This window comes from Coffea arabica, chromosome 1e, assembly GCF_036785885.1.
Source record: "Coffea arabica cultivar ET-39 chromosome 1e, Coffea Arabica ET-39 HiFi, whole genome shotgun sequence".
In the NCBI taxonomy this organism is placed as follows: Eukaryota; Viridiplantae; Streptophyta; class Magnoliopsida; order Gentianales; family Rubiaceae; genus Coffea; species Coffea arabica.
In genome coordinates, this window is record NC_092311.1 from 16,110,590 (window position 1) to 16,182,678 (window position 72,089).

The window sequence follows — 72,089 nt, forward strand, 5'->3', positions numbered from 1 at the left end:
TTGACTTGTAAATTGAGATTGTTATTTGAGTAATGTGCTTGTATGTGTGTTCTTGGCCTCACGAGCGTTTTGCTCACCCTGTAGATTTGTTTTCCTTAACAGGATTGAACTTGGCAAGGTATCGAAGAAACCTTCCTGATACGCTTTTGTTTAGGGTTTCTATTACTTTTGGCTATGTCTTGGCTTTTGGGTTGTATTTTTGAAATCCGAATGTAACTTTTGGAGCATGATGTATATTTGGGATTTATGATGGTTGTTGAACACCCGATGTGCGGGTTGGATAATGGATGACTTTTATTAAACTTGAACGCTTCCGCATTTATTGTATCTAGGTTATTGATCGTACTGTATGGTCCGATAATAAGTCTGAATGGAATTGCTTGAGTCCTGGCGAGAGTTAGGCAGGCGTTCCGCGGATACCCTTTGGTTCGCCTTAGGGAGAAGTGGGGGCGTCACAGATTTTGTGGCTAGAAAATGGAAAAGTTTTGGTAATCTAGTTACTTCAGTCCAAGCTTTTGATTGGTTAAGTTGTTAGCTGTGTTCGGATGAGAAAAGATTGCATCAGATAACCCAAAAGCTATAATGAAAAAGTTCAGTTGCATTGCCGAGAGTCCTTGGAAGCATTTGCATGCAAAACTTTAAAAAATTGCATTTTGTCCTCTCAAGTCCCCCATGATGTTACTATGGCCCGAAGAATTGGGAAGACTGATCAATTTGGTCCCATTAAATTGTTGATTTTAATTGGTATGCTTTAATGTGGTTTTTGGACGGGTTATTCATGAATCTTAGAATGAAATCTTGAGGTTTAATAGTGTTTGAGGGATTTATGATTTGAGTTTTTAGTGATATTTTTAAGTATTTTGTTGTTTAATCGTAACAAGTGATTTCTTTGATTTTTGTTTGTGAAATTTTTAGCATTTTTTATTTTGGTAAATTCCATCATGAGTCATTAATTCTAGTACTAATCCTAGAAATTTTTTAATTATTTCAATTAGACTCTTGTTCGCTTTAATTTCTTTAATATAGACGATTTATTTTAAGTAATTCCATTTTTGGGTTCAAATTTTCATTTTTGTGTTTAATTTTTATTTGGTGTTTAGTTGTTATTTGGGTGTTTAATTTTTATTTCATTAATTATTAATTAAAGTGATGCCTTGACCCTTTTATTATTTTGGAGGGTAAATAAGTAAATTCGTGTCATTAGAGCTCCAACTCAAGGGAGGTACACTCTATCCCTTATTTTTACTTTATTTGACCCTATGTGCATTATGTGACTCTTATGTGTTTAATTGTATGTCTTTATTGAATGTTTTATTTGCTTTATTTGTTGAAATTTTGAATACTTATTTTATTTTCAATTTCAATTATTTGAAGAGGCACTTGAATGCCAAATTTGTAATAGTTAGGTATTTATTTTAATCGTTTATTTCATTTCCCCCTTTTAGATTGTAGTAGGGCCCCCCTCAAATGTAATAGTTAGGGCTTTATTTGTTTTACTTGCCTTATGTGTGTTTTGCATGTCTATGTGCTATGTGTTACCGCTTTCTTAGGGTCTTGCATCTAGATATCATGCTCGTGTGTTATGTGCTATATATGATTTATGTGTTTATATGCTTTTATTAGGTCTTACATGATTTATTTGGTTGTAATAAATGCATGTCGTCACCACACTAGTCCAACGCTAATTGTGGCCGCCGTTCCTGAATCCGCACTAGTCCAATGCTAGTTGTGGCTCTTTGTTCGATTTCTCATTAGTCCAACGCTAGTGAGAAAGTAGAAATATGGGCTAGTCCAACGCTAGACCCTTAGGAGCCCCTTCGCGCGATAGATCATGATTGTGTGATAAAATCATTTAATCTCATGCATATTTTACTTTCTAGGGTCTTTTATCATTTTGTATGATATACCCCTTATACATATAGCCCTTATCCCTAATTTTCCTATATATATCCCCCCTATGTATGATACATAACATTAGAATTGCATTTCATTCTAGAAATAGGATTAGGGTAGTGCATTTGCTTCATTAGATTAGGGAAAACCCCTTGGATATGGGATATGGACGAGTTTGGCTTTTCTAGCCTTAGCACGCTCGTATTCCCTCTATTAAAAGGGAAAATTGAGTCACGAACATTAGTCCCCCGTACCCGACATGATGCATTCCCTTAGGTCACGTATATTTGTATTTATATAATTATCTTGTTCTTTTTCCTTTTTTAGAGTCTCATATTTTTGCATTATTCGTGACATCTTCGAAGAATCTTTATTGGGCGTCACAATTAATGTAATTGGTACCAATTAACTTCGAAGGGATATTTTGACCCCCCGATGCCCTCCTAGGTTTAGCGTTTGCATTCATATAGTACATCCAAATATGATAAATTCTTTGGTTAAAACAAGAAAACCTTTTGACTAAATCACGCAACTAGCCTTGGCTAGGTCGAAGGGGTGCCTCAGATTTCTATCCTTGCCTTCCCCTTCGTCAAATGTGACTCCCGTACACTTTCTCTGATTTTCGTAGACTTAGGAGTCGTTTGAAAAAGGGTTTTCCATAATTTTATCTAAAAAATCATTTTAGGTGACTTGGTACATCTTAACTCTATACCAAGTGGCGACTCCGATTTTTATTTCAAAAACCCTTTTCGAACTATAATTTGGGCCCAAATCGTCACATTACAAGTCCCATTTAGGCCCTTTTCCTTTATTCATTTTCTAAAAAAACAAAACTCATTTTTTCCAAAAAAATCAAAAAGTCCATTTTTCTAAACTCATTATTTTTCTTATTAAAAAATGGGGCGCGACACTCAGTCATTGGAACAACAGGAATCACAAATGAAATTTGTGCCTCAGTACTTTGCTGCTCAGTAGGCAAGAGGGCTGCCTTTTTATGCTAAACTATTTTCCTAATATATCTTTCAAGGTTGTGACGGTTTCTTCTAAACAATATTCATCTTCTTATGAAAATTTATGTTTCTGACCCATATGTGATAGCAGCTAAAATGAAGAGAATTATGTTAACTATGGTGTGCAACAATAACAATGACAAGCCATTCAAAGGTTGAATTAGTTAGAAGGAGTATATATAAGAGAGATAAGAATCCTCAATAGTGTTAATAAAATAGAGCAGTAAATATGACTTGTAAGAGAAAAACAAAGAAAACAGAATACACTGAGTAGAGAAAAAGGAATTAGCTGAACAAAAGATTGCTTTACCTAAATAATGAGAGTCGAGTAAGACAATCAAGCTAGGGTTTATTAAATGAACTAGCAAGGTAATGAAAAACTAAATATAGTGAGCAAAAGCAAAATATAGTATAAGATAAAGAGGGAAAAAATGTTAAATGGCTAAAGCAATAGCTTGGTTGTTCATACATGAAGAAGGATAAATTAAGTGTAGAACAATGCAAAAACCCAATCTAAGAAGAAAAAGACACGTGAATAGAAAAAATCAGAAGATTCCTTAAATTTTGCTATTAATTAATGAAGTTAGCCAACATAACAAAATTTTTTTTTTTTTTAGGTTACCAGCTTTGGTTAAAGAATTTGATTATATACAACTTACAAAATTTTCCAAGATAAGACTCCTAGCTACAAAGAACTTTTAATATTTATCTCTAATTAAGAAAAAACCCTAGTGATTAATCACGTAACATAAACACTCTGGCGACATATTGGACAGGTTGCATTAGTCTTTAACCATTTATAAATGCAAACTGCATGAAATCCGTGCTTGCACCTTGGACGAACCCTCCACAAGTATGGCAAATCATCTCTGCAACCAGACAAACAGATTCTGCATTGATCATCATCAGATCCCTGGAAACTATTATCTCCTGATTCGGAAACATCCCTTTTCTTCTTGTTTATTTTTCCTTGTTCTTTTCCTCCAAAGATGCTATCTTGAGCGCCATCGGCTGCGACTTGGGTTGAGGCCCGGCAGAAGCATAGGCAAATCATCATTAGAATCTATATATACCATACTGGGGAAAGCTTTCGCCAGAACAAATCGAGGGATTGAATTTTTTACGGTTCATTGAAATGTAATGGACTCTAAGGAAGAGAGAGATCGAAGGCAAATCTGCCGATCAGCTTCTCAGAAGGAGAGATTGCACGCAAAGAGAACGAATTACCCATGTTTCTTTCATCTTTTTCTGTTAAGCAGACATAACAAAATATTTAGATTCAATGGAAATCGAAAAGCTACAACAAACAAAAATAACTTTCTATATTAAGCAATAAATAAAAAATAACCATGACAAAACAATAGATATTCTAACGTAATTAATAGTGAAGAGAAAATGATAACAACATTACTTCGAACATAAGAGCAGAAAGTAGATAAATGTAGATACTTTAAAAGCAAACGATCAACACAAGGAACAAGGGCAATAAATACAGCTTCGTTGACTACAAAGCTGAAGTGAAGCAACGCTGAGGAATCTACTAAGAAAAGAAGACTAAACATGAACACCAGCACATGAAAAACAATTATCACATGAAAAACAATTATAACTTCATGTGATCAAAGATAAAAGAAAATATGAGAATAAGAGCAATTAAAGGAAAGCAAGCAAATGGCTTACCCAAGCAAATGCAAAGTAGAGAAACTAAAATAAAGAGCAGGAAAGATGGTACAAAATAGATGCGGCAGACAATAGAGAAATAGATATAAAAAGCTAATGACCCAAAGCCAATATAATAATTGCAACTTCACTACTAACGAAAGCTCCAACAAAAATCTAACGCCACGAGAAGCTTGACCAAGCCACTATAATAAAATAATCAATGGACATAATACAAGAAGTGTATAAACCAAGCATTAAATGTAGATTTGATAGCTAATATGTGACAAGTTTACCTCCCCTTAGGGTGTACCCTAAGATTTAACAGGCCGCCTACCTAACACTAGCCAGGACTCACTCAAAATCTTCCAATCAATAGCATTAAATCCAAAGTAAGCATTAAAAGACCACAATTAAACACTACAAACCATCCAACATTCCAAATCATCCATACTTATATGTACAACCAAACGGATCAAAATATAAGTTGTTCAATCAATTCAGTAAGTATAAATAGGATGGCAATTCATTTAAAACAAAGATTTCAACTCTCAAGCTCACTATTCCCCAATTCCACGTTTCCAACCTCTATTATGGAAAACAAACTAAAGGCATGAGCTTACTCCCGGTGAGGTTTTAGGAAAACAAGTAACCTTAAACACACAATTTCACATTTTCAGTAATATAATGGGAATAACAAACCAATTAATAATAGGATAATTCGTGAAACAATTCTTAACAAATAACACAATCAATATCAAAGGATACGGTACTAATACGGACTCTAGAGGTGGCTCCCGTCCGTTTCCAAACGTAGCACTTAGCTCCGTTCAATAATTCATTGCACAACTTCCTGCAATCACTTCACACTCCACCAATCTCCTCCTTATATCCTCCAAAACAGTAAACAATCCCTTTCAATTATTAATCACTTTGTCACTTCCACATGCGCCTTATTAAGGGGGTAATACTCGAGCATACCAAACATTTCAGTACCCAATGTCTTCTAGCCTACTCGACCAACCCTGTTACCGGTTCGAATAGACTATCCAACAGTGGGGTTTGGGGCCCAGTTCAAATGATGTGATAAAGTACATACTCGGCTTACATTCATGCACAATTTCAGTAACAATTAGGCATTTATTATTTTCAAAATTCACTTAGGTTGAGTGCAATAAAGTATGCGCTCACCTTTCAGTAAATAGTAGCAATTGTCAATTTTCACTCAAACAATTCAAACATCAATAATCCAACAAGTATTAGTCAACTAAGCACATAACATTTATCATTGATCATGTATTCAATCATTACAAACAAATATAGGACATTCACCAAGCTTTAAGTAATTGAAGTTCACACCTCGGTGTAGGGTTGTGTTTCTAGCTCAAACTTGGCTTTTGGAATCGATATGAACGCTTATAGTTGTTGTTTATTTCCTTAGTATAAGGTTTAAGAACTAAGTTTTCCCCTTCTCATATCTAATTTCACAAAAGTAGACGCCTATGTCAAAAATTAGGGTTTAGTCAATTATTAACTTTTAAGAACTAGTTCAAGGATCTGAACTCCTAAAATTATAAACCTAGGCCATAATATAGCATTTTGATGTTTAATTAACTAGTTTCATATGAAAACAGTCCTCAACCAAGAAAATTTACTACATTTGTGCCAATTTACTAGTCACGAAATTGCAATGATAGAAAAGTTATGCTAAAAATCAAGTTTTGGTGTCAAGTTTACAAAAATTCAGCACACTGACCCTAATTCTTCCAAACCTCTAATGTAATTCCTGCACACAACTCACAATTCATCATATACAACATAAATCAAGGTACATATAACACAGTTCATAGCAAGAGTCCATCCGAAATTCCAACTGAAAGCCAAGACTAAGGTTGCCAAAGTTTCCAGAAAATGAAACACTTCTTTTTCTTCCAAACACAACACAATTTTCTTGTTTTAAATTAATGGGATTCTGCATGCAAATTGTGATTAAGAGACCATAAGATGTCTTAAGCAGAACATATCAAAATTAAACCAAACGTTTGAAGATAAAGGTGGAGAATTCCAGCTCTCTCTCTCTCCTCGGCTACTTAACAGCTTTCCAGCAACATTTTTTAGTTTCAAAATTCATTCTGACTTTCCAAACTTTCCCACATCATTTCAACATTAAACACCCTAAAACTCCATATGAACATTGTCAAAGTATAAAGCATTAAACCTTAGCAAAAATCCATTCAAAATTCAAGTTAAAAATAGAATATTCATGTCTTTCTTCCAATCGGTTATAAGCTAGAAATGTGACAGCCCCACCTTCTCCTAAGGCGAACCAAAGGGGTTAGCGGACTGCCTACCCAACTCTCGCTAGGACTAATGGCTCAGTTTAGAGCGATCTAATACGTTCCGGAACATACAAACGCGCGTAAACAAGTCAAAATGTCAAGATAAAAAAAATGAAACCGGAGTCGGCCATGAATAGTAACCGACACGTCAAAACCCAACCAAACATCAAGCAAAAATTTACATGTTGAAATTAAGCATATACAATCCCAAGTGGCATACAAAAGTTATTCAAAAGTGGATACATGTACGGTTTGCCAAATCAAAAGAGAAACGGACCCAAAAGTACATTTAGGGTTTCAATCAAGGAGTTATACAAAAGATATGTCCATCTAGCTCAATTCGGCAACCAACTATCAAATCCTGTCCAGAAGTATTTATTTTCCTGTAAGGAAAACAAAAGGGAATAGAGTGAGCTTACGCCCAGTGAGATAATACCACTCAAGCAACCAAGTTCATATAAGCATCAAGTTTTTCATTCCAATACATCAAAAGTAAGCAAAGGCACACATCAATAGTGGTGATAAAAGGATACGGGCGGCTCTCAAGAGCCCTTTTCCTCGTTTGCATTCTTGATCGGATCTCATTGACCCTCCGTCAATGTTTAAGAGTAACCAACCGTAGGCTCCACTTTACTTCCATTCCTTCCACCCAACATACCCCTACCGTGCCCGAACTCCAAACAATAGAAATTTGGTAATACTCGAGTATACCGGAATCAAGAGTCTCACTACTACAAGATTTCATATAACAGTCCCCATGGCTCATCAATTTTCACGACCAAGCCCTCGCCGGCTCGATCCAATCGACTACCAATGGGGTTGAGCTCAGTCGTATCAGTAATGGTCGTTGTATACTCGTCCAAGCGACACCAAATTCATGAACCAATTCAGTATTTCATGTATCATTCAATCATTGCAGTAAAACAGTAGACAGTCATATGATATACCAAATGGGTGAGGGCGATCAAGTACACCCTCACTTAATTAAGTTCAATGAAGCAAATAAGCCTTCAAGGCATCAAGTTCACATATACCAAAGCCACATTGTAAACAACAAGTGAGTGGTACACTCACCAATCAAGCAAATGGTATTTCATGCACTTCCGCCTAAGAGCGTCTTGCACCACCGTCACGGCCTAGAACATTCAAATAAGCATAATAAGGCTCAATTACAAGTCATAACCAATGCCAAATACCACCAAAATAAGGTTCCACTAGAATGTATAAGCACTAGAGTAAACCAGGAAAATCCAGAAATGGCATTAAGTTCTAACCCAAAAAAAATAGTTTTTGACATCCGTTTACGGTTTTGGCACCATTGGCACTACGATTATCGGATGGAGGTGAAAGATACACCGTTTCGAAGCTAAGAGATAGGGATACAATGTTGAAAAAGGCTACTCTACCCAGTTTCGAGTGTAACTGGGTCAAAAATGCAAGATACTAAACCAGGACCGCAAAAATAGGTTCACAAACCACATTCTGGTTCAAATATCATAAGTCAGGCTACCTAAGTCCAAATCAAGTGATTCCAAAGCCATCCTAAAGATAAGATACAAGGATACAATTAATCAGAAGGCACCAACAACCAAATCAGAAGCATTCCCAACCAAATTACCCAATTACAGACGCAATTATCAAATTCGGGTAGAACCAGGGTAGTAGGGGTATTTCAGTCTTTTCTCAAGCTACGTTGCTCCGATTGACCTGCAATTTTGTAGCCATCCCTATAATATCATTCCCTACAACTTTCATGTTTTAACCCAAGGCCAATTCGGCCTCTAACTATAACCTACAGTGCCGGGCAGAATGTAAGAACTTGAAACCCTAACTTTCCAAATTTCTTCCAAAACAGAAATTTCCTGCAATTAACCACTTTTTTCACCTTCTAGCTGCCTTAAATATCATTTCCAATCATCATACATGACCCCATAATAATAATCATATGAAAACAGAAAAATCACCAATAATTATAAAACTTCACCAATTCAACCAAAATCAAGATATAATCCATAAAATTACATCTTAAACTACCACAAATCATGAATGAAACATCATTAGATGGAGGAGAGGGGTCCTTCACTACTCACCTTAGTAATACAAGAGAGAGAGAAACTAATCACCTTATCCTTCCAAACAACTCCACTAAACACCTCACAATCACTAAATGAAGGGGTTTTATGGAACAAATGCAAGATCAAATGGTTGTTTTGTTGAATTTGAGCAAGATAGAAGCAAATATTTGAAGAGTTTTTCCCTTTCTTTTTGCTTGAGGTGGCCGGCCAAGAAGAGGAAGAAAAATGGTGAATTTTTGGTAATTTTTTGATTTATTTGGTCAAATGGTAAAAGGTGAATAGTGGTCATCAAGTACAACCAATCTCTATGTGACACTTGTCACTTTATTAAATGCATAGCTATCACTTTGTTTCCTCTCACACCAATCCAAATAGCAACCTCTAATTATCTCTTAGCACCCAATAATTTAAACCCAGTGTTCCAAACTTAACCTAGTTGGCCGATTTTTTCCGAACTTTTCGCCTTAGTGGGTCCCACGTCCGGTATACGCTCTTAATTTCTTAAAAACTAACCAATACTAGAAAACTCACCTAAAAACTATATTTACTCATAAAAATTATCTGGAAACTTTTTGAATAAAGAAAATGCAGAAAACATGCCATTAAATATAATAAAACCTAGAAAAGGGAAAAATTACGGGTTCTCACACTCTCTCCCCCTTAAAAGAATTTCGCCCGCGAAATTTCTCACCTTAACTCACGAAAAGTTCAGGGTATTTCTTTCGCATTTCTTCTTCCACTTCCCAGGTAGCTTCCTCTACCCCATGGTTTCTCCACAGTATTTTAACCAACGGAATCTGCTTGTTTCTTAGCTCTTTGACTTTTCGGTCAAGCACTTGGACAGGTTTCTCTTCGTAAGCAAGCGATTCGTCTACGTCGATCTCTTCTGGTTGTAAGATATGGGATGAGTCGGGATAGTACTTCTTGAGCATCGAAACGTGGAAAACGTCGTGAATTCTCGAGAGACTTGACGGCAACTCTAGCCTATATGCTACCGCACCTATTCTCTGCAGGATCTTGTAAGGTCCGACGAACCTCGGTTGTAATTTCTTTCCTCTACCCGTCGTGACACTCCATAACGGTGTAACCTTGAGGAAAACACGGTCTCCAACTTCGAACTCCAAGTCTTTTCTTCAATTATCTGCGTAGCTCTTTTGTCGACTTTGAGCTGTTTGGAGTCGTTGCCGTATTAGCTTCACCTTTTCTCGCGCCTCCTCCATCCATGGAATAGTGGTTGGATCTAAGGCCTTTCTCTCACCAATTTCATCCCAGTAGATCGGTGATCGGCATTTTCGTCCATATAGTGCCTCGTATGGAGCCATTTGAATCGACGAATGGTAGTTGTTGTTGTACGCAAACTCTACTAAGGTCATGTGTTGACCCCAGTTGCCTCCAAAATCCAGAATGCAAGTCCGTAGCATATCCTCAAGAGTTTGGATGGTTCGCTCCGATTGTCCATCCGTCTGAGGGTGATAGGTCGTGCTCAAGTTGAGTTTCGTCCCTAGCGTTTCATGAAATTTCTGCCAAAATCTAGATACGAAACGTGGATCTCGATCGGAGACGATACTGACTGGAACGCCGTGTAGCCTTACGATCTCGGCCATGTACAGCTGGGCCAACTTATCCATGGAATACTTCATGTTTACCGGCAGGAAGTGAGCCGATTTGGTTAACCGGTCGACGATTACCCAAACGGCATCGTGTCCTCGTTGCGTTCGTGGTAAACCTGAAACAAAGTCCATTGTGATGTTCTCCCACTTCCATTCGGGTATCTCAAGGGGTTGTAACAAGCCCGATGGTTTTTGATGTTCCGCCTTAACCTGTTGGCAAACGAGACATTTTTGCACGTACAGAGCGATTTCCTTCTTCATATTATCCCACCAATAGGTTCATTTCAGGCCCTGATACATCTTACTACTACCCTGATGGATTGTATACTTGGACCGATGAGCTTCCGCTAAAATTTCCGTTTTCAACGACTCATCTTTCGGCACCACTATTCGGTTCCGGTATTTTAAAATACCCTCAGGACTGAAATTGAAATCAGTCGTTTCTCCTTTTTTCACTTTCTCTCCCCACTTCCGTACCATAGCATCCTCTTTTTGCGCTTCTTTTATCCGCTCCAAAAGGGTGGAGGTTACCTTAATGTTACCAAAAATCACTTTATGACTCCCAAGGTAGGGTTTCCACTCGCAAACTGACTCGAGCAAATTCCACTCTTTAATCATTAACCCTGCTACTTGCGCCTTTCCTGGATGGTAGTTGATGGTACAGTCGTAATCCTCCAAAAATTCCATCCACCGTCGCTGCCTCATGTTTAATTCCTTCTGTGAAAAGAGGTACCTAAGACTCTTATGGTCCGAGTACACTTCAAAGGTCACCCCATATAGGTAGTGTCTCCACTTTTTCAGTGCGAAAACAACGGCGGCTAGCTCCAGATCGTGGGTCAGGTAATTTTGCTCATGAAGTTTCAACTTTCTAGAGGCAAAAGAGATCACATTACGGTTCTACATTAATACACAACCCAGGCCTTCTCGTGACGCGTCAGTATACACAGCAAATCTGTCCACTCCGTTTGGTAAGACTAGCACTGGAGCCATGGTCAATCTTTTCTTTAATTCTTGAAAACTCGTCTCACATCGGGCATTCCATAAGAACCGACCATGTTTCTTTGTCAGGTCAGTTAAAGGACCTGCTAATTTAGAGAAGTCTTTAATGAAACGTCGGTAATACCCAACTAGCCTTAGAAAACTGCGGATCTCTGTGGGGTTTTCTGGCCTCTTCCAATTAGTCACAGCCTCTACTTTCGCCGGGTCAACTGAAATACCCTCTTGAGAAATTACGTGTCCCAGAAAAGAAATTTTCTCCAGCCAAAATTCGCACTTGCTGAACTTGGCGTACAGTTGATGGTCTCTTAGGGTTTGTAAGACAATCCTCAAGTGCTGCTCATGCTCTTCACGTGTCTTGGAATAGACCAGAATATCGTCGATGAAGACTACGACAAATCGATCCAGGTAGGGCTTAAAAACCCTATGCATTAGGTCCATGAAGGCGGCAGGAGCATTGGTTAATCCAAAGGGCATAACTGCGAACTCGTAATGCCCATATCTCGAGTTGAAGGCGGTTTTCGGAATATCTTCCTTCCTGATTAATAACTGGTAATACCCTTGGCGGAGATCCAGTTTCGAGAAGACCACCGCTCCCTGCAACTAGTCAAACAACTCATCTATGTGGGGCAGTGGATACTTATTCTTAACCGTAATATTATTTAGGCCCCGATAATCGATACATATCCTCAAACCTCCGTCTTTTTTCTTGACAAACAGGACAGGAGCTCCCCAAGGAGACCCACTCTCTTGAATGAATCCCCGCTCCAGAAGGTCCTATAATTGCAACTTTAGCTCCTTGAGCTCTGCAGGGGCCATTCGGTATGGTGTTTTTGAAATGGGTGAAATTCCAGGGAGCATGTCTATCTTGAATTCTATCTCTCTTTCCGGAGGTAGGGCTACTAACTCATCAGGAAATACATCCGGAAATTCCTTTACTATGGCCACATCCTCCACTTTTAACTTATCCGAGGGGGTGTTAATCAGAAAGGCTAAAAATCCTTGCGCCCCTCTACTTACCAGTTTCCTAGCCCGAATGCCCGAAATCAAAGCAGATGAGGCTAACCTACCCCTTATATCCAACCTTAAGGTTGCCTCACCGGGAATACGAAATGCTACCACTTTCGTTTTACAATCCAGTTGGGCATTATACTTGGCTAGCCAATCCATACCCAAAATTACATCATACCCTTTGATGGCCAGACTAATTAAATCCCTTAACAATCTCTTCTCTCCTACCCACACTTCACAATCCCTATAAACCATACTAGTAACCAAACGTTGATTCCCCATACGTGTACTAACTTCTAGGTCGTATGATAAACTAGCAGGTTTTATATTGATGCCACACATGAAATCAGGGTTAACAAAGGAATGAGTGGCACCAGGATCAATTAAAACTTTGGCAAAACGGTGGAAAATAAGGATCGTACCTTCTATGACCTCTGAGGAATCTGGGACCTGTTGGGGTCCTAACGAATACACTCTAGCTGGCACCTTCGGTTTGGACCCATCTCCCTTAACTGGTCCAGCATTGGTCCTCGACGGTGGTTGACTCCCATTTCCGTCTTATTTTAGGACTGGGCAAGTAGCCAACTGGTGGTATGCGCTTCCACATCGCAGACATTTGCCCTCCTTCCTCCAGCAGTTATCTTCCATGTGGTTTGGCTTCCCACAATGCCCACAGGGACCGCGAGGTGCTGAAGCTGAGCCTCCCTGAAAATTTCCTTTTTGGCCTCACCCAGCTTGGCCACCCCTAGACCCGACTGCCTGTACCCGACTGTCGTCCACCTCCCATTCCTCGTCCAAACTTGGAGGGGGTACTCTTCTCACCCTATCCTGAACTACTCCCAGGAAAACCCCGCTTCTTTGCCTGGAAGTTCCGGACTTGAAATCTAGCACTCTCTACTTGTTGGGCCTTTTCCACGACCTCGCTAAAAGCATTGATTTGAGCCACTGCGAGGTCCTTCTGGATTTCGACATTCAAGCCCTGGATAAAGCGCCTGATCCGCCGTTGCTCGGTCATGATCAGCTCAGGCGCAAATTTGGACAGGCGGGTAAATTGACTCTCGTATTCCGCCACAGATTGAGTCCCTTGGCGGAGTCGGATGAACTCATCTTCCTTCCTCTCCTGAACTAGAGGAGGGAAAAATTTCGCGTTGAATTCCCTTATGAAATTCACCCAAGTCCTGGGCGTTTGTTCCCGTTCCCATTTTTGCCGTATTACGTTCCACCAGGAACGGGCCACCCATTCCAACTGGAAAACGGCAAAAGTCACCTGCCGTTCTTCGGTGTAGTGCAAGGCCGCAAAAATATTGACCATCTTCTCGAACCACCTTTCGGCGACATCCGGATCGGGCCCCCCAATGAACTTGGGTGGAGCAAACTTTTGAAATCGTTCGAGAGCTCTGTCTTCGCTCTCGACGTGGTTGCCAGGGTTTCCAGGATTAGGGTTTGGGTTTTGGCCCTGTTGCTGCACCACTTGTGCCAGCAAATTGGTCATTTGCTGCATAGCGGCGGCGACTTGCACATTGGGGTCAGGATTAGGTCCAGATGAGGGTTCCCCAGTACCCCTGTCCGGTGTGGGTTGTCTATTTCCGCGCCCACGTCCCCGTCCACTACGTGTACCTTCCATGAACTCTACTTGGTCTAGGCAAACGTACTAGAACAATAGAATAACAATGCATGTAAATAAAATCCCAAAAGCTTTTACAATAACATATATATACATTCCAAACAAAGTCAAACAACACACATATCACAACCAGTCAAGCCAAGTACAGTCAAATCAAGTACAGTCAAGTCAAGTCGAAACATAGAAAAACCACCAGGGAATGGCCTTATCAAAAGATTATACATGTAGCTAAGCCAAACATACCAAACGGCTAGCTTAGGTTCTTTCCCTATCCCTATATACAAGAAACAAAACTATCCCAAAAACCTAGGAGTCGAGACCTAGTCCGTCGATGGGCTAGTAGACCCACCCGACGAGGTGGATCCAACCCCAGCCTCGGGTCCCGCACACGAGTCCTCGTCACTCACGCCCTCGACCATGTCCACGCAGAGGTTCAGGATCGATGCGGCTCGAACCTTAACCTTTCGAGCTCGCTTAGTCTCACGCTCACGAACTTCCCTAAGTTGAGTGCAGAGGCCATCAACCCTATCCTCTACCTCAAGCACGTCATACTCCAACCCCTTAATGCGCTCAGCCTGTTTCTCATTGGCCGCCCTAAGCTGGTTCAACTCGGCCTCAACCCTAGCCTTATCTTCGGCCAACTCCTTACGCTCCTCGGCCACTGCCAACACCAGAGAATTAGGGTAAGCGTACTTGTGTCGACACTCGCAACGTCGGAGGCGGTTAGCCGGGCTCCAACGCACAACGGCCCCTCTGGGTCGGATCTGGTACGGAATCACCGGAAGCACCCCACGGGGTAGCTCTCCAGTAGGGGGACTACTAGCCTCACCATGACCGTCCATTCTACACCAAAAGAAGAAATAAGTATAATAATCTTAAAGGACGTAATCAAAATAATCCTCAAATCAAGCATTTCTAATACACCCAGGCCAATTCAAACCTAGGCTCTGATACCACCTGTGACAGCCCCACCTTCCCTTAAGGCGAACCAAAGGGGTTAGCGGACTGCCTGCCCAGCTCTCGCCAGGACAACGGTTCAGTTTAGAGCGATCTAATACGTTCCGGAACATACAAACACGCGTAAACAAGTCAAAATGTCAAGATAAAAAAAAATGAAACCGGAGTCGGTCATGAATAGTAACCGACACGTCAAAACCCAACCAAACATCAAGCAAATATTTACATGTTGAAATTAAGCATATACAATCCCAAGTGGCATACAAAAGTTATTCAAAAGTGGATACATGTACAGTTTGCCAAATCAAAAGAGAAACGGACCCAAAAGTACATTTAGGGTTTCAATCAAGGAGCTATACAAAAGATATGTCCATCTAGCTCAATTTGGCAACCAACTATCAAATCCAGTCCAATAGTATTTATTTTCCTGTAAGGAAAACAAAAGGGAATAGAGTGAGCTTACGCCCAATGAGATAATACCACTCAAGCAACCAAGTTCATATAAGCATCAAGCTTTTCATTCCAATACATCAAAAGTAAGCAAAGGCACACATCAATAGTGGTGATAAAAGGATACGGGCGGCTCTCAAGAGCCCTTTTCCTCGTTTGCATTCTTGATCGGATCTCATTGACCCTCCGTCAATGTTTAAGAGTAACCAACCGTAGGCTCCACTTTACTTCCATTCCTTCCACCCAACATACCCCTACCGGGCCCGAACTCCAAACAGTAGAAATTTGGTAATACTCGAGTATACCGGAATCAAGAGTCTCACTACTACAAGATTCCATATAACAGTCCCCATGGCTCGTCAATTTTCACGACCAAGCCCTCGCCGGCTCGATCAAATCGACTACCAATGGGGTTGAGCTCAGTCGTATCAGTAATGGTCGTTGGATACTCGTCCAAGCGACACCAAATTCATGAACCAATTCAGTATTTCATGTATCATTCAATCATTGCAGTAAAACAGTAGACAGTCATATGATATACCAAATGGGTGAGGGCGATCAAATACACCCTCACTTAATTAAGTTCAACGAAGCAAATAAGCCTTCAAGGCATCAAGTTCACATATACCAAAACCACATTATAAACAACAAGTGAGTGGTACACTCACCAATCAAGCAAATGATATTTCATGCACTTCCGCCTAAGAGCGTCTTGCACTACCGTCACGGCCTAGAACATTCAAATAAGCATAATAAGGCTCAATTACAAGTCATAACCAATGCCAAATACCACCAAAATAAGGTTCCACTAGAATGTATAAGCACTAGAGTAAACCAGGAAAATCCAGAAATGGCATTAAGTTCTAACCCAAAAAAAATAGTTTTTGACATCCGTTTACGGTTTTGGCACCATTGGCACTACGATTATCGGATGGAGGTGAAAGATACACCGTTTCGAAGCTTAGAGATAGGGCTACAATGTTGAAGAAGGCTACTCTGCCCAGTTTCGAGTGTAACTAGGTAAAAAATGCAAGATACTAAACCAGAACCGCAAAAACAGGTTCACAAACCACATTCTGGTTCAAACATCATAAGTCAGGCTACATAAGTCCAAATGAAGTGATTCCAAAGCCATCCGAAAGCTAAGATACAAGGATACAATTTATCAGAAGGCACCAACAACCAAATCAGAAGCATTCCCAACCAAATTACCCAATTACAGACGCAATTATCAAATTCGGGTAGAACCAGGGCAGCAGGGGTATTTCAGTCATTTCTCAAGCTACGTTACTCCGATTGACCTGAAATTTTGCAGCCATCTCTAAAATATTATTCCCTAAAACTTTCATGTTTTAACCTAAGGCCGATTCGGCCTCTAACTATGAGCTACAGTGCCGGGCAAAATGTAAGAACATGAAACCCTAACTTTCCAAATTTCTTCCAAAACAGAAATTTCCTGCAATTAACCACTTTTTCCACCTTCTAGCTGCCTTAAATATCATTTCCAATCATCATACATGACCCCATAATAATAATCATATGAAAACAGAAAAATCACCAATAATTATAAAACTTCACCAATTCAACCAAAATCAAGATATAATCCATAAAATTACATCTTAAACTACCACAAATCATGAATGAAACATCATTAGATGGAGGAGAGGGGTCCTTCACTACTCACCTTAGTAATACAAGAGAGAGAGCAACTAATCACCTTAGCCTTCCAAACAACTCCACTAAACACCTCACAATCACTAAATGAAGGGGTTTTATGGAACAAATGCAAGATCAAATGGTTGTTTTGTTGAATTTGAGCAAGATAGAAGCAAATATTTGAAGAGCTTTTCCCTTTCTTTTTGCTTGAGGTGGCCGGCCAAGAAGAGGAAGAAAAATGGTGAATTTTTGGTAATTTTTTGATTTATTTGGTCAAATGGTAAAAGGTGAATAGTGGTCATCAAGTACAACCAATCTCTAAGTGACACTTGTCATTTTATTAAATGCATAGCTATCACTTTGTTTCCTCTCACACCAATCCAAATAGCAACCTCTAATTATCTCTTAGCACCCGATAATTTAAACCCAGTGTCCCAAACTTAACCTAATTGACCGAATTTTTCCGAACTTTTCGCCTTAGTGGGTACCACGTCCGGTATACGCTCTTAATTTCTTAAAAACTAACCAATACTAGAAAACTCACCTAAAAACTATATTTACTCATAAAAATTATCTAGAAACTTTTTGAATAAAGAAAATGCAGAAAACATGCCATTAAATATAATAAAACCTTGAAAAGGGAAAAATTACGGGTTCTCACAAGAAACTTTCCAGCAAAGCATCCCTAAGTTCTCATTTTAATCTCCAATTCCTTCACTTAATTCAGAATATAGCACATTAAACAACATATAAACATCTAGCAAGGTATATAACATGGCTCCTAGCAAGGATTTCATCAGCAAGTCAAGATGAAAGTTGAAAATTCCAGCTTTCCTACAATCAGATCAATGTGGAAAATTTTCAGCAAAATCAAAGAACATAGAACTATTATTTCAACCATAGAAACCTACCAGATTCTATGCAAATAGTTGTCATGATATAAAACATGAAATCTTAGCAAAAATTCACTCAAAATTCAAGGTAAAAGCTGAAAATTTCAGTTCTACTCCAATCAGCCCACATGCATTAACCTCAACAGAATTTCCAGCAAAGCTTTTTCGCAAATCAAGTCTTATTCCTAATGAATTTAAACAAAATACTACATGCATGTCATAGAAAGAGAGATGGGAGATACATAAGTTACATTTAGACAAATTCCATCAAGATTTCTTGGAGGAAAGAACCAAACTTGCAGCTTCACTCCATCGGTTTCACAAAAATTATTTCAGCTTTGTTTCTTCTAGTTTTCTTACATTTAAGCCAACAACTTGCTACTAAAATCAAAGCAAAATGTTAAATATCATATTAAACAAGAAATATAACATATATATATTAGGAATTCCTAGCGGAAACTCCTCAAAATTTCAAAATAAGAGGCTGCAAAATGAGCTCATGTCACCCTCAGTCAAATCTATAAATTTTTTAGCAATAAAATCAACTTCTAATGAGGTTTCTTTCCCACAAAATTTCCATTTTCTTGGCTAGAAACTAACATGCATCAATCATCTTGGTGTGTTTGAGAAAATGGAAGATTTGGCTAACAAGTTTACCTCTTGTCTTGCAAGAATAAAGAGTGGAAAACTTTGGTCTCTCTCACCCGTTACCTTTAACTCAACTAGTTGAAGTGGTGACTTGTTTCTTGCTGGAGTTCCACCGTTGAAGAAGGATGAAAGCTTCAAAATTTCTCTTGGTCTCTCAACTCCCTCTCTCTCAATTTTAGAAATGTTCAAGATAAGAATGAAACTAAAATTGGTGTTTGGGAGGTTTTGTCTTGACATAACTTGCATGGCCCTTTTTTTTTTTTGACAAGTGTAAGAAGCAACGACCAGTGTGAAGTCTCATGCATGCAAGAAGGAATTATTATACTATGACCTTGTATTTTCATACTTTGATACCATTACCCACTAGTTTCTTGTTTCACTTAGTGTTAATTTCCATGAATGTGAATCATGCATGAATTTAAAATATTCTTATACACTTAAGTATAACGCAATCAATTAAACACTCCAATTAATCAATGATAAAGCAAAGTAACACATGCAAACTTTCTAGTAAAAGTGCATGCAAATAAGTATAAATTTTCGAGCTCTCACATAATAAGTATATATAAAACCTGTCAAAAACACAGTCGTGGGAAAAATATATAGTAAGGAGAAACAAATATACAATCATTGCAATTCCACAACAACAAGCTGCAATAAGAATCTAATGGTCTCAAAGACTGGAGTAGTACACTGAAGCAGAATCAACGTCCATTAGTAAATGGAAAATAGTAACAAAGCACATACAAACATTAAATCCAGATTAGACAATTCACGAGATAGACGGCAAACAGCTAGAACACAAAGCTCACATCAGCAATAGCATAAAAGATGGCATGCAATAGGAATCTGGCGAAAAAGAATAATCAAGTAAAGAAGAAGAAAGCAGGAACAAAGAGAGCAGAGTGTAATATTCTTTTAAGAAACATATTATATATGTAATATGTGGCACATCAATATAAATAATAATTGTCTATATATAATAGGTGGCATATGTAATATAAATAATAGTCTAAAGCAGCATGGTATTAAATAATAACAATAATCTGAACCATCGAATGGAAGTCCAAAATCAGCTGGACAATTACATTGAAACTAAACCACAATGGTACTAAATAATAATAATAATAATAATGCAAAGCACAATAGTATTAAATTCCTTCTCTAAAAAGAGCATGCAAAGATATTAAGACACTGTAAATACTGTTGAGGAAACCACCAATCTTGTATATAGACAAACATGTATACAGACAGAGATGTTTAATCGTTAAAATCCAAATTAAACTATGACGTCTCAAATGTAAAGGCAAGAAGACTGAGGGCCAAACTAAGCAAAAAAAGCAGAAGGTGAAAGTCGCAAATTGATGTGGGGGCACACAAGCCCAAAGAATCAATGGCCCAAAAAAAGCTGATGAAGTACAAGAAGACAGCAGCAGCCCAAGTAGTAAAAATAGGAATCAACGTAAAATAATGAGAAAGGGCAAAATATGTGTAAACACAACGATTAAACCAATAGAAAATGATAAAATTGGAAACGGAACCAAAATTGAGTGTAGCCAACAAATATCAAAGACAGATGACCCCACAATGAGGCCCATGCTAGCTAAATAGTCAAAGGAGGACAAAATACGCATGAAAATTACACGGAAACCACCGGAGATCGGTACTACCAATTTTTTTTTTTTTTTTTTTTTTTTTTGTCATCACTGGGGTATCCGGGCCTACACCCGACTAGTCCCACAGCGCCCCAGCAGATCGGTACTACCAATCCTTTCGCACTTTATGTACTTAGAGACTACATGGAGGTAGCTTTTACTTCATTTCTTGACAGATTGTTAGGATAGTTCCAATTTGCTACCCTTTACCTTGCTAATAGTTCCCACTAAAAGAAAAGAAGGGCTAATTACGTCTAACTCCCTTGAGCTTTGACCAAATTTCTAAATCTATCCTGTGTTTTGTTCAGATTATAGTCAAACATCTTGAATTGCAAAGCATTTATCAATTGACCCCCTTATGTCAATTGCCTTAAGATAATGCTTGCATGAGTAAAATATATGTCTAAAAGCCCTAAAATACCCTTTTGTAAATTGAGTTGATTACATTTACTCCCTTGAGGTTTGTCCAAATTATACTTACCTCTCTTGAGGTTTGTCCAAATTACTCTAATGTTTTAAATAGCCAAACTTTTATTAAGTGACCATTTTTCACTAGTCAATTGCATTGACAGTGACAAAAATTTTGACAAAAATCTAAAAATTCTCGTTAATTACTAGGTTTTTAAACCATTCTTTTTGTCTTCCTATAGGTGAAAATTAACGTAACCAAAATTCTAGTAATATGGAATTCAAAAAAATTGTGTTTTGATCATTGGTATAGTTTCTTTAGCATCCACTATCACATTCTTTTATATTAAAATCCCTATTTCATGTAGATGTGCAAATAATCAAACTCTATTTTTGAAAAAGACAATAAACTATAAATTTGAATCCACCTTTAAACATTAAATTTTAAGGTTTTGGCAAATATAAAATATATACAAGTTATAAGTAAAAGTCCAACAAAGACACTCTTTTTTTATTCAAAAGAAAAGAACAAGTACAACTGATTTAGTGAGTACAAACCATGACCCCTGCCACCTACGTAGCCACCAGCCTAAGTGTTGGGAATTCCCTAGCATCTAGAGCCAACAAAGACACTTACTTATCTAGAATTAAGGATATGGTTAATATGATGTAACGAATTAAAAAACCATATGATGTAGCTAAATTTTATTATATCACACAAAATACATATTTCAAACAAAGAAAAGTTTTTGTCTAAGAAAAGTGAGTTGGAAGTTAACAGTGGCTGAAATAAGCCATAGGCAAAAATTTTCTCAATTTGTTAATTTTCATTTCTTAATAGTTAATAATTTATTTTTTTAATTCAAATTTTATTTTTTCTTTGATCATATTAAGGGATTTTCTTATAAATAGTTGGCCATTCAAAGATTAAAAAATTTTGGTCAAATTATAAGGCTCTTTTTTGTAATTTGAGCAAACCTCATGTGCAGTAAATTTAAATTTTGCAAAGGAGATTTGTGTCATTTCTCTATTTCTGTTAGTCAAGTTTGGATGTCGTCATTCATAAGGGAATAATGGTAATTTGGTCAAATTGGAACATTATTTCGTAATTTAATGAAATCGCAAAGTCCATTTGGTAATTTGGTCAAACATCATAAGTAGCCCAAAATTGAAAGAAAGGAAAAAAAATGATTGTGATCTCTACTTTTAATGATTTCAAGAAGGGAAAATGACCATTTTCGTCCCTAAACTTTTTTTTCCCATCGATTTAGTCCCTAACTTTTATTTTTGGCCAATTTAATACATGAACTTAATTTTCGGGTCCAATTAAGGCCTTCTACGGCGGCGCCACCACTTAAAAGTAATTTAGCTCCTAATTTAACATTAAACAACGGCATTTGGGGAACTTTGAATTATCTCCTCTCTATTATCAACCTCTGCCACCAACCACCCACCTCCTCCTTCGTGGAACAGTTCTTTTCTCAGCTAATCCTCGCTGCCCAAGGGCGGCCTTCCTCGCTGCCTAATCCTCACTGCTCAAAAACTGCACCAGACACGCCAGCAAGTTGCTCAGCATCATCCCAGTAGGAGCCCCACCGGACTCGATCACGGATCCCATGAACCCCAGAACGGCTGCCTTGGCCCTAAACCCCTCGCGCTTGACCAACTTCTCCAGCCTGACCAGGAGCTTCCTCAAGAGCCTGACTTTAATACTCCCATGTGACTTTCTGGCGAACCAAATGGAGCCTTAATGATCTCTAACGTCTTGCTTCTTCTTGACGTGACTGACCATTGTACTTCTTCTTCATCTGCTTCTAAGGCAACAAGAGGGCTGTGACGATTTAACTTGTAGAGCAAATGGGTCAGTGTGTTTGAGGCAAGTCTGACCCATATCTTGGCTAGGCAACCCGGATGCAAATGTGAGGAGGAGGGGGAGAGGGAGAGGAGGGGTTTGAGAGGATCCATCCCTCTTTCTGGGGTTGGGTCCTCTGTCTGTTTAAACTTTCAATGTTTTCCTCACATCATGTTGCAACCGGTGTTGCAGCCATGGCAGCATCACTTTCCCTTTCTCTGACCTAATTTTGACATATCTGAGCCTTAAAACTTCAAAAGTGTCTGGCACTAGCTTAGGAATTTTGGCTCGGCATTTTGGGAACTTCTTGTTGTCTTGAATATAGTAACACACACAATTAGTTACCTTGAACAATGGTTAGCGTTCATTACTGGGGCAACAAAAAGGGGAAACTGCGTGCGTTTGTTACTTAATTTGGGATTTTGGCAAAAGACAGGATTACCATAAGAGTAGTAGGTTTTGTTGGAGGGTCTGATAGACAAGCGCAAAAGGAGCTGGATGGATGGGTTTTAGCTGAGCTAGGCATAGGTTACCCGGACGCTATGCTGGAAGAAGAGCAGGAGTGGGAAATGCCCAATTATTGATCAGAGGGATTTAAATAATAATGGTAGTGTAGTCTCTACAGATTCAACAAGAGGTTGTTCATCTTCTACAGATTCAACAAGAGGGCTTTTCAAAAGCTTCTACAGATTCAAAAGTTGTTCATCTTCTTCATCTGCTTCTAAGGCAACAAGAGGGCTTTGATTACAATTTATACCTGAAGTTCCCAAAATGCCCTTGTTTAATGTTAAATTAGGAGCTAAATTACTTTCAGGTGGTGGCGCCGCCGTAGAAAGGCATTAAATTGGACCCGAAAATTAAGTTCATGTATTAAATTGGCCAAAAATAAAAGTTAGGGACTAAATCAACGGGAAAAAAAGTTTAGGGACGAAAATGGCCATTTTCCCTTTCAAGAAATTAATTTGGCAAAATATAGGTACAAACTTTTTAGAGATAGAATTATTTATCCATCTTTGGTTAAACACCTTGCACTCATCATAATTTCAAAAGCTTTATATGTTTTATGCCAATTTCCATTAATTCTAGGTTACTAGGGCACCTTTTCATAATGGAGCCAAATTTTTTGCTTAAAATGGGCGAACAATATAGAAGGTAGAGATGCAAAACAATGAAGCAAAGAAAGTACACAATGGTTATGACAAGCCTAAATATAAAACATTTGAAATCAAACTTTGTACCATTCAATTTTTTATTTTACCAATGTGAGCATTATGCGATGGAAAATGCTATTCTGTTATCAGTCACTATGCAAAAATTTATGAGTTTTTTCACTTTTTCAAAACACAATTATTTTAGAGTTCAAAGAAATTAGGCTTGATTGATACTAAATTGAGATAATACAAAAAAAACATCATATATCCCATATTGTGTCCAAGCTAGCTTTAAGAAGAATACTCAATGGTTAACAATAATTGTTTGAATAAAGAATAACTAAAGATTGAAAATTTAATAGAGGAATTTCTATAGAAAAATAGTAAGAATAATACTTGCATTCAAGTTTGTGGAATTGGAGTTTGGAGATTAATAGTTAAAAACAAGATGTTCTGACTTTTCATATTTGTCACAATGAAGTTTTGCCAGTTGTATTTGTTACACTAACTTAGAATGGTATCTTGAGAATGTCATAGTAAGTTGCGTTTGTTGGGTTTGTTTGGGTAGGAGTTTATTTGGATGATTTATTTGAGATAATTACTGCAGTACTTTTTATGATGTGATGTATGTGCGATAAAAAGGTGAGTGAAATTTGTAAAACAAATAATTTTATCTCAAATCATCTCAATCCAAACAATTTCAAATAACATTTTGAAATTTTATGTTGATTGTATTTTCCTTATATATTTTACTTCTATTCTAATTGACGTTTAGTTAGGAGACTAGAGGTTGGTATTTTAATTTATCTAGAAGATTAAAGGTTGTTGTGCCATATGAAAATCATATAGAGAAAAGGGTGTAAAAGAGTGTTGTTAATTAAATTTGGTGGAGAAGGGCAAAATAGGATTTTCAATTTTTTTGGGGGTAGCGGGCCTTATCGATTCCATCATTCCATTTTGTAATGATCCCACATCAGCTAGAGAGGAAGTCCTAGACTGCTTTAATAACCTGTCATGGTATCCCCCACCTGACCGAGGCCTTTTGGAGAGGTACGGGGCTTCATGACCTGCAGGCTTGGGCTCCTCATCTGTTGTGGTTTCACCCACCTCCAGGAACAAAACCCATAGTCCAATGGAGTGGTTAACTGTAGGATAATATTGGTCAGAGGTGTTAGAGTTATTGTAATGATCCCACATCGGCTAGGGAGGAAGTCTTGGGCTGCTTTAATAACCTGTCGTGGTGTCCCCCACCTGACCGAGACCTTTTGGAGGGGTGTGGGGCTTCATGACCTACGGCCTTGGGCTCCTCATTTGTTGTTGTTTTACCCAACTCCAGGAACAAAACCCACGGCCCAATGGGGGGTTAACTGCAGGACAATAATGGTCAGAGATGTTAGAGTATTGTAATGATCTCACATCGGTTAGGGAGAAAGTTTTGGACTGCTTTAATAACCTATTGTGGTGTCCCCCACCTAATCGAGACCTTTTGAAGGGGTGCGGGGTTTCATGACCTGTGGGCTTGGGCTCCTCATCTCTTGTGGTTTCACCCACATCCAGGAACAAAACCCACAACCCAATGGGGCGGTTAACTGTGGGACAATATTAGTCAGAGGTGTTAGAATTGGTATCAGAGCCGACTCCCGACCCCGGTGTGCCAGCGAGGACGTTGGGTTCCCTAAGGGGAGTGAATTGTAATGATCCCACATCGACTAGGGAGGAAGTCTTGGGCTGCTTTAATAACCTGTCGTGGTGTCCCCCAATTGACCTAGGCCTTTTGGAGGGATGCAAAGCTTCATGACCTGCGAGTTTGGGCTCCTCATCTATTGTGGTTTCACCCAACTCCAGGAACAAAACCCACGGCCCAATGGAGCGGTTAACTGTGGGACAATATTAGTCAGAGGTGTTAGAGTTATTGTAATGATCCCACATCGGCTAGGGAGGAAGTCCTGGGCTGCTTTAATAACCTGTCGTGGTGTCCTCCACCTGACCGAGACCTTTTGGAGGGGTGCGGGGCTTCATGACATGCGGGTTTGGGCTCCTTATCTTTTGTGGTTTCACCCACCTCTAGGAACAAAACCCACGGCCCAATGGGGCGGTTAACTGTGGGGCAATGTTGGTCAGAGGTGTTAGAGTTGGTATCAGAGCCGACTCCCGACCCCGGTGTGCCAGCGAGGACGCTGGGTTCCCTGAGAGGGGTGGATTGTAATGATCCCACATTGGCTAGGGAGGAAGTCCTAGGCTACTTTAATAACCTGTCGTGGTGTCCCCCACCTGATCGAGGCCTTTTGGAGGGATGCGAGGCTTCATGACCTGCGGGTTTGGGCTCCTCATCTGTTGTGGTTTCACCCACCTCCGGGAACAAAACTCACGGCCCAATGGGACGGCTAACTGTGGGACAATATTGGTTAGAGGTGTAAAAGTTATTGTAATGATCCCACATCGGCTAAGGAGGAAGTCTTGGGCTGCTTTAATAACCTGCCGTGGTATCCCCCACCTGACCGAGGCCTTTTGGAGGGGTGCGGGGCTTCATGACCTGCGGGCTTGAGCTTCTCATCTATTGTGGTTTCACCCACCTCCAGGAACAAAATCTACGGCCGAATGGGGCGGTTAACTGTGGGGCAATATTGGTCAGTGGTGTTAGAGTTGGTATCAGAGTCAACTCCCGACCTCGGTGTGCCAGCGAGGACGCTGGGTTCCCTAAGAGGGGTGAATTGTAATGATCCCACATCGGTTAGGAAGGAAGTCCTGGGCTGCTTTAATAACCTGTTGTGATGTCCCCCACTTGACTGAGACCTTTTGAAGGGGTGCGGGGCTTCATGACCTGTGGGTTTGGGCTCCTCATCTGTTGTGGTTTCACCCACCTCCAGGAACAAAACCCACAGCCCAATGGGGCGGTTAACTGTGGGACAATATTGGTCAGAGGTTTTAGAGTGGGATTGTAATGATCCCACATCGGCTAGGGAGGAAGTCCTGTGCTGCTTTAATAACCTGTCGTGGTGTCCCCTACCTGATTGAGACCTTTTGGAGGGGTGCGGGGCTTCATGACCTGCGGGTTTGGGCTCTTCATCTGTTGTGGTTTCACCCACTTCCAGGAACAAAACTTATGGCCCAATGGGACGGTTAACTGTGGGACAATATTGGTCAAAGATGTTAGACATTTGCTTCGTATTTGAAAGAAGCAAATGTTTTACCCTTGAGAACTTCAGTTGCACGACTGACCCACAAAACAAAAGTTAAAGGAAAAAATAGATAAAGTATTTTGGTTAGTTGAGACATGAATTAGGTTGCTCTCATCTCTTTCGAGATTATGTCCGATGTCAAAGCTTGATGCCACGTTGCTTTTAAGATGCAACAACGTACTCTTCATTGTTGTTTTTGCTAAGTCTACGCGATCCAGAGAAGTTAAAACTTTATATAATACCTTGCTAATGCCTAATGAAATAATTTGAGGAAGAGAAGTTGACAATAGATAGAGATATACAAAGTATGAAAGACTAGATTTGCAGAACCGTATATTTATAATAGGAGTTCCAAATCCCAACATTAAGTAGAACAAATATCTTATTTTTTTTTCAGCTATAATTTGAAATAATCTAGATTCATTTTGTAACGGTAAAAATTATTATGTGAGTAAGTTATACTTGGAATGATTGTACTACAGCTGAAAATTATTAGATTACTTGTAACTTGTAGTGTTTGAATTCAACAAATAGACATCCGACATTATTTTTAGGGTTAATATCAGAAACCTCCCTTGAGGTTTCTTCTAATCACATCTAGCACCCCCCATGTTTTTGAAATCACACATAGCACCCTTGGAATGACAACTTTGGTATCTTGTCAGCCCCTCTATTTGAAAATGGTAGTAAAAAATGAATTGTAGGAGAGAGACTTTATTTTTGTTCCACTTTTACCCAAAATCCCAAAATGATTAGTAAATTTTAGAAGATAAAAATAGAAATAAATAGGCATATGATATTAATTTAGAAGCTGAGGGTGTAAAAGTGTAATAAAAAGAATGTTATAACTAATTATCAGAGATTTTGGCGATATAGAGATGCATAACTAATTATGGACCTGGGGCCGGAACGTTTGCACTCCGGAAGCTTGTGTGCATTTTGTACACGGTGTAACATCATTTGTACAAGTTGTAACACTAGAACAACAGCGAGTAATTATACTACCTTTAACATTAGTAACCGTCCCATACGGTGTAACATCATTTGTACACGTTGTAACACTAAAACAACGAGTAATTATACTACCTTTAACAGTAGTAACCGTCCCACACGGTGTAACATCATTTGTACACGTTGTAACACTAGAACAATAGCGAGTAATTATACTACCTTTAACGGCAGTAACCATCCCTGCCCCTCTCCACTAATTACATAGTCCATGATACTACATTGGATCAGTCTAGTAACATGATACGTAAGCCTTATATTGCAATTCAATTCTGAACAAAAACACCATCTACAACTAGTTGTTTAGATGGTGAGGATTGCAATGCACAAAACTATACACAAGTAGTTCTAAGATTAGTCAAACAGCACCATAAGTGGCAGGAAATATAAATCAGATGCACATTGCACCACTTATCAAAAAATTGTCCACAAAAGCTAACATTGCTTCAGTATTGCTGGGAGCTAAGAAGACTAGTACCTAAACTACTTCAGATACCAAAAGCAAGGATTGCGGGGAACCTTTAGCACTCTCAAAACATCATAGAGAAACTGCTGGTAATAGTGTTAGAGGCCACTATTGCAGCAGTATTAATGCTAACAGAAGTTTCGGCTTGAGATCCACCATTTAGAGTAGCTTGAGCATTTGGTACAAAGGGAATTATGCCTTGCTTGTTTACAGCAGCATTGGTTTTCATTGAAGGCCTTCCTCTCTGCATCAGAAAAGAACAAATTTAAACTTTTTTGCAGCAAAACTTTAAATTACTCCAGTAGTGCACTAGTTCTGAATTTTGCAGCAGCAATGTATGACATTATAATGCTTACCCTCTTAGTAGAAGTGCTTGTGCTAGCCTGCAAATTAACTTGCACATTGACAGCTGCATCTTGTTGGCGAAAACTTGGATTACTTGGATTAGTCAAAATCAACGAATATCACATGGTCACAACAAAAGCTGCTCTCTGTGATAAAAAAACAATCACTCATGGCTTCATTTTGACAAGATCAAAAACATCAAGAGTACTATTTTCAAATTTAATATGCAAGGACAGCCTGTGAAGCTTACCTGTTTTGTTGAATCCAAAATTGAAGGTTAAGCTGAAAATCCACGACTTCAAATGCACTCGAACTTTTCCTTCCACCCAAAAACGACGCTTTCAACTACATAGGTTCTATATTCCTTCATCACTGCACTAATTTGCAACTAATCATCAGCAATCTCTTCCTAATTCTACCAGCACATAAGCAATTTTGAGTTTAAAAAAAAAAAAGTACAACTTACCTTTCAAGTTGTCTTACTTGTGAAAGCTTTTATGGTTATCATGGTTATATATGCAGAAAATGGCGCTCAAATTGTGCGCCAAAACAATGGCATTTTTGTTATTTTTTGGTTTCCAATCATTTTTCTTTTTCATTATTTTTTTCCAGCATTTCCCCGCTTAAAAATTTGCCTGGTGTTGGTGGTTTTTGGGTAATTTCTCACCTTTTGATCAGGACAACCTGTCACATCCTACTGCCAGGGGTGCTAAGTGTGATTTCAAAAACATGAGGGGTACTAGATGTGATTAGAAGAAACCTCAAGGGAGGTTTCTGATATTAACCCTTATTTTTATTAAAATATATGACAAGCAGTCTTTTGTTTTGAAGAAGATAGTGATCTCTTCCGAATGCGTCTTATCCTCTCTTAAAATAATATGTAAATTCAAACTTTTTACGACATTGACGAGTGTATATGGTACAATGGAAGAGCTTAAAAGTGCGAATGTGGAGGCGAGTCAAAGTTGTTCATTTTTTTTCGGCAAACCCGTATGAGGAGAGGGATGCTAGTCCCAAATTTTATTTGTTCAGCCAGAAAACAAGTGTAGGAGGGAGCCTATACCTGCCCTCTTTTACAACCAAAGAAGGCAAGAAATAAGGAGTACTACTTCATTTAAAGAACGTATATAAGCTGGAAAGAGGATGCCAAAACATGGTTATCCTCGATGTGCATTGCACGTGATTTTGTGTGAGAATTTTTTTGTTTTGATTAATATTCTTTTGTGTGTCGGAATCCAAGAGAGATTAATAGAAAGGCTCTTCTTTTGTTGTCTTGGAAGTTGGAACGAAAAAGGTTTAGCATGTATGTATTCCGTATAAAAAGCATAAAAAAGCAAAGCATGCATCTGTTGGGACTCTCTGTCCAATGTGCCAAGTACCACTTCTCACATGTTTCACCGCCACCCTCTCAGAAACTTTCTCAAAGTCTCTCACTTCTCAAAATTTTTTCCCCTGCTCTTCGTTTGCCCCACCAGAACATATTAGAAAAAAGGCAGATGACTCCTTTGTCTCACTCATTCCTTCTCACTTCTTTGTTAATGGCCGATTCCTCTCAAGCTTTCTCTTCAAATAACAGTAAAGGGGAAACAAAGATGAAGGGGAAAGATGTTTGATTCATCTCAGTCATCTGAATCATTTTTTTCCCCAAATGTAATCATGGTAAACTTTCACCCCTTTTGCCTATGTTTAATGTCCTTGTTTTCTTTCTTTTTTTTCGGTAACATTTTCCTTCTTTGTTTTGATTCATTCTCTCCAAACGCAGGAGCAAGAACCATCGTCCCTCTACTAAGATGTGGAAAAATCTGATATAGGTACCCATCATATCTAGAATTTTTTACCTTCATAAACAATTTCGTTGACAAATTTCATTTTTTGTGGGTTTTATTGGAACTTTTTTTTCAGAAATATGTGTCCATTTATTGTTTATTTAAAGTTTGCCATTTAGGTTAGAGAATTTATTACAAGGTAAGGTTTGTCTGCCCTCATTTCTTATTTTATTGCATATATTTTATCTATTTTTTTTCTTTCTTCTACTTTCTCCTTAGCTTAGAGCATTTCAAACCATTAATGAAAAATTTTAGGAGGTCTAAAAGGAAAAAAGGGAAAAATTAGAAAGGTTCTTCTCACGTGAGTTTTTTACTATTTTTAATTTCCAATGGTAAAATTCAAGATGAACAAATAATTTTATTGTTTGACAAGTAAATAAGAAATGCAAAATTTTTTCTTTCCATTATGCCCTAATTACTTACTCTCTTGCAATATGTTTTATATGTCCTTTCTTCCTAATATTTCTTTGGCACATAGCATCTCAGACCATTATTGACAAATTTTAGATAATTTCTTCTCACGTGAATTTCTACCCTATTCTTATATACAATGGTGGAATTCAAGTTTAAAACGTAATACCTTTACCTTTCAACCAATATTTTTTCTTCAGCAAGAATAACATGCAAATGTCTCGCTGTTGGAGCTCCTGTTTTCTTGGCACCTTTTTTTTCCTTTTAGATTTGTTATTAGTTTTTTTTTCCAGTGTTGTAGTTGCATGTTTGAAGATTTTGTCATGGATTACTAACATTCCTCAGTGGGTGAATGGTAAGTTTTATGGAACTGAAAAGTACTTGTTATATATTTTCGTTTGATTGATAAAGAAAATAGTTAGCCATCTTTCTTTAAATTTGAGGGATTTCTCAATTTTATGTGGTGCTTTAAGGCTGTAAATTTTGGCTCTTGTGCAATATAGCAGAAAGTTACTCTATTCCCTGAGTTTGTTCTTGAGCATGGTAAATATTCAATGCATTTTAGTTGGCTTTACTTTAGGTGGTTTTACTCCCTAGCTCTTTCGAATGGATCAAGAACAAATGGTCACTTGCGAAAAGATTATCTAGAAATTTTGGAAGTGGGAAATGTCATTTGATTTTAAGTTTCTTTTTTTGCTATTTTTTTCTCTGGATTTTCGGCTTATTTGATTTTGTATTTTTTTTTTCTTTTTCGTGGTTATCTACTATGTAGTTTTGTATACAACTCTTGGCTCACAAAAGGCAATCTGTGAGATGTCTCAAACAATGAGTTGAAGTAGTAATAACATTATTATTTTTTTACAGACTATAGATTATGTATCATTAACTGGAAATGGATCATATTGCTACATCATTATTATATTTCTCTTTTACTTTGTAGTCACTATCTAAAAATTTTCATACTTCATTGCATCCATCCAAAAAATTGCTCTTCTTTTGTTTTCGAAACTTATTTTTACTCATCTTACCTATCTTTGTTTGATTCCTTTTTAGGTGAAAATTTGAGCCAGAGGTGATGGTAATTTTACTAGAAGCTTTAAGATTTTAAATGATTAACTCGTAAATGCTTCAAATTGAATAGCAAGAGGTATATCTACACTTCCTTCAGGGTTTGCCTCAATGTACTTGATTATACAGATATACTATGGGAAATTCTATGTAAAAAACTCCACAATTAAATAAAATTTTTCTTAACTTTCACCCTTTTGTTTGCCTAGACAAAACATGAAGGAACTTCATTATGCAGTTTATTTTTGATATTTTCTTAACTTCAACAGGCTGATATTTTTTCCTGCCTGTAAGCTGACATGTAATTGATCTTTTGGAGGTGATGATCTGATGAAAATAGAGGGATATTTGCTTGTGAATTAGCAATCAATAGCTGCTTCGAGTTCGTCTGTTTCTGAAACCAATCATAACTACTTGTCCATCTCCTTGGTATTTATGCTATCGGAATTTTTTATCTTTCAGGATTTTGATTGCGTGTATCGTATTAAAAATGTGGAGTTTCATTCTAATCACCACATTGAAATATGTAACCTACTTCAGGATACATGTCATTTGGGTCGATTTAGGTAGTGATGAACTACCATATATTGGTTTTGATGTCGTTTGGGTAGATTTTGCTACGTCACTTCCCCTGCTGTCCTGGGATTTGAATTTGTTGCCTCCACTGGAGCATTATGGCTTTCAACCTACTTTTACAGCAAAAAGGAAATTGTGTATTCAAAAATAGAATTGACTTTATTCAACCTACCTTTTTGAATTGTGTATTCAAAAATAGAAAGAAGGGGCAAAGTTTGAGAAATTGACTAGGAATTGACTTTATTAGTGAAAAAAATTTGAGTTTCAGTTAAGGTGATTCTTAGTATGTTCTTCCCAGCAACTGCAAAACTTTTTCTGCCAGCAATGTGCTAACCCAGTGGTCCACCTTTTGGTTTTTTGCAAGGGGGCAAGGACGTTTTTGCTTGCATGATGCTAGATAATAATCCCATTTACCAAGCTTTTATTGTCTCCAAACGAGGCTAGAATCATTGGAGTTCATAGTAAGCTTTCCTAATACAACCTGAGAACCTAAATTGTATCCTACCCTGTTTCTTTAGCAAATGCTCTCTCTACCTCTCTCTACATCAGAGACACACACTACACCCTGTTTTTTTTATTTCCTTCTATAGTTTCCTTTTTTCTGTTTTTAAATAGACTAATAGGTCATCTACATGTTTTTTGAACACCATCAAATGTTCAAACATGTTAGAGATGCTACCTCGATTTTGTTGACTTGATATATGATGAATCAAGAAGCCAATTATATTTTAAGAGATGCCATACACCTACTTAGATCAGAAGTTGTAGTGGTTTGACTGAAAAATGTTGTTCACATTTTGGTTGTTGATTATTATAGAAATTGGCTACTGTCACGTTGGCTAAGGTCCTAAGGATAACTTGAGACGCGGTGAAGAGGAGGATGATGATGATGTTGCTATTCAAGAAAAGGCAAGGCAGCCAGATAATTGGAAAAATAAAAAATGATAACCTACATCGTGTTGGCAGTCAGAAGCTCAATTGTTATAGAGATTATTTTCATGTGGATAGTAATTCTTGTAATGTTAGTCTTGTATTTTAAAGATAAATAGATAAGTTTTAACTTCAGTAGCAGTGAAAGTCTAATTATCCATTTCTTAGCTTTTATCATACATTTGTTTTACTAAATAATAATTCAAATACAACAAATTAATTTCTTTTCTGTGAATATCAAAATTGACCGATGTCCAGCTATTATTCAATTGTGGATTAACCCTACTAAATATCCTATAACAAAAAATATTATTCTTATTTATGACTTAGTTTTTGTTAAAAGATTAACACATTAACATACTTAAAACAATATTATGCAATTTTTTTCATATATAATATTCATAACTATTAGCCAAAACTGGGTTGGGCATACTTATGATTTTCCACCATGCGCAAGCATGGTGAACATCTGCTAGTTACATTTTGTAAGCGAGTGAGCTTAGCTTAGGCCTTTCCCAACTGAGAACATAACTCATGTTGAACATAACTCGATTGAGCTTTGCTCTAGCCCTCTATGTTGATCATATTGATTCTGCACCCTAAGCATTTCTTGTTCAGCTATCTAGATTTGACGCCCAATGTGACCAAAAGTATGATGGTTCCATGCCTTTAACGCTTTGCGCAACCTCATCAATTTAGCAAAAAAGCAACCTTACCATAAGCCTGCACTAGCTGAGACGGACAAGGGGCACAAACGGTTGCAGGTGCAACCGTTTGTACCAATTGTGTGCATTTTGCACTGCGCGTAACATCGGTAGCACACGGTGTAACTTTCTTCACGGTGTAACTTTCTTTATACATAACGTAATTTTAGAACACTTTTTTGTGGGACCCACACATGGTGTGAAAATCGAATTACCACATGTGATCTGAGCCGCACAAATTTTTGGGCCAAAATCACAGCCGTGAACTCGCAGGAACGGTTGTCAGAGACAACCGTTCCTGCCCCATTTCCAGCTGAGACCAATGCTGACGCACGACATTTAAGAAATCTTGGTGCTTCAGCCACCCATTAAGAAATTTGAAAGACCCTTTACCCCGCGAGCCATTAGAAGATTTGACCAATAAAGAGGAATGATCAGATCTTCCTCTACCTAAATGTGTTCCATGCACAAAACTAAAATCCATATTCCAATCAGCATTCATTGCCACTCTGTCAAGTCGCTGCCATACACACTTATTTGTCCAAATAAATTCTAACCAATCAAACAGCACCTCCGAAAGTCCCGCATTTGTCAGAGCCATAACAAAGTCGTCCATATCTCCTATCCTTGGCGGAGCGCCTCCTCTTCCCTCATTAGCTGATGCCATTACATTGAAGCCCCCCTCCCACCATCCAGGGGCCAGTTATCTCTACTGATCGAGCCTCCAAAGCTGCCCACAATGGACGTCTAGCAGTCCTAGAATGCTTCCCGTAGAACACAGAGAAACATGTTCAAAGTTGTAAACCGAATTCAAGTGCTACTAATTTACTTTAGTTTTAGTGTTTTCCTGCTCAGACTTGGAAAAAAAAAACATTTGGTTTAGTGTTTCGATAACCTCTGTGTTGCTAGCATCTTATATGAGTTTTAGAAACAATGGTTGACTTTGTTACAGTGAAACTCAAATTGGCGAGGTAATTGTAATGTTGAAAACTGTTAAAGAAATGGAGATTTGGGAAAATTGTAAACATTCATATACAGTTTTCCCGAATCATATACAAAGAATTATGCCTATATACAAAGATGCAAAATTGTAAACTCAAATAGGCATATTTGTAGGAAAATTCATATACAAAGAATTATGCCTATATTTATAGGCTTATACAAAATGAATCTAAACAACTATTACATTGAACCTAGACTAGTTTATATAAAGAAACTTCTTAATTGATGCTAATCAGCTAATTGATACACTAAATTTCTATATTAATATATGGATTTACTTTTTATGCATTGATAGCACAGTGATTTTTTACACTAGTAGTTATGGATGTATGCTACATGTACATGATTTGAATTTTAAATTTGAATTCATATTATATAGTATGATTTAAACCTGTTAGTCTAAAAGAAAATTATACACTAACAGTGTATTAAAAAGTTATCCTTAACATATTTACATTAACAAAAATATAGGGAACTAATTGAAATTGTCCAAAATGTCAAAGTAGGATTGCAAAATTACCAAAATTTAATGAAGACATTACCACAGAATAAACTCTATCAGATAGCAGTGCCTATGTTAAATCTTGTTGGCATCCTTTCATATAATTGTTATATGATGCCAATTTTTGCGGCTGAAGTGTTTAACCAAGAAAATGCCTGCCCCGAGATGTGCTGATAAAACACAGGAATCAAAGTTATAGTGACATCTCAGTTTGCTCCTAGTTGACTTTGTATACCACCAAAACGCAGACACTGGTTGCAATGATCTTCACGAGCAGCAATACGAAGAAATGAAGCAGAGAGATTTATCTATGATCAAATAACTAAGCAGAATCATCATTCTGGCAAAGTAAACAAAGATTTAGCCAAGAAAAGCAATAAAACAGTCAGCTGAAGAGAACTAGCTATGGTAGTAGATCATTAGCTGGTTTAGATTTTAGCAATGTCAGGACTATGCCCAATTTTACTCCAAATAATCTTCTGAACTTCTCCAATTCTGCCTTTTGTCATTTTAAAACCATTCATATTCTGAGTATATCTCATTTTTGTTTTCTAGCCTTAATGAAGTCAAGTGATTTTCTCGTTTTCAGTGGCACATACCCTAGTTAGTCATATAAGAACTCATTCTTGTAATAGATATATTTCAGATAGCTAAGATAATTTACAGGAAAATACCAAGCTTCATGCCCCTTGTTTTTGAATATTAAGGAGTCCCTTTGTCAACCAAATTGCTGTTTCTCTTGATGATACAGCTTCTTCCCCAAATGGCTTCAACACCCCAGCAAGTTCTTCAATCCTTTCCCGCTTAAGTAGCTTTGCACAAAGTTCAAGTAATGATTCCAGGGCATCTGCTCTTTCTTGGCTTGCTGTATCTAATTTCATTCTGAGTTTGCTGATATGTAGAAAATTTTGCATGCTGATTGATGACGTTTCACCAACTTCCTGACTTAGATTGCTACTGTGAACATTTTCTGCTCTCATGGAGGACTGTTGATCATTTACTTTAGCTCCTCCTTGATCTCTTGAAAGTCCAGTTGAGGTGTTTTCTGTAACTGAAATCATAGAGTACGATTTTGAGAATTCCTCTCTATAATTTCTCGAGGATGGTCCTGGGTTATGTTCTAGAGCCACTGTAGCTTCTGGTGATGTTTGCTCTTCGTCTTCAAGAAGCCAATTAATGTATAGAGACACATGTGGCTTTTCCATTCTTCTGTGCAGTTCCTGTAAACCTCCAGCCTCAGATTCTCCATAAATTTTTTGAGGTGCATGGGCTAATTGTTCTGTATCTTCATGCTGATCAGTTAGAGTGCTGCTTGACGAGGTTCTGGAATTGAAACCTTTTGTTTTTCTTATGTAATTGTAGCCTGCTCTATCACTTCCATCAGTTTTAGGTATTTTCTTGAAAGAGCCAACATACTGCAACTGCATTGTTTCACTGCTGGCTTTTGGGATCTTGGATGCAGGCAGTTTAGCTCTGACTACATTACCTTGGAGCAGGTTGATATTTCTATTGACTGCTTCAACACCTTGCATCTGTTTTACCAGATTCTCCTTTCCAGATTTTCCATCCTTTCCTAACTTGGGCTTGCCAGACAGTTGACCCTGCGGTGCCTTGTGTTTTGAATTCTTTGTAGACTTTATTGGAACGAAGACTGGAGATAAGTTGTGGTATTGAGCAATGTATGGCTGTAAATGCGGATGCCTCAAGAGCTCTGCTGCCTAATGCATGAAATGAGTGAATTAAGTGATTGCTTTTAATATATTGGGTGATTGATAGTATTGCTACTAACCGTTGGTCTGTGTTCAGGATTTTTCCTAAGCATGCTTCTGATCAATTGCTTCCTGATGAGCAAGGGAACATTATCTCATCTTTTCCATTAGCCAAGCTAATAATTTTACAACAAAAATACCTTCTGCAAATACTGATAGGGAGTCATTGGAAGTATTAAATAATGAAAATGTTATTCACTTACAATGTGGTGGAATACACTGTTGGGATTGGAGATACTGTCGACTTAGTTATTCTGTTTACAAGTCCAGCCATATCCTGTTTCAGTAATGTTCTAAAGGGTCATTCTCTATGAATTTGACTAAGAAAGTGGCGGGTAATTAAAGAAAACTGACAGAGGTAGATCATGCTGAAACTTACAGAAGCTCTAAATGGTGGTTGGTGAGCAGCAATCTCAAACATACAGCAGCCTGAGAAGTTGGAAAACTCATTTGTGGTGAAACTTAGGGCACCAAGCTACCAAGCTCCCAAAGTTGAAGAACAAGTTTAATAGAGCAAAGAACTAGTGTAGTTACCTAGGGACCAGATATCAGATTTGTAGCCATAAGGTAAATCTGCAAGGAGCTCTGGGCACATGTAGTTTGGAGTGCCAACCACCTAGATGGTACACACAAGCAAAACCATTTAGATCCATGCAAGCTGCTAGTTGACCAAAATTTTTGTAGTCTAAATACTATATTAAGGAAGTCACATCAGATTAAAAGAAAGAAGGGAAAAAAAAAAAAACAGAAACTAAGTTACAGATGCAAATGCATTGTTTAGATCATTGGATAATTAAGATTTCAGGTTAAGTTCCTCCAATACCTCTGTGGTTCTTCAGTTTGGTTGATTAACATCATGGTTGACTAGAACTTCTTGATTCAATGTGCATTATGGTACGGTGCTTGCTTAGTCAACTAAGAAGATCAATTATAAGGAAGTGTTGGCCATAGGAATTGCTGGAATATGAAAAACAGCAAAGAAACAAAAAAAGAAGGCCCAGGAGATCTATTCCTTTACTACGAGCTCTACCTTCCAAGTACATATTTGTAGTAAACGCTGCCTATTCTGAAACCTCTTCGTTCTTCCCTTTGATTCTTTTTTAGCTTTTCTTCCCTTTGAATATTTGTTTACTAATTAATTGATTACTTGATTTGTAAGGGGACTTATATGTTTATCATTTTAGCCTTGAACCTGCAGAATAGTGCTGATTGTGTATGAATTTATCAAATACAGCTGATCTAACTATTCTGTCAACCATATTATGATGTTTCCATGTCTCAGATACTGCAAAATTAGAACAGTACACTTTTCGTCATTTGTGAATTAATCATTACCTTGAGTTCTGCTTTACATGAACAGATACGAAAATACAGACTGGTATGATATGTTGCAGAAAATATGAGCAGGTATATAGTCCCTCGTAATAGCAAACAAGTGGCACATTTTTCCTCTTTCTTGGTGCCTTCTGTTGAAGTAGGAAGGGCATGAAGGGAATAAAGGATTTCATTGTAATCTTTCTGGATCAATGGAGAAGGTTATAACAAGAATTATTAACTAGCCAGGAACCATATCTGCATTTCATATTTCACGGCTGATCTCCATGATAGTTTTCATCATCCCGTTGTACACTGAGCACAGAAGAAAGATTGTGCCGGCATACTAGTGAACCAATTTTTCTAATTGATGTTTTCGTTCATGGTTATATGGGACAAAGTAGATAATTTTTTTTACTGTGTTGTACTTTTATGCCCATAATAAGCATATCTATGAGAACATTTCTGATAGATGATAAAATCCAAGTCCTCTTTCAGGTGCATTTGTAATTTTAACCTGTGCAATTATCTGACAGAAGCATCAATTTCTCCCCCACTTGGCAATCTAATGTACAAACTTTGCTTGTCAGATGATAGCATGTCAAATAGCACATTCATCTTTCCACTCGTTTTCTTCGAGTTATGAGGGTTCTACCTTAACAACCTTTACTACTCTAATTGTTGCACTTAATTCTTGCAGACATTCATCTGACATATTAGAGCAAGGCCTAATAGAAAGGGAAAGAAACAAGTCCTTACTGAAGAAGTAAGACCATCTTTGGTTAGAAGTTTTGCAAGTCCAAAGTCACCTGCATACAGGTTGAAAGATGTGTGAAATGCAACATGATGGCTGGCATGTTCCAGAATTTTCAAATTTTCTTTTTCTTCATTACCCAGCCTGATATCATGGCCTCGTGTGAGGAAAATATTTGAGCACTGCAGTGAAGAACAATACACTCTATTCAGCATTTAACAGTACATATTTCATGAAGAACATTGCACTCTATTCAGCATTTAACAGTACGCTTTTCATGTTTAATTTGACAAACAAATGAGAACTTAAAGCTGCAGCCTTATGTTTTTCAGGATAATCAGAACACAGCATACCTTGATATCCCTGTGAAGTATGCGATTTGAGTGAAGATAGTCCAGAGCTATCAAGAGCTGAGTCATCCACTTACAGAGCTTCTACAAGGGGAACAAGCATCAGGCATGCACTAATTTTAAGGCCTTAAAGTTTCTAGCTAGATGATGTTTAACACTTCTTACCTCTTCAGGAAAGAAGGTCCCCCCAGCTTTCTTGACCATCTTAGTCCTGCAAAATCAGCAAAATAGTTGTGTCAGCAAAATTTGAAAGCACCATCTAATACTAGTGCTCTGAATAAGAGAAGAATCATTGTAGTAATGACATTATGGCCTTGTAGGAGCAGTAAATTGATTTGGAAGTACAAGAAATGGTCATAAACTGCTCTCTCAAGCAGTATAAAATCAATTATATCGAGTTTGCAGTTTCTTCATATGTTAATGGCTAAAAAAAATCACTGATATAAATCCTTGTGCATTCAACTGCTAAAGGCTTTATTCGATGTAACTGCAACTTACATGTCTCCACCTTCACAATAACTTGTGACGATACATACAGAGGAATCCTGGTTCAATTCAGAATTCGTTTAGTTTTAAAAGAAATTGAGCTAATCTGACCTGCATGAAATTTTTATGGACCTGGGAGGGAATTATTGGCTAATTGAAAATCAAGACATCTTTTAAGAAGGTATTTCAACTTACCTTTTCCACCCATGCATCTTTGTATTGTACAATATGGGGATTATTCAGCTTTGCCATCAAATTCATCTGCAATAATTGGCCTAAAGAAGCATAAGAACGACCCCCAAAAAAAAAAGGGAAGTTTACTAGTCGGTTAAGAAGTAGTTAACATTAGCCGAAATCATCCAAAATTATGCAAAAAGGAAAAAAAGAAGAAAGAAAACACAGTGGTCCCGATGATTAATTATAGTCATCTAGCTGGTAATGATTTCTTCTTCACTAATAAAAACTTGAAGCGGATAAGAATCTCAGTCACTACAAGTTATTTAGTACATTAAGAAATGAATGCTGGAAGTGTTTAGTATAACCTCTTGATGTGCAGTTCGCTGAAATTTCACCGTTTCTTTAGCTAGACGAATTTTCTTCAGCACATACCTAAGAATAAGAAAAACCCCAAAAATGAACAGAACTCCCATAGATTTCGTTGGAGAAGATAGAAAGCAAGATAGTCAATTTTTCAATATCTACATAGTAGTTCCTTTTCGTCATCCTCTCAATTAACTAATTAAATAGTCCCCAACTTACAACCGCTCCCCCCCCCCCAACCACCCATCCCCAACTCACCCTAAAAAAAAAAAGGAGGTTCATCTCTAAGACCCTAAAATAGAAATAGGGAAGGTTCTGCATGCACAAGAAATATAATTATGCTGATTCCTTACCCACCCCAAAAAATAAAAATGAGCTGCAATTTAAAAAGAAATTTGTTGTAATAACATACTAAGCCGTTTCAGTATTATGGTTAAGAACTATTGATTGGACATCAACAACTTAATGATTTACCTGAAAGAGAATACACAGACAAATAATAAAGATGAATAGACAAAGCATTATTAGTTCTAGGGGACAGCAATTTACATATCAAACAATGCAAAAAGAGAGAAGCTTATTAAGTTTTGTACTTCTTTTTCTCTATCTTGTGATGAACAAGTAACGCTGCTCCAAAAGCACCTCTCCCAATCTGCTCTATTACTTCGTAATCTTCCATCTTTGATTTAGCTTCCCTGTTGACACTTTCCATGAAATCCCTCTCAAGGCAAAGCTCAGAAAAGGCAACAGGAAATATAGCTGAAGGACTTGAGCCATACTTGAGTGGGATGGCTACTGAACTTCCCTTTTTATAGAAATACGTATTTGCTATGGCACCACCTGAGCATCAATGGAATTCAAGGCAGGTTTCAGCACTCAGAAACAGAAGGAAATGAAATCACAGTAAAAATCTGGTGGAGCCGGATTCTGTTATATCAGTGTGAATCATAAAAGCACCGTGAAGAACAAACACTAGTGCATTTAATGGAATACAAACATGTAGGCACAACACTATAATTATAAATGTGAAGTATTTTAAAGATAATCAAGAAAAGTGTGATGATGAATTTCGATTCAAACCCATGAGTTGAAGGCAAGGAAGGATTACACCTCTATGAATTTTGATTGAAAAAGGAGGGAAGATTTGAGGCAAAAGCAAAGTACTAGTGAAAGAAGGGAAAACCCAAAAAAGTTCTTTGTGACGGGTATGCAAAGGCTGCAATTTAAACAAAAGGCTTAGTTTGCTTGCTTCTTTAGATTCTTTGCATGTTATGATTGCCCCATTTGGTTGGTAGGTCATACTCATCAACTGAAAATGGGAATCCTGGATAATTTTGGTGTAAATGACTTTTTTTGTTTGATAAAAAGCAAAATTCATTAAAGTTCATTAAAGGATTGATAGAGATCATCTGATTTGATTTGCGTCACTGTCCTAATGACAGGTTAAACATGCATTACAAATCACATTTTTGCAATTTACCAAATATAATAAATCTGAAAAACTATAAATAGATTGAAAAAATACAAAAAAATTCAAAATCTTCCAATAAGATAGATAAAAATTTTGTATTGACAGTCTCTTCTATGTCTGTTGGAAGCACCATATCTGCTTCTCATTGGCTAACTTTAATCAAATGTAAAGTTAACGTTTGAATATCATGATATAGGTAAATTTGGGTATGGATATGTTTAAAATTCAGGAATAAATGAAAGTGAATAATGTTCCATTTGTGAGGTTAACCACGAACTCATACTAAATCAGAATAACTAATTGGTTGAGAAGTATTTAAAATTCTCAAAATAATAACACTTGTAACTTTGGTATATTGTGAATTTTAAATGCTGAAGTCGTCATATAGAATATGTACTTGTATTACTCATATTAATATTCATTTTGAATTTTGACTAGTACAAAAATTTTGACTGTCTAACATATGAATTTTGTACATGCTAATATGACAATTATGAGCCCCGCGTGAATGGTCCAGCGGCAGCGCCTCTCACCAGTGAATCTTGAGGTCACAAGTTCGAGTCTCCGCTCCGCTGGATTCCTCCGCGCACTTAACGTGTTCGGGCCGGGTTGGGGCGCCGGGCCCGGGCTGCAGGGGATTAGTCGAGCCCCGTAAGGATTGACCCGGACACCCCTGTGTCGACAAAAAAAAAAAAAAAAAAAAATATATATATATATATATATATATATATATAATATGACAATTATGAATACTAACTCTCATGAGCCGAATTATGTAGTTTTTTTTTCTAATACGAAAAATGGTGAAATTTAAGAAGTAGAGATGGCGAAATTTAAGAAGTAAAGATGGAGAAGGGAGATTTAAACTCTGAATCTCTAAATACTGAAATCAGAGCCTCAAGTGCCTTAAATGAAACCTTAAGTTTTGCTGAAGGATGACCTAAGGGCGTAAAAATATTACTAGTACAAACAGAACTATTAATGTGTCTGATTTGCTGAATGGGCCTACATGCCTTCTGACGTTTCACCGGAAATGAAGAGATTCATCCGGCAGGGTCCATACATTAGGCTGCCGAACTAATGAAAGGGTATCTGTCTATCAATTTGATTGGTTTGTTGGCAAGCAGTTTAGGAATAGTTTATTTGATTATGTAAGAAGCGTACATTTGGATTTCAATTAGCGTTGGTAAACATATTTTGTCCTCTTTTCGTTGGTTGTTCAAATGGTGACAGAAAATAGTTAAAAACTACAAATATATTATATTGTCGTCCTGGCACTTTCATTGGCTAGTCGTGGCATCAATAATGACAGGTGGAGGGCCATTGATTAATTGGTTTTACCATTGTCAGGTACTTGTCATTTGCCTCACCTTGCGAGCTCAAGAGAGTATAATTCCCAAAGTTTTGTCAAGGGAGCAATTATCCTCAACACCCAGTTTGAAGATATAACTTTGCACAATTCTCCAAATTTTATTGTTATAGGGTAGGAGTAGAGGTTTCAAAATGATTGACTTAGACGGGTTTGGATTGAATAAAATGGATAATGGATATAAGTGAGTCAACCTATTTATATCCATTTAATTAGATGGGTATAAATGGATAAGTCAAAAAATGAATTGGATAACCCAATTATCCATTTATAACCTATTTATTTTAACTTTTTGTAAACTCATTTAAATTCATTTTTGCAAATTAAGTTATCAATTTATACCATCCTTTGCACCCATCATTAGTTTTAAATATTTACTTATAATGTTCAATAAACCTAATTACTAATTTTTTTTCTCATCTGTACTTTATGTCACAAAATTACATGCTATTTAATAATTGAATAATAAGAATATAAATATTTGAACTAAATACTATAAAAATTAACATGAAAACTTAATCCAAAAATTTTGAATCCCTAACATTTTTTCATGTATAAATTTAAAATTTCATTTTGGAAAGATAGGAAAAGAGGTTAAAACTTATCATCAATTGATAATGCTGAAAAATAAGCCAATTAACAAACTAAGAGAAAATAAAATGATAAGATAAAACCAACAAATAATAATAATGAAAAAAAGTAGTTAACATCATAATAAAATGAAAAATCTGAAGAAAAAAAATGGGTGAGGGAAGAGAGGAAACTTGGGGGAAGACAATTCTAAATGAGTTAATTGGATTTGATGGGTTATCTAATAATACCAATATGCAAAAATTTAAGATATCCATACCCATCTATTCATGGGCGGGTATGGATAAATTTAGCTAAATGGGTTGATTTGCCACCTATAGGTAGGAGTTAGCGTATAGGTAATAGGTAGCGAGTGTGCTTGAATAGTAAATTTTTTGAAGAAATTTTAATTTTATTGTATTATAAATATATATTTTTTAATTATTTTCTATTTAATTATTTAAAAATGACAATTGTTCCAAGTTTTTTGGGGCTGAAGGTCTACCAGGGATTTTTAAAGCACTATTGCTTTTGTTGTAAAACTAATAAACTACTATAGTATGAATGGAGATATTAGAAAAAGAAGTAGAGAAATAGAGAATGATATTCTTATATCCCAACAAATACAAAAGTTCTCCCAAAAGGTGTCAATGTACCTCTATATATAGGTAATACAAGATTAAAGGTATATCAATCCTATTAAACACCCATTACTACAAGAATATGAAGAACCCTATGAAACGGTTCCTTCACTACATGAATAGATTTATGAATTGTAACTTCTATACATAATGTAGCAATAAATCAAGAATTAATCCTCTTGGGAATACAAAGGGACATCCATACTTTTAGTTGTTTCATAACACTCTCCCTTGGATGTCCATTACACAAAGAATATGTTTCGTTAAAACCTTACTAGGGAAAAATCCATCGGGGCAAAAACCCTAGTGAAGGAAAAAGAGTGCACTATTCCTGTGTATTAATTTCTCCCCCTGATGTAAATATCATTTGATATCTTTTAATCGTCGCATTCCAATATTCTTCACCAATTTCTCAAATATTGCAGTTGGCAATGTTTTAGTAAATAAATCTGTTAAATTATTATCTACTCGGATTTGTTGCACATCAATTTCACCATTCTTTTGCAACTCATGAGTAAAAAAGAATTTTGGTGAAATATGTTTCGTCTTATCTCCTTTAATATATCCTCCTTTCAATTGGGCTATACAAGCTGCATTATCTTCATATAATATAGTTGGAGGATTTTCTTTTTTAGAGGATAACCCACAACTCTTTCGGATATAGTGGGTCATTGATCTTAACCAAACACATTCTCGACTGGTTTCATGAATTGCTATTATTTCAGCATGATTCGATGAAGTGACGGCTAATGGTTGCTTTGTAGATCGCCAAGAAATGACTGTACCTCCATATGTAAATGGATAACTAATCTGAGATCTTGCTTTATGCGAGTCAGATAAATACCCAACATCAACATAACCAACCAATTCAGATTTGGATTTATTTGAATAAAATAAACCAAGATCAATTGTTCCTTAGAGATAGCGAAAAATATGTTTAATACCATTCCAATGCCGTCTTGTGGGCGAGGAACTAAATCTAGCTAATAAATTCACTGCAAATGATATATCAGATCTTGTAAAATTAGCAAGATACATTAATGCACCAATTGCACTGAGATATGGTACTTCAGGACCAAATGTCTTCATCTTCCTCTCGTGGTTTAAAAGGATCCTTATTAGGATCTAGTGATCTGACGATCATTGGGGTACTTAATGTATGTGGTTTATCCATATAAAATCGCTTTAATACATTCCAGGTATAACCAGTTTGGTGAACAAAAATTTTACCTTTCAAATACTCAATTTGTAAACCAAAGTAGAATTTTGTCTTTCCAAAATCTTTGATCTCAAATTTTTTCTTCAAATATTCAACACTATTTTGAATCTCTTCAGGAGTTCCAATCAAATTTAGATCGCCAACATATACAGCAATTATTACAAAATTTGATCCATTTTTCTTGATAAAAATACATGGACATATTGGATCATTAGTATAACCTCCTTTAGTTAAACATTCACTAAGACGGTTATACCACATACGTCCAGATTGTTTGACCCCATACAAAGACCTTTGTAATTGAATAGAATAAATATCTTTAGGATTTGATTTGCATGCTTCAGGCATGTTGAATCCTTCGAAAATTCTCATATAAATATCATTTTCAAGATTTTCATATAAATATGCAGTAACGACGTCTATTAGACGCATATCTAGTTTTTCAAGTACTGCAAAACTCACAAGATATCTAAATGTAATAGCATCCACTACAGGCGAATACGTTTCATCATAATCAAATTCAGACCTTTGTGAAATAAGATTTTCAAAGGCTAGGATGCGGTAGACATAAACATGGTAATGATCCAATTTTTTCCTTTAAATATTTTATCTTTTGAGTATGTTCTTCTGTCCAAGGTTTTGGGTCTTTCTTTAGTCTATTAAATAGTATAGAACATTCTTGCCTTAATTTAGGAAAGAAATCTGCTATATAATTTAAACATCCTAAAAACCTTTGTAATTGATTTTTATCTTTTATTTCATCTGGAAATTTAGTAGCAAATTCTAAAGCTCTATTTATTGGTTTTATGGTTCCTTGATATATATCATGTCCTAAAAATCTTACTTTTGTTTGAAATAATTTCATTTTTGGGGCTGACACTACTAATCCATTCTTTTTGACTGTTTTTAAAAATATATTTAAATGTTTAAAATGTTGTTCTATTGATTCTGAAAATATTAATACATCGTCTATATATACAATACTGAATGAACTATAGGAATTAAAAATATCATTCATTATATTTTGAAATTCTGATGGTGCATTTTTTAATCCAAATGGCATTACGTTCCATTCATAATGTCCAAAAGGTGTTGTGAATGCTGTTTTGTATCTATCTTTTGGTGTTATTAATATTTGCCAATATCCTGATTTTAAATCAAATTTAGAAAATATTTTTGCATTAAATAATCTGTTAAGCAAATCCTTTTTATTAGGAATGGGATATCTAATCTATTGTAAAACTTTATTTAATGGTTTATAATTTATAACTAATCTTGGAACTCCTCTTTCTTTTTCAGCTTGATTCATTACATAAAATGCAGCACAACTCCAAGGTGATTTTGAAGGTGTTATTAATCCTTTGTCTATTAATGTTTTTATTTCTTTTTTACAAAATTCTAATAAATCAGAATTCATTTGTATTGGTCTAGCTTTTGTTGGAATATTCTTTTCATTAAATTCTTTTTCATCAACTTGAATATAAGATTTATCAAAAAAATGGACATTGTAAAGCATGAAAAACATTGAATTTTTCTTTTTATTGCCCACACTCAAAGTCAATTTTCTTTTTGGCACATTAATTATAGCCCCTCCAGTAACCAAGAATGGCCTACTTAAAATTATAGGCATGCTAGTATCCTCTTCCATATCCAAGACAAGAAAATCCGTAAGAAAATAAAATTTGCCAACTTTAATGAGCATATCTTCTATTAACCCTAGTGGATATCGCATCGAACGATCAACAAGTTGTAGAATCATCATGCTAGGATTAAGCTCGATAAACATTAATTTTCTAAAAATTGATTAAGGCATTAAATTCACACTAGATCCGAGGTTACATAAATGTTCATCAATGAAAATATTCTCAAAATGACAAGGCACAGTAAAACTCTCTAGATCTTTCATCTTAATTAGAAGATGATTTTAAAGCACTACACTACACTTATCAGTCAAGGGGATGGTTGCAAATTCCTCGAATTTTTGCTTATTGGATATGATCTCCTTAAGGAATTTTGCATAGGTAAGCATATTTGCAATGGCTTTGCAAATAGGATATTGACTTGTAGCTTCTTTAACATTTCCATAAACTTTTGATAACATCCCTCATTCTCTTTCTTCTTCAATCATTGAGGGAATGGAATGGGAAATAAAATTAATGTTTAGCACAAGAAATATCATTAGGGAATTTTGTGACGCCCCGAAAAAAATGAGTTTGAGAACCTGGAAATTTTCTAATTTTCTAGGGTTTATTTTTTTAACGCCCGCCTTTTCTACATTTTCTTGATTAGAAAAATTCCCCAGATAAAGTTTATGAGCAAATATAGTTTTCAAATGATTTTTCTAGTATCGGTTAGTTTTTGAGAAATTAAAAGCGTATTTTGGACGTGGGACCCGCAAGTGCGGTAAATGCATTATATTTTTGACAACTTGTTGGAATTTTGTATTAAGTGATATTATTTTACAATGTGTTAAGATATTTGTATTGGAGAGACAAAAAGATAAGATTAAAACCCTAAAGGACCATTTGTCACAAAACCATTGGACCTTGACTTTTGACCAAGACTTTTCTAACTTTACTAAAACCAATTTGGACCCAATTTCTCTCCATTTTAGCTTGTTTTGGACGAAATTTTGAGAGAAAAAGAGAGAGAAAATCCAGCATCTTGCACTTCAATTTCTTGTCCAAATCTTGAGTTCCAACCGATGAAATTGCAAATCACTCCATAAAACTTGCTAGCTAAGGAAGATTGAAGCTCTTGGTGGAGTTGTTTTGGAAGAAAAATCCCTAAGTCATCACCTTTCTTGATATTTGAAGGTATCATGTCTAACCATCCTTTCTTTGTTCTTGATTATGCTAAATTAGAGACTTGTGATGGCTAAAGAGATGGTTTTATGGATTATATCTTGATTTTGGTTGAATTGGTGAAGTTTTATAATTATTGGGGATTTTTCTGTTTTCATATGAGTATGATTATGTGGTTATGTATGATGATTGGAAATGATGTTTAATGATTTTAGAAGGTGGAAAAAGTGGAAGATTGCAAGTAAATTCTGTTTTGGAAGAAATCTGGAAAATTAGGGTTCTTGGTTCTTCATTCTGTCCGAAATTTTTGGTCCTAGATAGAGGCCGAATTGGCCTTAGCTCAAAGCATAAAAGTTGTAGGGAATGACATTTTAAAGGTGTCTACAAAATTTTAGGTCAATCAGAGTAGCGTAGAGTGAGAAAAGTCGAAATTACTATTGCTATTCTGGTTTACCCGAAATTGGGATTTGCGACTGTAATTGGTTGTTTTGGCTGGAATTTCTTCCGAATTGGATGTTGAGGCGTTCTGATGAAATTTAGCCCTGTTTCTTATCTTTCAGCTGGTTTTGGAATTTCTGGATTTGGACTTGGAGAGCCTGAGTTATGATGTTTCCGCTAGAATACATTCTGTGAATCTATTTTTGTGATTCTGGTATAGTTTCTTGCATTTTTGACCTGGTTACACTTGAAACTGGGTTGTGTGACCTTCTACAATATTGTAGCCCTATCTCTTAGCTTCGAAACGGTGGGTCTTTCACCTTCATCCGACAATCGTAGCTCCTTTGATACCATTACCGCAAAATGACGTCAAAACTATTTTTCTGGTTTTGAGCTTAACTTTCATTTCCGGACTTTTCCCTAGCTTGACTTGTCTTTGTACTACTTGGAGTTTGCTGAATGGTTATTGGATGAACTTGTTGTTGTGTGTGTACCTTTGGGTTGGAATGAGGAAATCATGAAGCCATGACGGCTGGAAAAGTAAGCAAATTTAGGGGAAGTGCTGTCTGAACTTTTAAAGGATTTGTTTGCATTGAGTTTGTGATCTAAAACTTGGGTTTGAGCAAGGCAATGATACATGATGGATGATTTTTGAGCCATTGAGGTGAGTGACCTCAAACTATTTCTAAAGTTATTTATGAACCTTTTTCTGCATTATTTACTTTTAAACTGTTTCCAAAGTTACTTTTGAACTGTTTCTTGCATATCATGCGTGCTTACATGTGAGTGTTCCTTGTTTGCTATATTTCCTTGACTTATTGGCTTGTTATTATTGATTGATAATGTGTTAAGTGCTTTCAATGATTGTTAAAACAAGTTTTCTAGGCGAGTGTGTACTTTATCGCACTCGACCTAAATAAATATGAAATTTTCAATGATTAATGATTGAATGCTAGTTGCGCATGAATGTAAGCCGTTTGGCTGAATTGGGCCCTACCCTTCGTTACCGATCGACTCGAGCCAGAAGCGGACTCGGTCGGGCGATATGGTGACCCTGAGTGAATTTGGTATACTCGAGTATTACCTTGTAGTCCGGCTACGTCCGGATGGGTGGAGTCCGGCTACGTCCGGATGGGTGGAGACCGGCCAACGTCCGGAAAAAAAAAAGATGAACGAATAAAAAGATGAACGAGGGATTATTTATAAAAAAATGAACGTATCCTTTTCATGAATGTTACTATCGCTTTCCATTATACATGTTTCTTGAATTATTGATACTCCATATTTAATGTTTTGTAAATGCTGTAATCGTTTCTGGACTTATCATTTGATTTATGACATCATTGAAAAGAAATATTGTTAAATCGATTTGATTACTGATTTTCTGGTTACTCGCTGAGCTTCTAGCTCACCCCAAAAATATTTTATTCCCCTCCACAGGGCTCAAGGCGAAGGCAGGACTTGTTGTGCTTATTCACGTGAATGGATGGCCTTTATGTTGTACAATTTGGATTTGGAATCATTTTATGTATAGTTGGGAATTGTTTCCGCTGCATTTGTGATATGTAATTATTGGAGACTTGGATGTATATTTGTGGACCATGTGATGTATATTTGAGGTTTATTCTTGTAATTCATTTGAGGACTTTAGTGAACGACTGAGTCCCGGCGAGAGCCGGGCAGGCGGCCCGCCGAACCCTCTGGTTCGCCCTAGGGGGAGGTGGGGCCGTCACAAATTTTAATTCTGATAACATTTATTCTGAGTTTTCATTTGTGAGTGAGTTGGAGAGTATTCTGATTGATTTTGATTTATAACTTCTGGAACAGGAGTTTTATATTTAAAAGTTGAAATACTTTCTAAAGGAAAATTTATTTCAGTTGATTCATAATTAGAATGTCTTGCTGGTAACCAAGAATAAGTTGAATCATGTTTTTCTCTTAATGATGAAAATCTTATTAGGGTATTGCCATCAGGTTTTTCTATAATGTCTTCTGCAATTGTTTGTTCTATATTTCTTGCTATTTGTGGATTTTTAATTTCAAATTCACTAGGTATAGTTATTTCATTCCATTTTAATCTTTTCGGAGTATAAGTTGTAGGTCTATCTGCATCTACTTGTAATAAAATTGTTTCTTCTTTAAGAGTTGGAGTCATTATAAATTTAGGATTTAGATGAGAAGATAATGGTCTATAATATATTCTATATATTACTGCAAAATTCTTTGTATGTTTTTCAAATTCATTTCCTTGTAGGTGAATATCTAATATTACTGAGTTCAGAATGTGTGGGTCTGTTAAATCTATTGAAAAGTTTGGAGCACAGTTAAAATATATGGGTCCATTACATACATTTGTTTGAATCATAGGAAGTAAAGAAGTTTTATATCTTTTGAGTCTAGTATCTCTTAATGCTAAATATATTGGGGCGTCTACTCCTAAATGGAATAGAGGTTTTACTGCAATTTGTATTAAACCTATATGAATGTATCGATATCCTTTACTTCAATATTTCTGAATTGTACTATGATTTAGTAATGGAATTGATTGATATTCTTCTTGAATAGATATTGTTTCTTCATGTGTTTTAACTGATAAAGCTGTTTTGAAATCTAACGGGTCTATTCTATAAATATGTTCTATTTTTTCTTCTGGGATTGTCCAATCTGAATTATTTATAGGCATATGATATTCATGACTTTGTACTATATTATCTTGCTTTGAATTAGATCCTATTTTTAATTGTCTAAGAAAGACAGCCATGTTTAATATTTATTTAAAGTTTTACCTAATCAGGAACAACTGAGCACTATGCCTGGAACATCCTATCCTGGACTTACCAACGGTCGCACAAGGCTTCAAAGTCTTACCAATGAGTTCGGTAAAAGTTTAATAAAATATGTAAACATAAATGCATGAATTAGCCAAATTAAAATAGAGAGTAATTCAAATAAGGTAATAATAACTCAAAGTCTTAAATATGCATGATACGTGTGGCTCTGGTACCACTTCTACCCAGGCTACTTCTTTCTATTGAAATGTTCATAGAAATTTAGTATAAAATTGGACTTACTAATAAATTAGAGTGGCCTTTGATAACGGAAGCTTGTTGAATGAAGTAATCCTTGATCTTCTTATTAAAATATTTGGAGAATGATACAAAAGAGGTTGAATAAAAGATGTTTAAGGAGATTTTTAAATACAATAGAGAAAATGACATTTCAAAAATGGTATGCTTTAATAACTATTACTGTAGAAGATTTCAAAGAAACACATGTAGCTCTAATAGATAGTGGAGCTGATTCAAGTTGTATTAAAGAAGGAATAATTCCTACCAAATATTGTGAAAGAACAAATAAAACATTAATGGCAGCAAATGGAGAAAATTTACAAGTAAAATATAAATTTACAAAAGGAGCAATATGCAATAATGAATATTGTATCAAACATAATTTTATAATTGTAAAAAATATAAATCATGATATAATATTAGGAACACCTTTTTTAATTCAAATTTACCCATTTGCAGTAAACCATGAAGGAATTTCAATAAATATAATGGAAAAAACTGTTACTTTTAAATTCTTAACTCCAATAAGACAAAGAGAATTACAGACATTACAAACATCTTCTATTTATAAAACAATAAATACCATTACTGAAGTACAACAACAAATAAATTATATTAAAGAAGAAAAATCTTATTTAAAAATTGAAGAACAATTAAAAGAAAGTAAAATACAAAAAAGAATTTTAGAACTAGAAGAATTATTACAAAAAGAAATTTGTGCAGATATTCCTAATGCTTTTTGGGATAGAAAACAACATATGATAGAATTACCATATGAAAAAGAATTTAATGAAAAGAATATTCCAACAAAAGCTAGACCAATATAAATGAATTCTGATTTATTAGAATTTTGTAAAAAAGAAATAAAAACATTAATAGACAAAGGATTAATAACACCTTCAAAATCACCTTGGAATTGTGCTGCACTTTATGTAATGAATCAAGCTGAAAAAGAAAGAGGAGTTCCAAGATTAGTTATAAATTATAAACCATTAAATAAAGTTTTACAATAGATTAGATATCCCATTCCTAATAAAAGGATTTGCTTAACAGATTATTTAATGCAAAAATATTTTCTAAATTTGATTTAAAATCAGGATATTGGCAAATATTAATAACACCAAAAGATAGATACAAAACAGCATTCACAACACCTTTTGGACATTATGAATGGAACGTAATGCCATTTGGATTAAAAAATGCACCATCAGAATTTCAAAATATAATGAATGATATTTTTAATTCCTATAGTTCATTCAGTATTGTATATATAGACGATGTATTAATATTTTCAGAATCAATAGAACAACATTTTAAACATTTAAATATATTTTTAAAAACAGTCAAAAAGAATGGATTAGTAGTGTCAGCCCCAAAAATAAAATTATTTCAAACAAAAGTAAGATTTTTAGGACATGATATATATCAAGGAACCATAAAACCAATAAATAGAGCTTTAGAATTTGCTACTAAATTTCCAGATGAAATAAAAGATAAAAATCAATTACAAAGGTTTTTAGGATGTTTAAATTATATAGCAGATTTCTTTCCTAAATTAAGGCAAGAATGTTCTATACTATTTAATAGACTAAAGAAAGACCCAAAACCTTGGACAGAAGAACATACTCAAAAGATAAAATATTTAAAGGAAAAAATTGGATCATTACCATGTTTATGTCTACCGCATCCTAAAGCATTCATGATAGTTGAGACAGATGCATCAGAATTAGGATATGACGGTATATTAAAACAAAAAAGAGAAGAATCAAAGGAAGAATTAGTTAGATTTCATTTAGGAACATGGTCTGACCCTCAGAAAAATTATTCAACAATTAAAAAAGAAATTTTATCAATAGTTTTATGTATATCAAAGTTTCAAGATGATTTATACAATAAAATTTTTTAATTAGAATAGACTGTAAATCTGCAAAAGAGATTTTACAAAAAGATGTTCAGAATATAGTTTCAAAACAAATATTTGCTAGATGGCAAGCTATTTTATCTGTTTTCAATTTTGAAATTGAATTTATAAAAGGAGAAAATAATTCATTACCAGATTTTCTTACTAGAGAATTTTTACAAGGACATGGATCGTGATATGATGGTCCAAAGTACTGATCGAGAATATACAAATTATTTAAGAACTCAAAGAGATTCTCCTAAACTCTTAAACAAAGAAGCAGTTCTTCAATCCAGAGGATATCAATATTTTATCCAGACCAGAAATGGAAGACAAAGTATTCCAGCCTATCAAATTTCCAAACATGATGCAGTATATATTCAGCAAAGCCATTTCACAACTCTTACACCAAAGGAGAGAGCTTTTCTCATACAAAGAGAGATTCAGAGAAACACTATTAGAATTCAAGTTCTACGAAGAGCAGGAAGGAATGAAGATTTTCTTCAACATTACAAAGATCAAAATAAACAATTATCTAACCAACTTAAAGATGTTGTTTATTGATTTTGCAGGAAAATGGATTCAAAAGCAGGAAGTTCTAGACCCAAGACTCCTCAAGATTATGAGATGAGTTTTACTCCTGTAACCCAAAATAGATTCCAATTATTACAAGACTTTCCAGCATTGACTTATAGTCAAGCTGCTTGCACTCCAATTTCCTCTCAAATTAGACCAATTCAACAACTGCCAAAAATTCAAGAAAACCCACTGAAAATACTTATTTTACAAAACCATTTCATCAGCATATTACCTTAACCAGATTCCAAGAACTACCATTATATTCTACACTCAATCAGATTACTCAAAGAATCTTTCCTCAAAAGTGTTATTGGCAACCTGATGATCCTTCAAAAAATTTGGATTATTATGAGTTAATTCTTACAGATACTCAATCTGTAGAAATATTCCCTATTTCACATAAAAAGAATCCAAATATAATTAGTCATTCCAAGTGTATAATAAAGAAAGTTTGTTCACCTAATGAATGGACTTCTCTTTATTCTAAAAAATCATTTTCAGTCAGATTCATTCCGGATGGCTTCACATATCAAGATTACAAAATGGCCTGTTATCGTGCTTTTTTAAATCGACCATTCAACCATTCGTGGTTCTTCACATTCAAAGAAAGCTGCAACAGAGAATTTCCATTATGGTTTAACCATTGGTGGCAATGGTTCGGTCCTCAAAAAGAAATTCTACCCCCCAATGTTCTTATGGGATTTCAAACCTACCTCAAAAAAGCAAGGGGGGAAGAGTACACAAGATCAATATTATTCCATATGGAATTCAAAGTACCATGGATTTTTTGCCGGAGCTTCAAAATTCACCAAGAATTAGAAAAATCACTTCCAATGTCATTAGTTAGAGAATTCAATATCAAATGGTGGACATGATTCAATCAAGAATTTGGAGACCAAGCAAATGTGATAAGATTCCTAACTATTGGAGACAAACTGAAGTGGACAAATCAGTCAACCACTTCAACCACTATGACAACCACTCCAACCACTATGCCAACCACTCCCAAAAAGAAAGATAAAGAAAAAGGTGTCAGTATGGCATCCGAGGCAATCTCAAACGACTTTTTGATGAAAAAGATGATGCAAAATCCCGAGATGCTGAAAGAATATTTGGACTATTTACAAAAGCAAGATAAGAAAGAAGAAACCGACAAAATTGAAGAGTCAGCTGGATCATCCGAATCTACTTTTGATCCTTTCGGAGGACCATGCGGACAAGACCCAAATGACTTTTAAAGAAAGATGTCGGCCACATTTCAGAGAAAAAGGCAAATGAAATTGAAATGAAGATGAAATGCAGATGGCGATGCTCCTATAAATAGATTCAAAATCAGAAGAGAAAGCATCGCGGAACTATCAGTGAACAAATCTTCCTTGTGTAAAAATCCTTAGAAAAATCTCCTCAAACCTCTTTTATTCAACTACTCTTGTATTCAACCTCTTTTGTATCATTCTCAAAATATTTTAATAAGAAGATCAAGGATTACTTCATTCAACAAGCTTCCGTTATCAAAGGCCACTCTAATTTATCAGTAAGTCCAATTTTATACTAAATTTCTATGAACATTTCAATAGAAAGAAGTAGCCTTTAACAATATTATTTGATTATGATGGAAGTGTTCTGTTCTTTCTTTCAACAATACCATTTTGTTGAGGAACGCTTGCAATAGAAAATTCATGTGTAATTCCGTTGTTATCACAAAATTCTGAAAAGCCACAAAAAATGAAATTCTGAGCCATTATCACTTCTGATCTTGATGATTTTCAACCCAATCAGATTTTGAACTTTTGCAAATAATGAAACAAAGTTTTTGAAAACATCATCTCTGTGTGCAAGAAACATCACCCAAGTGTATCTAGAATAATCATCAACAACAACAAAGCAATATCTTTTGTCACCTAAGCTAGTAGTTTGTGTAGGACCAAATAAATTAAGATGTAAAAGTTCCAAAGGTTTTGTGATAGAAACACATTTCTTAGGTTTAAAAGAAACTTTGACTTGCTTTTCAAATTGGCAAGCATCACAGATTTTGTCCTTTTCAAACTTAATTTTTTGCAAGCCTCTAACAAGCTCTTTTTTGAAAATTTCTTTTAGCAAATCCATGTTGTAATGACAAAATCTTCTACGCCACAACCAAGGGTCTTTATTTGCAACTTTAAGACATTTAAAACTAGAAGAATCAACATTTTCAAGAACGACTATGTACATATCATTAACTCTTTTTCCTTTGAAAATAGGATTAAACTTTGAGTCAAGAACAAGACATTCATACTTTTTGAATAACACAAACAGATTTCTATCACATAATTGACTAACACTTAACAAGATATAACTCAGATTGTCAACTAAGAGAACATTGTGAACAAAAGTTTGACCATCCTTACCAACATCTCCTACTCCAATTGTTTTAGCTTTGTTGACATCTCCAAATGTTACTTTTCTACTTGATTTTGGTTTGAGATTGATGAATTGTGACGGATCACCAGTCATATGTCTTGAACATCCACTATCTATGAACCATTTTGATTCCTTAATAATATTCATCAAGTTAACCTACACAAGAGTTCACAAGATAATATTTGGTACCCTTTACTTTCTGGGTCCTTAAGAGTTAGCATTATGTCTAACTATCCACATGCATTTCATGCCATTTCTCATATTCTTCCTTACATAACAATTACTTTTCATTTGACCAATTTGACAACAAAAGCTACACATAGTTAGTGAATTATTCGCATGGACAGGTTTAACAAATCTGATTTGCCTTCTCTTATAAATGGTAAATTCGTTTGCAATAGAATTCAACCTTTTCTCATGAATGCCAAAATGATGTTTTGTATCATTCTTTTAAAAACAGTTTTGTTTCTTATGTTGAAGCAATTGATTAAGATCATCCATTCTTCTTTTCAAACTCCCTTGTTCATTTTTTAGCATGTCACAGAAGTTTGTTTTTCTATCAAGTTCAGCATGTAAATCATTTTCAATCATTTTCAATCATTTTCAGGTTTTCATTTTCATTTTTCAGACTTTTGTTTTGTCGAAAAAGGTTTGTATTGTCTTGAATTAGAAAATTGATCTTTTGTTTTAGTTCCTTGTTTCTAGCATAGGATTCTTTCAAGTTATTATGCAGTCTTTCTATAAATGAATTAATATCATCATCAGATTCATCATCACTATCAAGTTGAGAGTTACAAGTAGTTACCTCATCATCACCAATGGCCATGAAAGCCATTTGGGCAGATTTCTCTTCTTCTTCGACTTCACCTTCTGAATTGCAATCATTCCATGTAATTTGAAAGTTGTTGAATTTTGGTTTTCATTCAACCTTATCTTCCTTCTTTTTCTTCATTGGACACTCACTCACGTAGTGTCCAAATTGGCCGCATTCAAAGGATTTATTAGTTTGCTTTTTATTGAACTCTTACTTCCCTTTGTTTCTTGAGTTGTTGAACTGATTTGGGAATGGATTGCTAGGTCCTCCTTTTCTGAATCTTCTTTTGTTGAGAATTCTTTTGAGGCTTCTTGTGATGAGTGCAATATCACTGTCATCAACTTCCATATCTTCATCTTGCGAGGCTTTTAGAGCAATACTCTTTCTCACCTTTGCATCTTCTTCCTTTTGCACCTTGGACTTGAATTTCATCTCATAAGAGGTTAGAGAATTAATAAGAGATTCAATAGGCGTGGAATTTAGATCTCTAGCTTCTTCAATGGCAGTCACTTTACTCTCCCAATCCTTGGATAAAGTATTCAAAATTTTTCTATTTTTCTCACCTAGAGAGTATTCCTTTTCCAGCACTTCTAAGTTCTTAATGAGATCATTGAATCTACAATACATCTTATCAATGTTTTCATGAGATTCCATCTTAAATGATTCATACTTAGTAACTAGTATTAATTTCTTTTGTTCTTTTACATTCTCACTCCCTTCATGGATTTCTTTAAATTTATCCCAAATCTCTTTTGCAGATCTACAGCTTTTGACTCTAATAGACTCATTTGAATCTAGAGCACTGTATAACACATTCATAGCCTTGGCATTCAAAGTGAGGTGGGTTCTATCATAATCAGTCAACTCATTTCTAGTTTTTGGTCTTAGTCTATGAGTGACTTCATCAACTATAGAGGCATCATATGGATCTTCATTGACAATAAACCACAGTTCGATATCAATAGATTGTAAGAAAATAATCATCATTTCCTTCCAACTCACATAATTTGATCCATTGAACATTGGGGGTCTAGTGACGGATTGTCTTTCAAAAAATATGGCATTGTTGGTTGTCATTTTTACTCCAAAGCCGATTAAACTTAATCTATAGGAGACCAAGCTCTGATACCAATTGTAAGGATCGAAAACAACCTAAGAAGGGGGTGAATTAGGTAGTTTTAAAAATTGGCCAAGTTGTGAGTCACTTTTTGAGTATTTGCCCTCTTTTTCTAAAAAACCACACAATGAAGCAATTAAAGAGAAAGCACAAGTGCTTGTGAGTAGAAAAGATGAACAATTTATATAGCAAGATAGTAAGTAAAAGAGATAGAATATCAAACCAAATACCAAACTCCTCTTGAGTTTGAATATCACTTTAGTGAGTAAGTTTCTTCAAGTTGATCAACTTACAACCAATCTTTGTGTATAAAGGAAGGATCACTTCCTCCTTACTTCAAGCCACACTTGATCAAGCAAGGAAGTTTTACTATCACTCGGATAACTCTCACAAAATTACACTATTGAAATAATTGAATCACACTAGAAAAACTTATCAAAATTTACACAACTAAGATTACAAATCTTCTTTGAAGAGTATTTTCCTATTAAAATCACTCTTGATCTGATGTAATCTCAATGTGCAAAAGTGCTTTAAAGTAGTTGACTTTGTTCTATTTATATGTGACCAAAAAATTCTTCAATTAATACTCCCAATGGATAGAAGGCAGTTGAAGAGTCAACTAGCCGTTGTTAGTGTCGGATGTCCGGTAGACCAATTTCTTGCATCCGAACGTGGGCAGTGAGCTCAAGAAATCTTCTTGAATTATTTCGGACGTCCGGTGCCTTCAGTGTATGCGTCCAAAAGTAGGAAATGAAACAGAGAATTCTTCTTCAATTCTTTATGACGTCCGATGCCTCCAAAGCTTTGCGTCCGAAGTGTCACAATGTTTGTCCGACGTCTGGTGCTCTGATGATGTGCATCCGATCGAGATCAATGAGCTTAGCAGGAATGACTTAATATTTTCGGACGTCCGAGGGTGGAGTTTTTCATGCGTCTGAAGTTGCGCAATAGTTGTCGGACGTCCGATCCAGTCTTCTTGTGCGTCCGACAACAGTTTCAGTATCTTTTGTGCTTAATTTTTGAACCTGTTTTGCTCCATTTCTGAAAAGGTCTGTTGAAAGAATATTAGTAACATCCATTTGTTTTGTAATCATCAAAAGCTATGGACTGAGATTAACACAATAAGAACCACAAATCTAAACAAAATAAAGTTGCACTAAAGTAGCAAGGAAGATTGTGGTGGAGAGTTTTTGGAGAGAAAAGCCTTGGTTCTTCACTTTCTTCAAGGGATTTGAAGGTACTAAGTTGGAAAACTTCCTTTCTCTTTCTTATCTTGCAATTTATGGGGAAGATGACTTGAAATTGGAAAATATATGGATGATAACCTAGATTGGTGAAGATTGGTGAAATTTCAGCCTAGGGTTTTACTTTTTCAGCCTTGTTTTATATTTTTCATCCATGATATGATGGTATCTAGCTTTGTTATGGACTTGTATAAAGATTTGTAGCGTTATTTTGACTTTTTAGCTTTCAAATAGGAATTTCCAACTTTAGTTCTAAAATTTCAGCTTTATTAGAGAATTTTCCAACTTTGATATATGGTGTTTATATGCTAGAAATAAGCCTAAATTAGATGGTTTTGTGGCCTAGTATAAAAACCGATTTTACCTTATAACTTGTGGCATTGATTTGAGCTGATTTGACGTGAAACTTGGCTTGGAAAATAGGAGGAAAAGTTAAGGAAAATTGGGGAAGTGCTGCCCATTTTTCTTCTTGTGGAGTAAGTAAGTGAAAGTGGAAGTAGGGGTGTGACTTGTGATCGATTTGGACTTAGTTTACTTAGAGATGCTTAAGTTGACCTTGTGGGTGACTTATAAGCTGAAATTTTGCCAAAAGTGTACATTTTTCAAAGACAAAGTAACGGCCACTTTAAAAAGATTTTCTAGTTGCTTACACCAAATTACGAACTTAAAAGTTTTAATCGCTTCTTTATCGAAACCAAAAGAGCAAGCACATATTTTTAGGGTTTATTAAGTATTATGATTACTACTTAAATGTGTTCTATTTACTTGATTTTCTTTAAACCAAGGTCATATATTTTGAAACTCTAATTGATTACAAGTGGTTACACGATATTTTATCGTACATTTTGACTCTAGCCAGGGGCTGAACGTAAGCTTGGCTTTGAAAAGCAGTAAACCATTGGTGAGTGATTCAAATTGCATGACCGAACTTGATACTGGAATGCAATGCTTTGTAAGTGTGATTGGATAATACTTGACTTGTTTAATTGGGTAAGGGTGTTCTTTATCACACTTGCCCTAATGTGACTTATTATTGTCCATTGGTTGCAATTGGTTTGATATAAATGTGCGTGACTTGATTATTGTCTGGGATCCCAACCCTATTGGTTAGTTAGTCGAATCGAACCAGTAAGGGTTTGGTCGAGGTGACTAGCGAACCATAGGTACTATTTATTGTTTATTATGAAATCCACTGGATTCAGTATACTCGAGTATTACCACCACAGTTAATATTGGAGTCCGGCCTCGATAGGGGGTTTGATTGGTGGATGGTGATTGGAATTAAGTGGTGCTCTACTGGACTGATTGCACTACTTTGAAAGTTGACAGAGTGTTAACTATTTCCTGACAAGCTATGGCCTATGGCCGAGTTAGTTTGCAAGAGCGACTGTATCCTTATACTTGGAAATGTTGAATATCTACTCAATTTGCTACTTGGAGTGTTATTGCTAACTTTTATGAATTTTTATGCACGCTACTTTGATATTTCAAGTTTTATATAATAGCCAACTTGCTACTTGGTTTTGCAAGATGTTTTGGAAGTTTACTGAGTTTTGACTCACCCCATTAGTTTTGTTTTCCTTACAGGAGGTGCGAGCATAGGTGTGAGATTGGGACAAATTGGTGTCGTCTAGTTTTTGACTTTTGTGATTGTACTCGCATTAGTGCTCGATTAGGGTCTGAAGCTCAACTAGTACTTGAACCTTTTGTCATATTTGGGAATGTATGAATGTTTGAGACAGACATGAGTATAAATGTACATTCCAAGTTTAGGAACTGTTGTTTCATTTACGTTTGAAATTATAATTTGTTTTCTTGAAGATGAGAGTGAGTGAGTCCTGGCGAGAGTTGGACAGACGGTCCGCTAAACCATAGGGTACGTCCCAGGGAGAGGTGGGATCGTCACAAATCCTACAACAACAAAATCCATAAAATAATTCCTTTTCGTTCATTCATCAGACTCTATTAACAGTTTATAGTTAACAAATTTAGCATCCTTATCTATAAAAACCTTATGAGTGGTGTGGACAACACCTACCATGCACTGCATGGTGAAAATTGCCTAGTTTACCTCTAATTCATAACATGCACAGAATACCATTACTTTTCCTTTTAGACTCTTGTCGTTATACGTAAGCACTTTCTTCTTTCCTTTTTCTTAAAAAAAAAATTATTTCCATTCTTATTTTGTTAGTTAACTCTTCTTAAACTCACATAGTATCAAATTTATAATTTTTCTTCAAACTTCTATCTTCTATATCTCTATTTGTTGCCTTTTTTTTTTTTTAATCTTCACTCCTTTTATATGCAAGAACTAGGATTATATCTTGTCTAAAAAATGATATCGAGGGTTGAATTGAAGAAAGTAAGGGATTGAAGAGAAGTGAAATAAGAGGAAATCGAAATCTAAAAAGCTGCATAACTATACTGGAACAAAACTTTAAGTAGATGAAAAAGGTTCAAACAGATGTGGATTATTGCGGCAACGGTTAGGAAAACAAATTCCTTTGTGATATTAATTGTGTCTTAACATCTATTTATCAAAAGTTTGCAATACAACCAACTCCTTCACGCAAATGTACTAGGTCACACAAATGCACTAAGTTTTTGAAAATTAATAAAGCACTCAATAATTGCATTAAACTATTGCACAATCTGCTCAACCAATTCAACAATCAAAAAACTTAAATGATTGAATTGCCATTCTATGAAGCATATGAAATTTGTGAAAAGTTACCCAAAACTGTTTAATCCACATGACCAAAACTATACCACAGTCCACAATGCATACACACCGAAGCAATTGATAGCAGGCTACATCGTTCGTGCCCCATATCCGACGGCTTTTGAACTTCACTTTCAAGCTACCCGCCTAAACCCCAAACAGCGACGATGTGAAATACGCATAACCCGAGAAGTTGAAACCGTTTCCTCTCAGGCAATTCCCACCGCCATTGATTTTCCCATTTACAGAAATCCCAATGATTTTCATCCATAACCCACCTGTACTACCCAACTAAAAGCTCTCAAAAACAACTATGGCTTCAGTAACCAAAGATCAAATCTCCATAGATATCAAACCGCCATTGTCATCAGCGGCATTAGCCCCCCTTCCTCCGCCGCCCCCGCCGCCACCACCTCCACCGCCACCGCCGCAGCTGGAGGAGCACAAGAATATGGAGCAGCAGCAGCCCGGATTTTGGGTAGATTTAACAGCGGAAGAGTTGCCTAAAGAACAGAGTGAAAGAGTGCCCTTTCCACTCTTCAGACACATCAGGCAAGGGAGAGAGAACACTTGGGTGATTTCTCTTATTGTGATTCTCCACTTCATTGTCTTTGTGGCCACCATTTCTGTCAATAACTGTAGGCACGTGTCTCACCATCGATGCGCTTTCCAGTTTCTTGGAAGATTCTCCTTTCAGCCCCTCTCTGAGAACCCTTTTCTTGGCCCTTCCGCCTCTACGTGAGTCTCTGATAATAAATCTTTTCTGAACTTGTTTATTTTTTCAATCTTAACGTGGTAATTTTTATTAAGGGTTTCTTGATTGACTGCTTCTCTTTTTTCTTTTTCTTTTTTTTTTTTATTTCAGAGTTTCGCGCTGCTCTGTTTTTCTTTAAAGACCTTTGCTAGCTGATATCTTTTGTTATTTCGATGGTAAAAGTTTCATTTGAATCAAGTATCTAATTGTTGTTATCAATCAGGCCTTTGTCTAGAGAAAACAGGACCATTGTTGGCCATGAATGGTTGAACTGATTGTTAATGGAAATTGTCCACTTGTTATGATATTCCATTTGCGTGAAATTTCTAAATTAATCTGAAATATTAACTAAAATGATGTTAATTATGGGTTTGGGAAAACGGGGTTAGTGTCTGATTGCTATAATAGGATCAGTTTCTAACAGCAATTGGTCCCATTTACTGCATAAGGACTACTTTCTGAGTACTTCACCTTTTTCCTCTCTTTTTTTTCCCAATTCTATTCTTTTTCTCTTTTTTTTTGGTCATTGCCTGTTTAATTTTTGAAGTTTTACATCTGTTGTTGCTGGACTAATCACAACTAAATTTGTCTGTATAGTTGTATGCTGCATTGAATTTAGGGTGTATTTGCGGTAGTTCCATGCTTTCTTTTTTTTAACTGCTGCCTGTGCTTGTTCTGAAGATAGCTGAATTATCCGTTTTGGCATAGAAGAATGTTCTGTTGGTCATAATTCAGCAATATTGTTTGAAAGAAATCTTTTGGTAGCTTACTATGACAAATATTAGACATATGAATTGATTCATTGGAGAATAGGTATGACAGAGTATTCCTGGTAAGAGGAGTTTAACAATCTTTTTTGTCTTCTTCTTGAGAATGTAAATGAAATCATGGAAGAGGTAGTTCATTTTGTTTCATGCCTACTTATTTGTGATTCAAGATCAAATTCTGGCCTGTTGTCTGGCTGTATTTGAGCTTCTGCCATATGTTTGCCATAGTTTGGTGTCTGCAGAGTTAAATTGTGCTTGATCCTTTGTTTTTGTTTCATCTTCTTTTGTCAGTAAAGTTTGTTTTTACCTGTCAAACACATTTTTCAGTTCATGCTTTAACCTTGTGGAGTTTGTCTCATTCAAAGTTTAATTTAAAGAACAAGGATAAGCACGCAGATTTCTCCCTGTTGAATATGTGTTTCTGTTGTGATCCTCTATTGCTGAATGGTTTTATGTGTTCCTCCTGGTGTAGACTGAATAAAATGGGGGCTCTTCAAGAGACTCTTCTAACAGAACGTCATCAATTATGGCGTCTTTTTACAAGCCCATGGCTGCATGCAGGAGTTTTCCATCTTATTGTGAACCTCTTTAGTGTCATCTATGTTGGAGTTCATTTAGTGCAAGAATTTGGACCAGGTAAGATTTTATTGCTGTTGATTTGCATGGATTGGTTCCTGCATGAATTCATCTGGGAGAAGTTTAATGTATGCCTTATTGTTTGTTTATTTATTTATTTAAGTTTTTTTTTTTCTTTTGCTAGTGAGGGTTGGAAGTATCTATCTGATCTCAGCTGTAACTGGTAGTTTGCTTGGTGCTCTTTTTATCCAACATAGACCTTCAGTTACTTCCTCTGGAGCACTATTTGGGCTCCTTGGAATGATGTTATCTGGGCTTATGAGAAACTGGAAAGTTTATACCAAAAAGGTCTCCTATTTTCCTGATTCTCACATTAATGTTCACCTTCAACTATACTTCTAATGACTCATGTGGTTAATGCAGCTTGCAGCTCTTCTGGCACTCTCTGTTATCATCTCTATTAATCTACTCCTTGGGCTTATTCCATACGTTGACAACTTTGCTAATTTTGGAGGATTCTTATCTGGGTTTCTTGTTGGCTTTGTGCTTCTTTTCAAACCTCTAGTTGGGAAAGCAGCTCATAACAAAGCTGGTTTATTTGAATTTGATGTTAAACAAGCTGTTAGAGTGAGGAACAAATTGGACAAGCCTCTTCTGAGAATCATTGCTCTAGTTTTCTTTAGCATTTTGTAAGTTTTCCTTTCTCTTTTTTGTTTGTCATTTTAGTAGATTATGCTTAGTGGCTCTGAACTTATGGTCCGACATGAGTTTGGCATTCAGAGTTGCAGGACTTACCATTGGAGTTCTTCACGGCATGGATGCAAACCAATACTGTAGGCCGTGCCAATATTTAGATTGTGTTCCTTCCAAATGGTGGAGCTGCAGCAACAGACCAATGCATTGTGAGGTACATAATGTGGTCAAAACTTGATAGTTTATTTCTAAAACCTGAAGTTTAACCTGTTTCATTCTTATCTATTTGTTTCAACGATATAGCAGTTTTGTCAATTTTAGCTTCTGAATTCCGCAAAATAGAGGATAAAAAGCAATGTCAGATGTCTGCAATTCTGTTTAGTTCTTCTTGCGAGTTCCAAACTTTGGGTTTCTGTCTTGCACGTTCTCATTTCTAGCATTGAGTAGGAGAAATATCCAGCAGCTTCACTACTGAAGTGAAATTCTGTGTTTTTTCATTTTCTGCATAATTTTCGGATTCTATAATTTTGTGCAATAGCAGCAATTTTTCCAACGTTAGCTTCTGAATTGCTTAAAAAGGTGGATAAAAGCAGTGTCAGATCTCCTCCATTCTCTTTAGTTAGTTCTCCTTATCAGTTCAAAACTTGGGTTTTCTGTCTTGCGTGCTCTTATTTCCAGCATTAGCTTGAGAGCTTTTTAGCAGCCTTCTACTGGAAGTGAAATTTCAGATTTTTTTTTTTTACCCTCCGCTTTGCACGAAATTTTTATTCTAAATACACCCTTACTTTGTGAAAGTGGCTGAGGAAACACTTGAAGATTGAATCAAATTGTTATGTGTTCAATTGCAGATGCAGAGCATAGTAAGCACAGAGCAACTCACAATCACCTGTTCAAGAAATGGCAATTTCAGAATTTTCCCATCCATCGAATTCTCAGAAGAAAGGCTGCAGGATCTTTGCTATCTTATATGCTCTTAGATAATTGTCCAAGTTGCTTAGAAACAAAAATCAAGACTAAAAGAATGAAACCTTACAAAACTGATAGAGGCCAAAAGATTGTAGCATTCTATTGTGCGTAACCCAGATGTTGCGGGCCCTGCGGCTGTAAAGTACTGTATGTACAGTCCTATCCATAAGGATGAACATCTGCTAATTCAGTGACCTGTACATGAATCTGAGACTGATAATTGTCCCAATTCGTTTTGCAATCTGCAATTGACTCTATCTCCCTGCCCATTTGATGGACGTGTTCCTCCGCTAACATGCAACGTGGTGATGGACGTGTACATAGAATTATGAAGAATACCGCAGCATAATTCTTCCAAAGAGGAAATCCAAAATGATTCTTTTCGTGCTTTCCACCTATCTTTTCTGGTTAGTGTTATTTTCAAAATTAGTTTTAAAAAATCAACTACGAAATCTATCCATATATGCAGAATTAGTTTAAAAATAGGTTGTAACTTGCACTTGAAAGTTTTGGTTTTAATTGGTTTTAAGTTTGTGTATTTTTTTGGCTAAATTATCTTTTACCTTCCTGTGGTTCGATGCTTTATCATATCACCCTCTTATTGTTTAAAAACTGATATATAACCTGCTTATGATTTGGGTTAAAGTGTCACCATTAGTTTTTCTGTTAAAACTAATAATCAATAGCAAAAAGTTAGGCCATGTTTGATAACTCGATTCAGCACTTAAATTTAATGGATTCAGATTTTAATATGTTTAAACGCGTTTGATAATAAAAAACTGAACATCTGAATTAATTAAATAATACTGAATTTTTTAGGCAAAACTTGCTTCAAAAAATAAGTGCTAAACTATTCACTTATCACTGAATTGGATATACACTCAAATGTATTAGATTTAATATTTAACAATTCAATAATTTAATAGATTTCATATTTCAGTTTTTATATTTTAGTTTTATCAAACGCTTCCTTAATCTCAAGCTAATAAATTAACAAATTCACCCTTTCACTATTTTTTTTCCTTTTTTTCCTTTTCCCTTTTCTTTTTCTATTTCTCTTTTTTCTTTGGGGAAGGGGGGAGGAGAGGAGAGATGATTTTGCAAACCTATACTTTAGCCTAGAAAATATTAATTTTCTCCAAATACAAAAGAGATGGAAGTAAAATAAAAAAAATAAATAATAAACAAAAAAGATGGAAGGGAAATATAAAACAAATAAATAAGAAACCAAAAATACCAAATCTTTTTTGACTATAAATATCATTATAGGGTTTTAAACCAAAACTTTAATGGAATTACCTAGTTTTTAATTATTTACTTTTTTAGTTCAATTTCTTTTTTTCTATATTTGGAGGAAAATGAAAAATGTAATGAAGGGGTAAATTTGTCAATTTGTTAGTCTAACTCTCACTTTTTACTATAGGCTGCTAGTTTTAATAAAAAAAACTAACGGTAACACTTTAAATCAAATTATAAAAGAGTTATATATAGATTTTCAAATTATACGAAGGTTACGTAGCAGAGCACCGAACTACGGAAGCGTAAAAGGTAATTTACGCTTTTTTTTCCTTCCCATTCTCGATGCAGTCTTTTGTCCATCATTGGTTGCTTCTTAGTTTTGTACAACTACAAAAGAATTTGTATTTGTAGAGCAAACAACACTAGCAAATGGTGGAGTTTGGAGAGTTTTACAGAGTGGTATCAGCGAGCGGCACATCATGACCAAGAAAAAAAAAGGGGAGTTTGGTATAGGAACAGTACTGGTGGTCCCCTATGGGCTCATTAGTACGTGGGTGTTTTCTGTCAATTTGGAGGCCCTATAAGTATTACTCCAATAGCTGCTGTTTGAGTAGATCATTTGTGTATTTGTTGGTTGCCTATAATACCCTGATTATGAAATGGTGTTTGACAATAAGGATACGGGGCAGGGACGGTCCTCACCGTCCCTGAGCGGTCCTCTCACAAAAGGAAATGAGAGGACTGCAACAGGCCACATATAATGGGAGCAACAGCAAAGGAAAACGACGTTGTTTTAGTAAGTGAGTAGGATAAAAAATAAAAAAACATTTGAGGGGCTAACGGGCTCCGTTAAAATGCCTCAGCTGTCCGTTCCAAAAATTCCCGCTCAAATTAATGAGGCACGACTCTTCATCTGAAATCTTCAAATGAAATAGAATTTTGGTCTCCCTCCAAAAACATATCTTGTGAACATTCATTCATTCACAATTCCAGAGTATCAGCAAAATGATATCCCTACCCCAAATTGGGAAGTTTCAGATGAGAGGTTTTTGGAGAAAGTGTTGCAGAAATATAGTGTCATCAATCAGAAGTATAGTGTTGCAGAAGTAACTGTTGCGGGACAAAAATTTTCCATAAAGGCTGCAAAAAGACGGAAGTTGGTGAGATCTGAAGCAGAGATAGACTCGATCGAATTGGACTAAATCCCAAAGGTAAGAATATTGCAAACTCATTGCACTATTTGGCTTGTTTTGCGACAGAAGGGGGATGAATTTACTTGCATGATTTTGTTTGTACAACTCGTTTAAGACAGTGTGACATGAATAATGAAATTGGAATTCTAGCGAAAACTCCTAAACAAGGAAATCATACGGGTAGCATAAATTATATACATTGAGAGCCAACTTAAAGAACGTATGCACAGGGAACTTATGCATGCCAAGTGTTTGTAAATTTGACTCAATAGACGAATTAAATGACTTAGAATGTTTATAGGTATATAAAATAACAGGGAGAGTGTAAAGTGTGAAGGTAATTGTTACTTCCTTTTTTTTTTTATTCTTGTTGCAGAATAGCAGTGACACCGTATAGTTTAAACTGTATTACCGACTGTGTATGGACGCTTACATCACAGTATACAAAGATAAAAGTTAAGTAAAGTGAGTTATACAAATGAAATAGGGAGTACAACACTGCAATGCCTGACTCACAATGCGTACATTTATGACTATAAACCGTAACTGTCATCTAACAACATGTATATTATCGAAAACCTATTGTGCACAACTGTGACACTATATGACCATCACTCACATATATGATTTTGTCATAGGTCTCAGCATCCGGAAAGTCTAACTAAACAAGGATTAGGATGGGTTGACAACATCAAGAAGGTATACTTGTTGCAAGGTATCCCATAACATGATTACAATGATATTTGCCTACTCGTAATTGCTTTTAAAGTATGGTGTAACTTGTTGCACGGTATAAATTTTACTACTTGTAATTGCTTTTAAAGTATGGCGAAACTTTTGAAAACTTGTAAGATTTTGCCTAGACAAGGTATGTGATGTACACCGTGTTTAATGGAACGTATAGCATGTTAGTTATTAATAACATTTATATCAGATATTTTTACTAGATGGTTATTTGTTCCAATCGTCTATGAAATTGACAATTAGTGCCTATGAGAGTGCATTAAATTAGATAGATAGTTTACTTCAATGAATGGCCAGTACATACATACTTAGTAAATGTACAATCTGATTGAAATAAGGTACACCATGTAACCGACCAAATACAATGTGTAAAAATTATTGAATATGCGGTTAGTTGTCCATATGCATATTGCAATTAGCCGTTGCAGCTACAACTTGTACTGATTTTTAGTAAATGTTTTTTACTTGTATGAGTAGTATTGATTTGTCTGTAAACACCTTATACAATGTGATGTATAAATATAATTAGTTTACGAAAATGTACATCATCTTAGGTATTAGTTATTTAAATGTGTATATCTATACAAGATAGTACAATGGTATGCATACCTTTGGAAATGTTATTGGTGTTTCGACCAACTTGGGCATCTCCTTACAAGCTGCAGTAGATGTGTAATATTACTTGTATGAGTAATACTAATTTGCCTATAAGCACCTTATACTAGGTGATCTATGAGGTACAATCAGTTTATAAAAATGTACATCATGTTAAGTATTAGTTACTTGACTGTGTATATCTGTGAAAGGTACTGCAATGGTATCTATAACTTTGAAATGGTTATTGGCCTAGATAAGGTGTGTGATGTACACCATATTTATCAGAATGTACAATATGTTATTCATCAATACAATGCATAGAAATTGTTAAACATGCAGTTATTTGTTCACATGCATATTGTAATTAGTCATCACAGCAATATGCACAGTGCAATGGTATGCATACATTTGGAATGGTTATTGATGCTTTGACCCACTTGTGCATCTCCTTGCAGGCTGCAGTGGGTGTGTAATTTTATTTATGTAAATAATACTAATTTGCCTATAAACACCTTACACAGGGTGATTTATGAGGTACAATGAGTTTACAAAAATGTACATTATGTTAGATGTTAGTTACTTCAATGCGTATATCTATAAAAGGTAGTGCAATTGTATACATAAATTTGAAGCAGTTATTTAGCCATTTAATCAATTTGTACATCTCCCTATAGTAGATGTGTAATTTTACTTGTATGAGTAGTCTTTGTTTGTCTGTGAGTATCTTACACAAGGTGATCTACGAAGTACAATCAGTTTATAAAAATGTACATTATGTTAGGTGTTAGTTACTTGACTATATATATATATAAAAGAAAGATTAGATATAACGCAGAAAAAAGTAGTTACGTGAGTTGGAATGTATTCTACAAACTTTGGTATAGTTGATATTAAAATTTCTCTGTTGAGTGTACACGTTGTTAGTGGATATGGAATAGTGCTATATGTTATGTACGCTTACATGGTCATAAATTTACAGAAGTTAGTCCATCGTTTAAATTTGTAATTGGTTGTTAGCCCTTACACACTATCACATGCATACACATAATGTAAGAATGAATTTAATATATAGTTGTTAATT

The 72,089-nt window shown here is 35.9% G+C and overlaps 2 protein-coding genes and 2 long non-coding RNA genes across 17 annotated transcripts in view; 3 read left to right on the forward strand and 1 right to left on the reverse strand.

Moving 5' to 3' along the window:
- LOC140021325 (uncharacterized) overlaps window positions 1-475 on the forward strand; it is a 5,045-nt gene extending 4,570 nt beyond the window's left edge. Inside the window, exon 2 of the long non-coding RNA XR_011825134.1 lies at window positions 103-475. This is a non-coding gene — a long non-coding RNA (uncharacterized lncRNA). The remainder of the gene's footprint in view (window positions 1-102) is intronic.
- A 29,770-nt stretch (window positions 476-30,245) lies between these two features.
- Window positions 30,246-33,873, forward strand: LOC113701229 (uncharacterized). 4 transcript variants are annotated; one of them, XR_011816141.1, is made up of 4 exons: window positions 30,246-30,544; window positions 30,648-30,696; window positions 32,176-33,227; window positions 33,584-33,873. It is a non-coding gene; the product is annotated as an uncharacterized lncRNA (long non-coding RNA). The 4 variants fall into 4 exon arrangements; XR_003450868.2 differs by having other exon boundaries at window positions 32,176-33,873; XR_011816140.1 differs by having other exon boundaries at window positions 33,131-33,873.
- Window positions 33,874-35,655: 1,782 nt separating this feature from the next.
- LOC113701199 (serine/threonine-protein kinase Nek6) lies at window positions 35,656-42,372 on the reverse strand. Of its 11 annotated transcripts, none has more exons than XM_027221741.2 (14): window positions 41,711-42,371; window positions 41,120-41,186; window positions 40,773-40,838; window positions 40,590-40,636; window positions 40,257-40,302; window positions 40,095-40,175; window positions 39,881-39,923; window positions 39,747-39,796; window positions 38,208-38,289; window positions 38,053-38,102; window positions 37,877-37,950; window positions 37,694-37,745; window positions 36,579-37,622; window positions 35,656-36,212 (listed from the first exon to the last, which is right to left on the reverse strand). In XM_027221741.2, exons 1-13 carry the CDS (start codon window positions 41,827-41,829, stop codon window positions 36,585-36,587), a joined length of 1,815 nt encoding a protein of 604 aa, XP_027077542.1. In that variant the 5' UTR covers window positions 41,830-42,371; the 3' UTR covers window positions 35,656-36,212; window positions 36,579-36,584. The 11 variants fall into 11 exon arrangements, with proteins under 11 accessions (XP_027077542.1, XP_027077550.1, XP_071909758.1 ...); XM_027221749.2 differs by lacking the exon at window positions 35,656-36,212 and having other exon boundaries at window positions 36,509-37,622; window positions 41,711-41,812; window positions 41,897-42,370; XM_072053657.1 differs by lacking the exon at window positions 35,656-36,212 and having other exon boundaries at window positions 36,509-37,622; window positions 41,711-41,821; window positions 41,897-42,370.
- Window positions 42,373-63,516: 21,144 nt separating this feature from the next.
- Window positions 63,517-67,476, forward strand: LOC113688921 (inactive RHOMBOID-like protein 8). Its single transcript, XM_027206751.2, has 6 exons — window positions 63,517-64,217; window positions 65,473-65,636; window positions 65,761-65,924; window positions 66,000-66,265; window positions 66,357-66,483; window positions 67,118-67,476. Exons 1-6 carry the CDS (start codon window positions 63,793-63,795, stop codon window positions 67,244-67,246), a joined length of 1,275 nt encoding a protein of 424 aa, XP_027062552.1. The 5' UTR covers window positions 63,517-63,792; the 3' UTR covers window positions 67,247-67,476.
- The last annotated feature ends 4,613 nt before the right edge of the window (window positions 67,477-72,089 follow it).

Coding starts and splice junctions, on each gene's coding strand:
- LOC113688921 (XM_027206751.2), top strand. CDS start 63,793: ATGGCTTCAGTAACCAAAGATCAAATCTCCATAGATATCAAACCGCCA. Junction 65,637..65,760: donor AGTGCAAGAATTTGGACCAG/GTAAGATTTTAT, acceptor TTCTTTTGCTAG/TGAGGGTTGGAAGTATCTAT. Junction 66,484..67,117: donor ACAGACCAATGCATTGTGAG/GTACATAATGTG, acceptor GTTCAATTGCAG/ATGCAGAGCATAGTAAGCAC.
- LOC113701199 (XM_027221741.2), bottom strand. CDS start 41,829: ATGGAAAGTGTCAACAGGGAAGCTAAATCAAAGATGGAAGATTACGAA. Junction 40,839..41,119: donor AGCGAACTGCACATCAAGAG/GTTATACTAAAC, acceptor CAATTATTGCAG/ATGAATTTGATGGCAAAGCT. Junction 40,303..40,589: donor TATTGTGAAGGTGGAGACAT/GTAAGTTGCAGT, acceptor CTGATTTTGCAG/GACTAAGATGGTCAAGAAAG.